The sequence below is a fragment of the Eubalaena glacialis genome, chromosome 16 (assembly GCF_028564815.1).
Source record: "Eubalaena glacialis isolate mEubGla1 chromosome 16, mEubGla1.1.hap2.+ XY, whole genome shotgun sequence".
Classification (NCBI taxonomy): Eukaryota; Metazoa; Chordata; class Mammalia; order Artiodactyla; family Balaenidae; genus Eubalaena; species Eubalaena glacialis.
In genome coordinates, this window is record NC_083731.1 from 82,657,748 (window position 1) to 82,729,836 (window position 72,089).

The window sequence follows — 72,089 nt, forward strand, 5'->3', positions numbered from 1 at the left end:
TTTCTTAAATCCAAGCTCTAACTGCTTTGGGAAGAAGCCCACATTGGCTGAAATCATTTCTTGTTTCGTTCTTTTCTTGCCCCTGTGGGGCAAAGCTTAATCTCAGTCAGACTTTTTGATTAACCGGGGAAGAAGGATTTGCCAAGAAAAGAAAATAGCAGCCTGATTTCTTCAAACAAGGAGCTGGTGAGGAACTCAACAAGGAAACTGCTGTGTGATCCGTATTCCTTTCACGCAGCTTCACGTTCTTCTTTTTCTTGTGTAAGAAAATCTAAATGAAACCAACCTGCGCCGAGGATGGACAAATGCGGCTTCTCACTGAGAGCTGGCACGCGGGCAACCTTGTGGCACCAGAGGATCTGGTGATGCTGGGCACCCCCAGCGCAGGTGCCCCCCGGGCAGGCTTGCTCTGCTCCAAGGGCGGCCTGGAAGAAAAGAACCAGGTGAGTGTGGATTCCTCGGGCACCTGGAGGCTCACTGCTACCTCCTGTTTACATGTAAGCCCCGGATGGAGCCCTGTCATCATAGCACGTGGTCCACTAGCAGAGACATGTATACGCTCATCCTTTCTACTTGACCCTCTATCACCACCTCTGTCTTCCTGTTCATTTCTGAGCACCCTGGAAAGCCAGCTACTTCCATCCCTCAAACGCCTTCCTTTCATGGCCGAGTCGTTGCCACTGTCACCTCCCCCCAGCTCTGTGCTAACCAAACTCAGCAGTTCCCAGAGCCTCCCTTTTCTGCCTTGCCTGGGGCCTTGCCTCATGCCCCTCCTTTATCTCCTTCTTTCTGTCTCTCTTTATTATTATTATTTTTTTTGCTGCGCTGTGCAGCTTGCGGGATCTTAGTTCCCCGACCAGGGATTGAACCCGTGCCCTTGGCAGTGAAAGCACGGAGTCCCAACCACCGGACCGCCGGGGAATTCCCTCTCTTGCTCTCTTTAATTTTTAATTGTGGTAAAACACACATAACATAAAATTTACCATCTTAGCCACTTTAAGTGTACAGCTCTGTGGCATCAAGTCCATTCGCATCATCGTGCAACCATCACCACTGTCCATCCCTGGAAGTCCTGTCATCTTGCAGAACTGAAACTCTGTACCCCATAAAAAAAGAACTCCTCCTTCCCCTCTCCCCCAGCCTCTGGCAACCACCGTTCTACTTTCTATGAATTTGACGACTCTAGGAACCTCATGTAAGTGGAATCACAGCATTTGTCCTTTTACAATTAGCTTATTTCACTGAGCATAACGTCCTCATGGCTCATCTATGCTGTAGCAGCTGTTCCTCCTCTTAACGTTCCCTTTGAAATGGCTGTGTCCTATCCGTCTTCCAGGTCTGAGTACGAATTCCTGTCCTCCAGGAAGCCCCGCGTCAACCCCCGCTGCTGGTGCTTCCACAGTGCTTGGCGCCCTTTCAGGGGAGTGCCAGGCAGAGAAGGGACGGAGGCCAGAGACCCCTCTGCCCCCACCGAGCATAGCTCCTTGGGGTACAGACCCCTCCTCATTCCCAGCTGTACCCCAGTGTTGCATCACAGCCCCATGCCCAGCAGAGAGGACTCAACAAATAGTGCAGCGTAAATGTTGAACAAACTTTTGCTGACAATTTCCAGCACAAACCTTGAGCCCAAATCTGCACGTACTTGATCTGTCAGGGGTATGAGGAATCTTAACCTTTGCTGGAGCATGGGGTTTGTCTCTAAGGCGTGGCTCTCCATCCGATTGCTGACCCTCTGGCCTCTCCTGCAACTCCACGTCGTCAGGTCAGCACCCGCTGTCTCTTGGGGAGCCCAGCGGTGTCTCCAGCCACTGTGCTCCATGCACAGACCCCGTCATCCTCTGGCCTCCTGGCGCCATGTCTCTGGAGGTGGTTTCCCAGTCTGCCTGTCCCGGCCTCACTTCACCCTGCACAGCCTGAGAAGTGCCTACTCCTGGCCACCTCTCCACGCCTTTCCACTTAAGGAACCTCAACCATTGTGTGTCTCAGCAAGTAACACTGGCGCCATCACTCAGGCCTGCATTCTGGGGAGGATTCCTGATTCCACAATAATCTGCCCATTGCCAATAGCTTCTACTTCTTTCCTTCCGATGCTCAAACAAAAGCCCTTCTCCAAGGCCCGGTCCTTTCACTGTTGGGGAATGGACAGAGGGTGGGACCATGTTTCTGCCTTACCACTGACCAGTGGCTTGACTTTGGGCAAATCACAAATCCCCCTAAGCCTCATTTTCCCCATCTGTATGTGGAGATAACAAGGAGTGCGTCCCCAGGAGGCTGTGAGAATGAACAAAGTAACGTAGCAATTCCCTACTTCAATGTCAGCAGTGGCCCTCAGTGGAAGACCCTCGACAGTGGTTGACATTGAATGAGGCCTGTGCTATTGCAGGAGGATGGGCCCCACTGAGGTGATGCAGGTGAGGTAACACTAACCTGGGTAGACTAATGCCAAGAGCATCACCTTTCCCCTTTGCACTTTCTCCCTCCCCGTCCTCGGTGCTACAGCCAAGCTGCCAGGGAAAGCACCGATCTGATTTCCAGGGAATCCGTGTTGCTCAAAGAATCACATGCGGTAGACACTCTCTTAACTGAACTGATGGATTGACTGACTGTCTGTAAACACCCTACCAAATGCCCACAGAATGTTCTAGACGTTCATGTCTGGTAGATGGCACTTCTGCTCCCAGTGGCTGAGGGGTTGAGTCGTATACTTAACAAGAATCAGCTGTATTTGTTCCCAAACTTGTGTGTGCCAGTTGTACATTTTATTGTGATTATAAATGTATTTAAACAAAGTGAAAATTGATAAAATTAGTGTGAAAGAACTTTGTGAAAACTAAGATGAGTACTTGGAAAAGACCAAATTAAGGGTCATGTTGAATTGAGGATACATGAGACAACAGTTAAAGCTTGGGGGAAATTATAAAAAAACTAAAAGTATAGTACTCTCTCATTGCTTTGCAAATATCTTTAAGTTCTTGCTCTACTTTAAAAAAGCAGAAACTGAATATGATGAATAATGCATTTATGGCAGACTGTGCTGAACTTGCTTCTGACTTGAAGAAAAAGCCTTGGCCCGACATCAAAAGATTGGGTATGAATTCTACTCTTGAGAATTGAACTAAAATGTTTATAGGGTGTACATACAATTTTTTAATGGTTCCTTGCCTTCAAATGTACATTTTTAAATTAACCCAACGATCACTGGTATTGATCCAGCTGGATGAGAGGGCTTCTGCTGTTCAACCTCCTGTTTGGGACCCTCTAAGCAGCCCCATTCTGGTCTCGTTCACTGCTCACATCTTCTACTTTCCGTTCCACTCATTTAGCCACTCACCAAAAAGTGAATAAGAATCAGAACCATCTCTGAGTTCAGAGATGACTTCCTGTGCTGCCTCTACTTGGAGCGGATGAAAGCAAGAGAGTACCAGCATCTGCTGTGGCTGCCTCCTGCTGTGTGGGAGCTGTGTGTTTATATTGTTGGGAAGCCTTTTCCCACCTTACATCCCATAGCAGTTTCAGTGCTTTGGATCAAATTGTGTCCCCTGCACCCCGACCCCCCCGCCAAATTCATATGTTGAAGCCCTACCCCTCGGTGTGATGGTCTTTAGAGATGGGGCCTTTGGAAGGTAATTAGGGTTGGTGAGGTCATGAGGGTGGGGCCCTTCGGATAGGATTAGTGGCTTTATAGGAAGAGGAGGGGATAGAGTTTGCTCTCTCTCTACCCTATGAGGACACAGAGAGAAAGTGCCGGCCTGCAAGCCAGGATGAAGGCCCACCTGTGCTTGGAACTGAATTGGTGGAGACCTTGATCTCGGACTTCCAGCCTCCAGGACTGTGAGAAATAAATGTCTGTTGCTTGAGCCATCTAGTCTACGGTATTCTGTCACAGCAGCCTGGGCAGACTCACACTCTGAGGCAACTAAAGAGAGGCAACTAAGACCACAGCAGGTCCTGGGAAGGTACATAGAGGATGGCGGTCATTCTGCTGCCGCCAACCAGGAAGATGCCGATGATGTCAAACCCTCAAACCCCAGACCCCGACACCAGCCAGGGTGGACAGAGGAGCCCCCTCCATTCCCAGTCTCAGACTCTAACACACTGACACATTCACCATCTCATGAGATTGCAGACCCACCTGGGAGATCTCCAGGTGTACAGACAAGGAGTTTACATAGCTCGCCTGAGGTCACACTGCTTTCTTTTTATTTTGGCCGCACCACGCGGCATGCAGAATCTTAGTTCCCCGACCAGGGATCGAACCCGCGCCCCCTGCAGTGGAAGCGCAGGGTCTTAACCTCTGGACCGCCAGGGAAGTCCCCCACACTGTTTTCAGAGACAGACCTCTGACCGTAACCAAAGCCCACGACACGTTCTAATAAGCCTAGTGCTCTCCCAAACCAAGCTTTGTGGCTCTCTGCCTCTTTCTTGCATGAAATGCATGATGCATGCTGTTGCTACGTGTGATACCCTCTGACTTTGATGGCCTCTGAAGCATTTCACTATCCGACCTCCCAGAACAGAGATTGCTAGTTGTCTACCCCCAATCCATTCCTACCTTCCTCCTTAGTTACAGAACTCCCAGCCTATCTTGCAGGGAGGTGTGGCCGTGTGACTAAGTTCTGGCCACCAAGATGTGAGCAGAAGTGTGCAGGACCTCCTGGAAAAGTCCGTAAAGGGAGATGATCTGGCTGGAAGGTGCACCCCCTTTGTCCTGGACCCCTGTTCTGCACGCCCCTGTTTATCTGCACTGCCTGGAGTGTGGGTGGAAGCAGGAGGCCCCAGCAGCTGTCTGTACCTCCAGGCACCGTGAAGACAGAAGCCAGAGCTGAGATGGGGCAGAAGTGTGCACAAGCGGCCTGGGCTCATGGCCATGGAGCTGCTGCACCGAGAAACCGGGGAAGTTGGGGTGGGGGGAACATCATTGCTCATGCAGCCCCACAACCTAGATCTAAGTCCCGTGATGAGAGGAGGGGCAGGGGACACTGAAGGGGCCGTGTCTATAGTTGTCTTGGTGACTGGGACTCAGGAAGGCTGGTGTTGGGGTCTGGGGGACAAAACTCCTCACAGAACTGGAGCGAGAGGCAGTATTCACTCGCCCTACTTCTCTGTAGAACCCAAGCCCCAGTGCAGGGAGACGGCGGTACCCTGGACGCTCCCAGCTTTGCGAGCCCTAGGCCCTGGCCCCCAGCCCAGCCCCTCAGGAGGTCACAGGGGCTGCACTGGACTCCTGTGGGAGGAACGGCGAGGTGGTCCTGCCTCAAACAGCTTGGTGGGCAGTAATGACAGCCACGGAGCTCAAGGGAAAGGACCTGAGAGGTAGCCCTTGACCACATGGGATGGCCAGACAAAACGGGGGCTCCTTAGAGTATCCCGAGCCAAGCAGGCAGGACATTAAACGGGTGAGATCTGAGCTGTGACCTCGCCATACTCACAGGCTGTGGGGCTTAGGGACAAGGGACTCATGCTGATGACAGGGTGGCCTGGGATACCTCAGCCAGGAAAGTCTGCCTTTTATTTCAGGAGGGCCCTCGCTTCAACCTGGGCGTTTCTTTTAGGCTTACCTGTCACTGCAAAATGCGTCCCATCCATGTGTGTCTTCCTTCACTTCAAGGACGGCGTCTTCTGGAGAGAGGGTTAGAGATCTCTTCAGGCTGGAAGGAGAAGGAACAGGTATGGGAAGAGGAACCCAGGATCACACTGGTGACAGGGAGCAAGGATAACTTGTCAGTTACATGGATTTTCTGTGTTAGAACAAGACCCAGGCTGGCTGAATCCGTTAGATAACAGGAACATTTCCCCCTGAGCTTTCACTCAACTCTCAAACTACCAACTCATCTGTGATGTTTTCCAGGTGAATGGCTTTCTGCATTCAGTCAGCTTATGTTAGTTGTGGTTGTGTTTGATAGGCTGGCATCCTGGAAGAATCACTCCTGACATCCAGAATCCAATCAACATGTTCAGTTGTGCAAAACTGATGTGCAGAGGAAGATAACATTTTTAGGGCTGAAATGAAACTGAAAGATCAGCCAGCCCCACCCCTCATTTTATAAATCGGTGGAAGCCATTGCTGGAGGTCACACAGCTAATGAAGGCGAACTTCAGAGTAGACCTCAGTTAACCCTAACTCGTAAACAGTGCTGCAAACACATTGTTTCGTAGGTTTTGTTTGTCTGTTTGTTTTGTTTGTTTTGTTCGGCTGCGCCTCGTGGCATGTGGGATTTTAGTGCCCTGACCAGGGATCAAACCCATGCTTCCTGCAGTGGAAGCGCAGAGTCCTAACCACTGGACCGCCAGGGAAGTCCTGTCCAGATACACTACATAAGGTCTCCTCAGTTTCTTTGCGTGTGTGTGTATTTTTCTTGGAAAGAATTTACAGACTGCTTCCTGGGGTATTTGGAGTCAAGTTGGACAGAATTACAAACATGGAAGCACCTAATGGTTTCCCTACACAAGATCAAGGTCACTCATGAAGTCTGTTGCATCACCCTCTTTTACCTGTGGAGAGCGAACATCACATGAGTTAGGTGTTTGGATTGTGTTGGAGTAGCCTTCCTCCCCTCCCCCTCCCCTCCCCCTCCCCCCTCCCTCCATCCCGCCCTCCCTCTGGTCCCTCTTTCCTGCATCTGAATCGCAGTCTGATTTTTCTCCAGGTCTGGTGTGGAGCCTAGCATTGGATCTGGGCTTTTGGGCAGATCAGCACATTTTCCCCATTTGCTCCTTCCTTCCTCTCTTCCCACCTTTCCCTGTGCTTTTGTTTTCCAAATTGCAGGCCTATCAAAATTAATGAACTCATTTATTTTCTCTCTATTGAATGCACACCAAAAACGATTATATTTCTAAATAGGCCGATGGCGCCAAGTGGCTGCATCTGAGCCTCCTGGGAGCTACCAAAGCACCGTGTTACAACCTTGGGAACCCTTGTGAGAACAAGATGGGGAAATGTGAGTGACCCCTGACAAGACAGAAGGTTGTCTTGCCCGATGCTTGCTTGGTCCCTTTATTCCCCATTCTGAGCATGTCTGGGGCTCCACGAGGATGTCAGTGATGAGGATACACTGTGTGGTCAGTATTCCAAGGGGCTGCCAAGGCAAAATCTAAGACACATGATTTTGCTGGCAAAGCAGGTGTCCTGCTTTGAGTTGTAACATAACCAGTGAGCAATAGCTCATGAAATGACCTTCTTTTCAATTTATTAAAGGGCAAGCCTTTCTTGGAAATCCATCTACTTCACTGAGCTCTAAATCAAGACTGCCTCTACCAGGGCCCTTTCAACATCTCTTGTCCCGACATTGACTTTCACAGACTCAGGCATTAAACCGACCATTCCTTCCTTTCACTCGCCAGGAAGCCCAGCGTTAAAATGTATTTCCTAACGGTGAGCGTGTGCCGTGGGCTGGATTTTCATGTCTGTCTCTCTGATGTGACAGTGGGTCGAGCATGATGCCAAGTCTCTCTGTGTTCCAAGGCCACAGACAACAGCCTTTTTGCTGGTGAAAAGGAGGACAAAGTCAAGTGATGCTGGGAGATCAGCTCCCACTCCCCTCCCCACCCCCGAGGGACCAGGAAACCCCCTGACCCTGGTCAGTAGCACGATCTTGGGACATATTTTTATTCCTGTGTTGACTTGGTTCTCTGGGTCATGCCTTGATCCTTTCAGGGTGCACTTTATAACCCGTGCTGATCTGCCTGGAAGCTACAAAGTAAGCCCGGGGGAACTGGATGTGCCAGGACCGGCCTTAGCACTGGCCTTGCCCTCCACCACTTTGCCTTGCTCCCCTTCTCCTGTGTGCGTGACAGGAGCATCTCCTTCCAGCGCTGGGTGAGCAGGCATGCTCTGGGGATCTGTCAGAACTTCCCAGGGCACTCCAGGGTATCTCCAGGAGACAGGGGTGAAAACATCCCAGGGGCTACCCTGCCCAAAGGTCCCTGGAAGAACAGAGATAAATTAATAGATAGTAAGCATAGGATGGGAGGTTACCTGTCTTCTCATCAGAGTGAAGCTTGGCTAGGTCTCCTTAACCCTTGCTAGGTCCACGTAATCAAATTCAGTTCTGCTCCTGTAGTTTCATAAGAAACGATTCCACGGCCATTGGCCCTGGAGACTCAAGCCAGAACGCCTCCTACAAAATGTATCACATCGGGGCACAAGCAACTCAGCATGTACTAAGAACCTGCAGGATAAATCCAAAATCATTCTGGCACCTTCTTCAAGAAATATCAGCTAGGGAGACGAGAACCTGCTGAAACAGGTACAGAGTCTCTCTGAGCAGTAAATCGGGTTCATTTCATCACCCCAGCTCACTCAGGCCAGAACTTTCCCATTACACAGCTCCCCCAGTCCTGAATCTTTCCTAGCAAAACGTGATCACATGCTTCCGTACCAAATTCACAGCCTCCAGCCTCGCCGAGTTCTCTAAATTTAAATGTCTCTGATTTTGATAGTTTCTGTGAAAGTAAACTGACTTTAAGGTATACACTGGATTTTGTCCCCCTCCCCCAAATTCTTATGTGGAAACCCTAAACCCTAGTGTGACTGTATTTGGAGATCAGGCTTTTATGGAAGTAATTAAAGTTAAATGAGGTCATAAGAGAAGGACCTTGATCCAATAAGATCAGTGTTCTTAAAAGGAGGGACACCAGAGTATTTGCATGTCCTCTCTCTCTCTCTCTCTCTCTCTCTCTCTCTCTCTCTTTTTCTCCACCCCTCCCCCTACTCCCTGGGCCATATAAGGACTCAACAATTGGTGTCCATAAAAGGAGTCCCTCTGCAAGAACACATGAGAAACACACACACGTGAGAACACACGTGAGAAATACAGTTCTGTGGCTTAAGCTGCCCAGTCTATGGTAGGTATTTTATTATGTCAGCCTGAGGTGACTAATACACTTGACCTCAGAGAATCCATGACCCGATGGAGGCTCCACCTGAGGCCCTGAACTGGGACTGAGCAGCTGGCCAGGTAGGACGGTCCTTACCGAAGTACTCCCCGTCTGTGCTCCACAGGTGCATGGTACGGTCCAGGGAGGATGACAGCAGAACCTTTTCTTCTTCTATCAGCTCCAAACTAATGAGATAAAAGAGAGGAGAGATGCCCCAGGGCTGATCCAGCATGAAAGGGACATCGGCTCAATATGTCAATACTCCATTAATTAAAGTGGGAATATAGAAGGAAGCCAGGTTAATCTCCTGAATTATCCTTGGCAGCATCTTCTCCCTGTCTCCTACCATGCCACTCCCCCTCCACATTCCCCAACTCCAGACCCAAGACATCAGACAAGATATACTGGAAACATCTTATGGATGATGCGGGGAAGATCAAGAGGTTGGAAAGAAACTTCCTGCCAGGGTTCAGGTCCCACTCCAGCACTGACTCCTTTTAACTCCAGTGAAAAAAATCTAAAACTTACTAAGCTTCAAAACTTACCCTAAAATACCAGATCAATTCAAGGAAAACAATCATCCATTTACAAGAAAAATGAAGACTTCAGTCTCTTCCTTTACTCTGTGTCGGTAGCGTACACATCCTGTTCTCATCAAGAGCAGAATTATAGCACTGCTCTGCTCCTTTGGCTAATTCGGAGGGCTTCTGAGAGAATCCATTTGATCCAAGCTGTGAGAAGTATTTGAACTCTTCTACACATTCTTGAGCTCTAAAACGGATGGTACTCACAATGTCACCATGCTGATATAGACCCGCCAGAACATCACATCTAAATCAGAGGAAAGAGCACACCTGAGTATGGTGGGAGAGGTACCACCCTCATGCTAGATGCCGTATAACAGTCCCTACAGGATGGGGTCGGATCTGGATGAGCGTCCAGCAGGGAGAGAGGTACTGGTGTAGCAAGTCATTGGTCTTGCTACATTAATTTGATACATGTTTGTCAAGCACCTACTATGTGCAAGACCCCATGCCAGCTCCAAAGACATATGAAATGGGGCCTGTGCAAGGGCCTTACCCTATGGTTTCCTTTAGCACTTAGGGGTTGGTAAGCATGCAGGAGTACGTAAGTAATCAAATATGATTTTTAAAATAGCTTGGTGAAAGCTACGTTCCCAGTACTTGGAGTAAAGACCAACGTAAGGCTGATCACTCTTACTTCTAAATTCCCATTTCTCATACTTCAGCATTTAAACTTCTCCTGTGGTGGAACAGGAAAAAGTGAATAAAGGGAGGTATGTGAGGGAATTCCCTGGTGGCCCAGTGGTTAGGACTCCGTGCTTTCACTGTCGAGGGCCCAGGTTCCATCCCTGGTTTGGGGAACTAAGACCCCACAAGCTGTGCTGTGTGGCCAAAAAAGAAAAACAGAAAAAAAACGGCAGGGGGATGTATGTGAATATTTACTTCTAAATTGGCTTCACAGAAATGTAATGAAATATTACATAGCCATTTAAATATGTTAAATGTTAAATATGCTAAATAGACCTAAATATGCTTATATGGAAAGCTGGCCAAGAGATACAAAGAAAACAACAAGTCCTGAAAATGATGTATTGTAGGTGTGTGTGTATGTGTTCCTGTATATGCATATATACATTTATAGAAGCTTTCTGGAAGGAAGTTGAAATTCATTAACAGTGTTGCTAGGATGCAGAAAAGGCAGGTTAGGGTGGTAGAGGAGGTCAGAGAAACAACTACTGCTTTTCATTTTACATTCTTTCACGCTGTTAGATTTTTTCTAAACATGAACACTTCTATAATTGTATGAAAGAGTTTTAACATTTTAAACATATTTTTGTTATTACCAAATCACTATATATCCAGAAAAATTAGAAAAGACAGATTTCTAAAAAGAAGAAAATAAAACATATCTATAACCTCATGTATAAAGAGATAACATTTGTTAAATCCTTGATGTATATCTTTCCAGACTTTCCATCTTCCATATACTACTTCATTTTAACAAGGGTAGAATCGTATTGCAATATTGTTTTGTGATCTGATTTTTTTTCATTTAACAATTTTATCATGCATATTTTCCCTGTGAATACATTTTCATATACACCTTCCATATTTAATGACTAAATGATATTCCAGTGTATTATACCATCATATATTTAATCAATTCCCCTTATGTGGGACATCTAGGTTTCTCTATTATTTTCCTCTCTCTCATAAACAATATGTTGATTCACAACCTTATAACTAAATCTTTGTGCACGTTTCCTATTCTTTCTTTAGGCCAAATCCTTAGAAGTAGAATTGCTGGTTCAAAGCTTTAATGCACATGGGCAACTTGCCCTTCAGATAGTATACACCAATTTACCTTCCATCCAAGAGTGTATGAGTGCCATTTTCCTGTTGCCTTGCCAACACTGAATACTTTCATGAAAATATTCTTCTCTGATCTGTTCTTAAACGGTTTTATAAAGAGACCCCTTCCTCACTGGTACAATTTAATTTTATCAATCAGAATATTTAACTAAAACTGAAGCTGTGCTCATCATAGTATCTCACGTGGAGAGCTCATTACCTACTCTTGGGAGGCTGCGGCTCTGGTCCCTGCAGACCATACTCCTCGATGTCGTAGACGTGTACAAAGCCGTCCTGGTCAGCCATGTAGGCACAGGCATCCCCTGTTTTCACCGCCATGCTGCTGACCCAGGCTTTGTCTCTAGACTGAAAGACACATGCACAGGGATCATTACACACACACAGAGGGCCCGTTACATACACACACACAGGGTCCATCACACACATACACACACACACACACACACACACACGGTCCATCACAGGTAAAGCTTATGTGTCAGACAATGGCAAGTGAAATGTTGTCTTCCGTTTATAGTTCTATTTATAGTAGAACTATAAATGGGAGACAGAACTAGTCACTGTGCCTGTATTAAACTTCCAGCAAGGTAGAAATACAGACAATAAAGCTAAGGGCTTAGAGCCCAGCGCAGCTGTTGTGTCACATAGGCTAGTGTCAAAAAACAAAACAAAACAAAACCCCAAACCTGAAGCATGGAACTTATTTCCAATCCACAGCCCAGCTTCCAGGAGTGAAGTTTGCAAAGGGACAGGCCCCGCCGAATAGCCTCCAGAAGGTGACAGAACCTGGAAGGAGGGAAGCAGGAGGAAGGGTCCCTGGGCGTTTCCGTTTTGTGGTTCCTGAGCTCCCTGGGGCTGAGTCTGGGAGCCTCTGCTCAGAGGCCCTGCAACCTCAGAACTCCAGGGCTGCTGCTGTGTCCCTTGGCTTAATCTGACCAGTTAGAACCATCAATTGGTGTATATTGGGGAAGGGGGTCCTCTTGGTGGGTTTTGGATTAAATGGCTCAATAGCTTCTCCCTTCTCCACTATTCTGGGCAGCCTTCCTGACAGAGGAGGCTTCCTTGGGCTGTGGAGGGAAGGTATGGAAGTTTGTGCTATGGTGATACTTAATGTGTGTGTGTGTGTATGTGTGTGTGTGAGTGTGTGTGTGTGTGTGTGTATGTGTGTAAGCACTTCCTTTAAACCCACAGTGGAATTTGCCTAGTCAAAGGAATTCTCTGGGACTTCCTTTTGGCCTGTCAGTCGCAATTCTTGACTGGTTGGCATGTGGGTGTTCACAGCAAGCCTGTGAAGTAGGGGCCCCATGCATACCTCTTCCTCTTGGGAGCTCCCTAAATCTCCAGACTGTGGGATCCTCCTCTTCTCCCAGGGGGGGCGGCCCTGTGCTCCCACCAGGGAAAGCAGAAGCGAGGAACGCCCAGGGTGGAGGGTGGACAGAGGCATCCGAGGGCACCCGGTGCCGACAGGCCTGAAGCTTCAGGGCTGGGCCGGGTCGGGCTGCGGGAGGAGGCGGGCCCCCTTGGGCGTGCGAGCAGACAGAGGAGGGGGTCCCCCTCTCTAGCGAGGAGAATACAGACAACCGAATGCCCTGGGCTCCGTGCTCACGGCCCCAGCCTGCTCTTGCAACCAGAACTACACAGGTGTCTGCTTTTACAGTGCGATTTAAAACAAAACCCTAGCGCTTTGCAGCAGGACGCTGGCCCACCCGTTACATTTCACCGAAGCCGGGAGGTCCTGTCATCTGTGTGACGTCAGCGAGCTAGTTAGTGGCGGAGGTGGGCTCAGAAGCCGTCTTCTAGCTCTCAGCGGCCTGGCTTCCACGGCTGACCCCCATTACATAATTCTCGGCTCTTCTGTCAGCCGCCTGTAGGGGCTGGGACGGTCTGTCCCTCACAGGCTATGCTTGATATGTATCTAACCCCACTAATGACATCCTGTGAGCCCCATGCCCTTCCAGGAACCATCAGGGGCCTCTGGGGAGGCGGCAGGGCAGGGATACTTGACTGGGAGGGAGTCCTCCCCCAGCTGGCAGGCGAGTAGGCGGGGCTAGTCAGCCGGGGAGCTCCACGGGGGTCCTGCATGCCTGGGGACCCTGCCTCCTGGGACCCGGGCCTGCAGTGGCCGCGTCTTAGAGAAATGCTGCACGGCCCCTGTGGGCTCCGTTCTCACCTCGGGGTCCGTTGACCATTAGGGGAGTGGCGGCTGATTCCAAGTTGGCTGCCGGAGTCTTCAGGAAGGTGAGGCAGGAAACGCTTCTGTCTGGGCCTGGAGACGAGGAGAGAGTTTCGGGTGCCCTCCCCATGCAGCTCCCGGCTCTCCTCTCATCCTCTCCTGTGGCCGCCCCTGGGCCCGGAGTCGCACAGCTGCCCCTGGACCTGGGCTGGAGCAGGCGAGGGGCACACAGGAGCGCAGGCGGCCTTCCTGGTTCAGAGCCAGCCCAGCCTGGATGCGGGGTAAGGTCTGATGTGAAGGCTAACGGCCCCTGTGGCCCAGGGCACCCCGGGGCTGCCCCAGGACCCCAAGACTTTTGCAGAGAGACAGGGATTGGGAACTTGGTTTGGGCTGGAGGGAGGGGCTGAGAGAGCTGGTAGGGCGGTCAGGGGCTTTGCCTGGAACTCGATGGGCACTTCCCAAGAGGTCCCCACTCCCTGGAATTCCTGGATTGGAATAATACTAATTAACCTTTATGTCACTTTTTACATTTACCAAGATGTAAAACCATGTGAGATCACATGGTACTGGATTATTTGTCCCAGGGTCAGATGAGGCAATGGAGACTTAGTACCGTTAAAAACTTTGCTCAAAACCATGAAGAATTCCTTCCTTCCTCCCCGCCCCACCCTTTTTTTTTTCCCCAAGTCTGTTACCTCCCTAGTAGGGACTAGGCATCATGCTGAGTGCTGTGGAAATCTGGGGGAGCAGAGAGCTGAACCAAACCAAAAAGAACTACCCCGAGAAATGAGCAAGATCGTATTGGCGCATGGAAGAGGGTGGGGTTATTGTGTGTGGAGAAGGGAGGGGTCAGAGTAGGCTTCTCAGGGGAAGCGGCTTTGGATCTGGGATCTCGAGAGATGAATTGGGCCCTGGGCAGCGCAGGGCCAGGGGAGGTCCAGGGAGAGGAAGACGTCAAGCTCTGATCTTCACAACACATTGAAGTGTTGGAATAACTTCTAAACCCATCTCCCTACTTCCCCACATTCCACTCCTCCTGCTGAACTTGAAGCATCATCAACACAGGGGCCACCTCTGTCTTTTTTTTTTTTTTTTGTGGTTGAGTGGCCGATGCAGAGAACATGGGTTGGAGCCCTGGTCCGGGAAGATCCCACATGCTGCAGAGCAGCTAAGCCCGTGCGCCACAACTACTGAGCCTGCGCTCTAGAGCCCGCGAGCCACAACTACTGAAGCCCGTGCGCCTAGAGCCTGTGCTCCGCAACAAGAGAAGCCGCCACAATGAGAAGCCCGCACACCGCAACGAAGACCCAACACAGCCAAAAAAAGTTAAAAATAAAAATAAATAAATAAATAAATAATTTTTTATGAAAAGAAGAAGAAGAAAAGAAAAAGCCTCCCAGTGAGCTGACTAATTTCCTGGATTTTAGCCTGGTTGAAATCTCTTGGTCTCTCTCTTTCACTCTCAAATTCTTTCTTTTGGATATAGGGTAAGACATAATAATTCTCAATATGTATAAGGAAGAATGAAGCTAAAGTGTTGAAAAGCTGGCAGAAGGAATATGTTTTCAGCTCATTCAGCTTTGCTCACACAATTGCCTTTCTCTCTTAGCTCCTCTCTACTGAGAATGACTTGAGAAGAACTGTCCACATGGTTTTCCAAATAAGATGGCAGCCTCCTAGCCAAATCCCTCGTGAAAAAGACCACCGTGTTTTGTTTTGACCTTCAAGCTGAGCCAGTACTGCTCTTCCCGGAAGGCTAGGGGAACTTACACATCTCTCCGCCTAATCTGTGCAACTTTTGCAATGTTGAAATGTGCATAATTGGGAACTAGGGCCCCATTTTTCGAGTAAAGAGGAGTTTTTCAAAACCCAACGGTCACATAACTTTAAGCAATAAATGCTGCGGCAAACAGGGTTTTAAATTAGAACTGCTGGCTGAAAGGTCAACATTGCATTCTTGGCCAGTGACTTAATTTTCACTTTAATGCAATGAAAATAAACCTTTAGAAGGAAATGCCACCACTTTTTCCCCAAAGATTTTTAAAGCTCTTAGTCACATTCAGAAAGAGCTTCACAGAAGAGTCTTTTTTATATGCAGTAAAGGGGATAGGAATAGACTGGGTAATAAATCTACAGGTAAGAATTTCTTTTTAATCTCGTGGTGTCCAGAGGTTTCAGCTTCTAACCACTGCCCTCCAGAGCGTCTTTTAAGCACAGCCAGGCTGACTGCGCTGCTTTATCCTTATTTTACCTGTTGGGCAGGAACATCTTGTCTCTGGATTTAGACCCTGAGCCCCTTGGGGGCAGCACCAGGCCTCACGTCTCTCTCTAGCCTTCTCTATGCATCTCCCATGGGGTTATGCCCTTGGGAGCGGCTCAAAGATATTTTCTGATCCAATGAGTCATGGGAGCTTTTTCTTGGCTACTAAGTCATCAAATGCCTAAAGCAGGGATTGTCGTCTGGGGCTCATGGCTCTCTAAGGGCTGGCTGTTGGGCTTCAGGAGAGGCAGGAACTCCCCGGTTTTATGCAAAAATGCCCAGCGCTCTGTGTCTCCCCTGTTGGGGCCCCATGGATATGAGGAGTGGGTCCTCTGGCTGTCGGCAGATGAGTGTCTGCTGATAGCCGCTTGGGAAGGATGAGGCTTGACTGCACATGGGGAGAGCAGCCGTAGGAAGCCCATTTGGCTGTGGGTCCCCGCCGGTTTTCCAATCCAGCACCACCAGCAATGAAACTGACAGATAAGTGGACCCTCTCCTGTGTATTTTCCACATGGCTCAGGACTTGCAGGGAGAGGGATGTGATTACCAGCCCCAAGACCTAGCACTGGGCCTGGCACACAGCAGGAGCTCGTTAATATTCTTTGAATGAATAAGGGGATGAATGGACCCATGGTCACACCAGCAGAGAGAGAGGGCCATGAAGAACTGGAACCAGGGCAGAAGAATTGGGAAGAGTGCAGTGGGACGGTGGGGTAAAGTTTTGCAATACAGCGTACAAGTTAATAAGGACAGGCCTCAGTGGAGGCGAGGCGGCCATGGGCAATATGAGGACCTGGGAGCCTGAGGCCACCAGAGGGGGCTGATGGTGAGGGTGGCATAAAGCCTGAGACCACACAGATGAGTGACCATCAGGAGATGATGTCTGAGCCAGGTGGGGGAGCCAGCTAGCTAGCTGGGTGAAAGAAGCACGGGGAGGATGGTCTTGAAGGTAGAGGAGTAAAATCAGTGCTGGAAGAGCTGTACCAACAAAGCCCAAGGGGCTCAGCAGGGGAGAGAGTCTTCTAGGGGGGCAGTGGGTGAGAAAAGTGGTCCTGGAGGTGGTGGGCTGGCCTGTGAGATGGGCTTTTTTTTTTTTTGCCCAGCATTTTATTTCTTTATTTTTATTTTTAAAATTTTTATTAGAGTATGGGTTTTTTAAATATCTTTATTGGAGTATAATTGCTTTGCAATGTTGTGTTAGTTTCTGCTGTACAACAGAGTGAATCAGCTATATGTATACATATATCCCCATGTCCCCTCCCTCTGGAGCCTCCCTCCCACCCTCCCTATCCCACCCCTCTAGGTGGTCACAAAGCACTGAGCTGATCTCCCTGTGCTATGCGGCTGCTTCCCACTAGCTATCTATTTTACATTTGGTAGTGTATATATGTCCATGCCACTCTCTCACTTCGTCCCAGCTTACCCTTTCCCCTCCCCGTATCCTGAAGTCCATTCTCTACATCTGTGTCTTTATTCCTGTCCTGTCCCTAGGTTCTTCAGAACATTTTTTTTTTTTTTTTTTTAGATTCCATATATATGTGTTAACATACGGTATTTGTTTTTCTCTTTCTGACTTACCTCACTCTGTATGACAGACTCTAGGTCCATCCACCTCACTACAAATAACTCAATTTTGTTTCTTTTTATGGCTGAGTAATATTCCATTGTATATATGTGCCACATCTTCTTTATCCATTCATCTGTCGATGGACACTTAGGTTGCTTCCACGTTCTGGCTATCGTAAATAGTGTTGCAATGAACATTGCTGTACATACTCTTTTTGAATTATGGTTTTCTCAGGGTATATGCCCAGTAGTGGGATTGCTGGGTCATATGGTGGTTCTATTTTTAGTTTTTTAAGGAACCTCCATACTGTTCTCCATAGTGTATTGGAGTATAGTTGATTTACAATGTTGTGTTAGTTTCAGGTGAATGTGAGATGGGCTTTGATGGACGGGTGCCCGGAGATGTGGACTGAGCTAGTTGAACTCTCAAGCTCCCCCCCAGCTCTGGGAATCTCCATCTGACAAGTTAAGCCTGAAACTAGGCCAATCCCTTATAACCGGGAAGCAGTGCAGAGCTGAGGTTCCTTTAGACAACATGCCAGGAGTCGGAGCCTGCGGGCCTGGGCAGAGTGGCTGTGGAGGCCGCCCTGCCCCTACGTTCTCTATCTTCTGCGCCATCAGAGGGGCTGGGGGTATTTAGCTTGCAGTGCATGTGCCCTGAGATGACATTCCAAATGATAATCTCCCCGTCGTAGCTGGAGGTGGCAAGGAGAATAGGCGGGCATTGAGCCACACAGAGGATGTCCTCCTTTTGCCCGTGGTTCTGGGAAAGAGAGAGAGAGAAACAGAGAGGGACAGAGTAAGAAATCCAGTCCCCAGTCACCCGCAGCTCACTTCCCTTCATTGGATGCCTAAGACAGAGGAGACAGAGGGGCCCCTCCTGTGGCTGCCCTCATTAAGGACTCTTGCAGAACCTGGTGGCCTGGCCCGGCCCATCCCAGGGGGGCAGGGGCATCCCTCCAGGTAGGAGTCTGCTTGCAGGTCAGCCAGAGAGGTGCTGCATCTCCTTGGGCCAGTTTTATCACCTTCCCCAGGGAGGTGTTACTCCTAGCAGCTTCCTTACCTCCCCATAATGCTGGCAAGGAGGTTATTCACAAGGAGCCCTCTTTGGGGCTGAAATCTTGATGGGAATGTGACAATGGAACCCAAGCACTGGCCAAGGGGGTCTGGCTTCCCAAGAGCCCCAGGTCTAAATTCCGGGGTGTGGAGTCCCTCAACTCAATTCCTCCAGGGCTCCCATCTGCCCCGCACTGTGGCTTACAAGTGCTGTTAGGAATTGGAATTGCCTATTCTCCTTGAAAGGAGGATTTAGGTATATGGATCCTTAAGAAAGATACGAAACGAAATGAAAATGTTTTTGGTTTTGAGACCAGTGCTGCAGAGTTCAAAGAGTCCCTGGCCATTATCCTTTCAACTTTCTCACTGGGGTACAGTTTCCTTGTGAAAAGAATTGGCTTCTCCCAGGGTTGTAAAGATCTTCTTTCTCCCTTGCCCTCAGGGACTTCCCACAGAGAGGCCCTTGTGGACCTATCCGTGATCACCTAAGAAGCCCCTTCTGCTTGAAAGCAGCTGGGAAGACGGTGGGTAGGACAGTTGGAAAAGAGCAAGTCAGTGGCCTCTCCTCCCCACAATCTTCTGTCTCCAAATCTTGCCTCCTTCTGAAATTGGTGAGCGCTTGTGTCTGGGCTTCTCCTTCGCTGGTCCCACTGCCTGCGGAATGAAGTTTACATGCCTTGGCACGGCTTTCAGGCTCTGATTTAGCTTTCCAACCTCATTTCCCTCCTGTACCTGGTGCTCCAGCCCCTCAAAATATTCATAGTCTTTCCAAACAACATGCTTCTCAGGCTTCCAGACTTGGCTCACGCTCTCCTCCTTTCCCCTCATCTAGACGGCCTTTCCCTACCTTGGCCTCCCAGAAAAATCCTAGTAATCTTTTAATATCCTGTACGATGTTAGAGCAAAAGTTAGTAGTTCCCACCTCTGGGTTTCTCCAGCATTTTATATTATTATTAAAACATTATTACATTAATTAATACATTATTATATCATCTGTCACATCGTATGATGATTACTTCCTTAGTTTATCTCCTTGCCAGTCTGTGAGATTCTGGGCCGGGAATCACATTTTATTCATGTTTGTATTTTCTGTGCCTACCCACTAAGGATGGCACTATGTCAGTGCTTGATAAATAGGGGGTTGAAAGAATTGATAAGTGAATGAAAAAACATTTGAATGAACTAACACTTCACTGGCTCTTGCATGACATAGGCCTTGCAATGGCCATGGCTTTCCTGGGGACATTTTCTGCAAACTCTGTTCTTTCACTCAACAATCACTCATCTGCAAACTCCATGAAGGCAGGGATCATGTGATGCCCACTTGGCTCGTCACTGCATGTTCAGTGAACAGCACAGGCTGGGCCCACATTTGACACATGCTGGTTGAATGGAAGCATATTAGTTGGGCAGCTACTATAAACCAGGCCCTGAGCTACATCCTGGGAATACAATGGAGAAAACAGTCAAGGTCTGTCTTCATTGAGTTTGTATTCTAGTGACGTGTGGCTTTTGGAATATTTACAGAGGCATAAGGTACGGTTGGGTGGTGGGAAATGGTTGTGCACAGTGACCTTCCTTTCTTACTGCTTGTCTTAATGGCTTGACATCCAGACAGTTTTGAGGGAGATCATTCAACCCTGGGAAGCTGTAGAAAGTTGGGGGCTAATAAGAATCCTAAGAAGTCCCCTGGTTATGGGCCCCTAAGAAGCCACAGGGCAGCAGGAATGTCATCTCCTAGGTTCCCTGGCCACCCAAGGACGGCAGAGTGAATGCATACGGGTTTGCATGCCAAGCAGAAGCAGGAAGTGGACGCTTCTTTGAAGAAAGTCACACGCATCACATCCTGGGCTGCCATTCCTGCACTCCAGGGCTCCAGGCTGAACTCAAGGAGAGCTGTGTGGATTTGCTCCTGGGCCTCCCGCCCCAACCTGAACAGAGGCCATCACTCTTCCTGGAGCAGGAGCAGCTGCCTGGAGCTCAGCGCTCCTGGCTCCACCTGGACCCCAATCATGAATCCCACCACAGCAGAGGCTCTTGAGATGCTGTGACCACCCTAGGCAGGCCTGGAAGACCAGGGGTGAGCCCCAGGAGTGAAGGACATCCCCACCAAGTGTCACTGTTTGGGTGGAGAGTCAGACAGTGGACCAGGGCTCACCAAGTCATCCTGCCAATGTGGCTATGGCTTCCGGAAGTGACGAAAGTCACATGGTGTGTCCTGTATCCAAAGCCAAACAGGAGATGTTGTACAAGCAGTAAAATGAGCTGCCAACACACTCACAATTTCAGAGAGAGACGTTGGCACATTTTACAACCCTACCCTTCACCCCATCAGTGATGTAGATTTTTGAAATGTCAAAGCAAATTCCCCTAGTGCCAGTGGGAATAAAAAGCAATCCACTCCTGACGTTTGGGTGATTGCATTTCAGCAAATCATATGCCAACTGACAAGCTCTTCTCGGATGGTCTGCATAGTTTCACCTCTGTAATAAGACCCATAGCTGATGCATGAGCTAAAACAAAAGCCATCAGCCCAGGAACCTGTAATACCAAAGGACAAATTCAACGCCAAGACCTCTCAGGCAGTCATGTCTCAAATCATCTGAGGATGTTAGGCTTAGGCTCTGACATACAGCATACTTTCAAATGAATAAAGAACTTACACTGTTTAAAGACTTTGGAAATCCAGGACCATCCAGCAGAGCCAGCAGGGGACATGAAATGCCACAGGTGGATTTAAAACGTAGTTTTAGTCAGCATTTTCATCTCCCCCTGTCTCTTAATCCCTTTTCCCATCTCTAAGCCATAAAAAAAGATTTTTTTTTTTTCCACAGAGATGCTTATGGATGGCATTTCACCTCCTCATCCCATTTAGAGAGGGACTACGGCATAAAGAGAAGGTGGGAGGAAGAAGGAAAAAAAATTAAAGGGCTGGACAGTTGACAATCTGGTTAATCTTCAATTAGGGGTGAGAATATTCGAGACCCAGCTGGAAGCCCCTGCATGCTGGGGAGGAGGGAACATGGCCAGCCTGCAGATCCCCAAAGAGGCCCTCTCTGCCCCTGATAGCTTTCATACCCTGTACTTTGTGAGATTGTGATTTATAAGAAATATCTATTTGGTCTTTGTCCACATTCTGGCTCAGAGTACCTAAAACCTTGCAATTTCCTGAGTGATGAGACCATGGAAGCTCTTCGCTCTTTTCCCATACCTTGCCCTCTGCATCTCTTCCATCTGGCTATCCCTGAGTTATATCCTTTTATAATAAACTGATAATCCAGTAAGTGAAATATTTCTCTAAGTTCTGTGAGATGCTCTAGAAAATTAATATAACCCAAGGAGCGCGTTGTTGGAACCTCTGATCTACAGCCAGTTGGACAGGACTTGCAAATGGTGTGGCAGGAGTCTTGTGTCTTGTAGGACTGAACCCTGACCCTGTGGAATCTGATGCTCTCTCCAGGTAGATAGAGTCAGAATTGAGTGGGATTGTAGGGTACCAGCTGGTGTCGGAGAATTGCTTGTTGGTGTGGGAAAAACCTCCACATGTCGGAATTGGGTACAGTATTCCTGTTTCAAAGTCCCATACTTTCACCACCTGTATCAGGAAGTTGGAAAAAGCAGCCTGGAGACACTGGCTATCAAATTAAAGAGAATTTGCATTTAGAGGTCTAGTGTCATAGATATGAAAGATGAAAGTTTACCCCAAAAGTTTCTGTACTTTCAATACAAGTTGGTTACCTGAGTGTATTCATTAGCTAGGGCTGCCATCAGAAAATACCATAGACTGGGGAGCTCAAACAACAGACATTTATTTTCTCACAGTTCTGGAGGCTGGAAGTCCACGATCAAGAGATCAAGGGTTTGGTCTCTTCTGAGGCATCTCTCCTTGGCTTGTGGATGGCCGCCTTCTCACCGTGTCCTCACAAGCTCTTTCCTCTGTGCCTGTGCAACCCAGCATCTCTTTATGTGTCTACATTTCCTCTGGTTATAAGAACACCAGTCAGACTGGATTAGGGTCCACCCTAACAGCTTCATTTCAAGTTGATGACCTCTTTAAAGGCTCCATCTCCAAATACAGACACATTCTGAGGTACTGGGCGTTAGGACTTCAACACATGAATTTGGGGGGAACACCATTCAGTCTACAGCACTCTCTGAGAAGATTAGAAAATTTAGAAATATTGGATGAAAATCTCCTGGCCACCTAGACTCAGAGAAGATAGGTGGGGATTGAATTCTGAGCAGCAAAATTTATTGACCACCAAAGCAAAGCTGAATGGATAGATGACCCATTTTCTGGGGAGGATATTTAAACCCTCAGCTTTAAGACATCACTCAGTCCAACTCGTTCCAGTCTTGTAGTTACTTTCTTTTAGCTCCAACCTTTGAGCAGCTTTTGAATGAGAATCATCTTTAAAGGGAGGTGAGTAGCATCTGTCATGACTGGTTGGGGTAAGTGCCCCCCACCCCCCCAGGAAGGACCTCCTCTGGGGCAGGCTTTCTGGATCCTGCACCCAGAGGCAGTGACAGTGTCAGAGGAGAAACACTTGAGGACAGCACTCTTTCTCAGGACTATTGAATGGTCCTTCTAGCCTGCCACCTTGTAAAAAAGGCTGCCCCATTGACATTAGAGAAACTTCTGGGTCTCCAAGCCAAAAACCTGACAGCACTGTTGTTGATTGCAAGTTGCTGAGATCAGTAGGGTATACTCTGCTTCCTTTCCTCTGTCCTTCTATAAGGCCAGGGTTCCCAGGGGTGTGTACAGCTCAGGGGCATTCATCTGTTCTTCTGAATATTTCAATAAACCCTTAGTGTTACTTTAGTGGTTTTAATCTTGACTTTACTTTACTTTAGTGGTTTCAATCTTTGCAAATATCCCGAAGTTCCACAACATGCAGTGATTTGTGATATGGTTGAGATCCCGAATTGATTTAAGTACCTGATGGCGTGGACGAATGAGCAGACAGCATGAGCTGGGCAGGATCAACACCCAAGGGAGGACCTGCCTTGCTGCTATGTGATTAAACACAGCTTTTTTTTTTTTGATTTCCCCAAGAAAGCCACCTGCTACTGCTGGTAACGGAAGTGAAAAGATTGAAGACTGAAGTGAGCAAGGGAAACCTCTCTGAAAATGACTTTAGGGTTCTATTTACAGAATCAAGAAAAGTCTAAAGGTGCTATGTATACTTTTCAGGTATACCTACCTCACTTGCATTTTGTGGAGGGAATTTCATGCCATAGCAGGGCTCCTTTAAGAATTTCACTGTCCCGGGGACTTCCCTGGTGGTCCAGTGGTTAAGACTCCGCGCTCCCAAAGCAGGGGGCCTGGGTTCTATCCCTGGTCAGGAAACTAGATCCCGCATGCCGCAACTAAGACACGGCGCGGCCAAATAAATAAATAAATATTAAAAAAAAAAAAAGAATTTCACTGCCCCATGTTGTTCTTCCTTTTGGAGATTCCCATCCATTTAAATATATTAAAATGCAACCATGTCCCCAATTAAATATAATAGAATTTTGCTAGTAAATTTTAAAACAATTTAAAGAATATAGTTTTAAGCTCAGTTGATAAAAAATTGTTATTCTTATAAACTTTGGTATTACATATAACTATGTGTGTGTTAAGTTGCAGCTCATAAGTAATGTGCTGTAAACATTTAATTGAGCATTTATTAATTTTCATTGTACAGTTTACAAGGATTTTCAGAGGCAAAGTTGGTGGTCCCTAGCACTCTGCTTATACAACTGAATGAACACAGTGTGGTATAGTGGTATTCATAAATTCAGGCTTCATCAAGATCTTGGGCTATATTCTCTCCTCCACAAATATCAAGTGTAATGTGGTTTAGATGTCATGAATTGTGACGGGGGGCATGATGATGATCCAAAGATTTCACACAGCAACAGATTTGCAAGGTGAGCGAACACTCAAATCAATAATTTAATTCAGTAAGTATTGGAGAGTTTATTACCAGCATGTGCCTAATACAGTAATAGCTGTGAGGGTGTTTATATCTCAATTCAACACCTGCCTACCACCCACCACTGGGGGAGACGTGCATATCAAAATAATGCTATTGAGGGAGACAGACTGTGTTACCATGGAATTAGGAGCCAAGATGCTAACGGAGCCATTCATTCTGCCTGGGTGTGGGAGGGGATCTAGGATGGTTTCTTAGAGGAGCTGGTATCTGAGTTGTGCCTTAAAGAATAAGAACGGTTTTGAGAGATCAAGAAGGAAAGAAGAGGGAAACATAGATGCTCTGATCCCTGCTCTCAAGTGCCTGCAGAAATTGTTTAGAGGCGAGGCTCACACAGGTGAAACAGAGCAGGGCAGGTGAGAACACACCCCAGCAGCCATGGGAGGCACTAACTGTGGGTGATCAGGAAGAGGGAGGTGCCTGCATGAGTCAGGGCAGTGAAGGCAAGCGTTTCCTGGCAGAGATAGGACTTGAGTTGGACCTTGAAGGATTGCTCAGGTGTGTGTAGGAAAAGAGGAGGAAGCAGGAAATTCTGGGGTGGAGATGAGAAAAGGTTGCACAGAGCCAGGGGCAGGAATGTGCAGGATGCTGAGAAGGTGAAGAGGTTGGCTTCCTTGGACTCAGAGGTGACTCTGATAAATTTGGAGAATAAATGCTTCTTTACAAGTTTGAACCCAAACTATGCAGGAACCCACCTTCTTTGAGATGAATTGAGACTGAGTCATCACAAAAAATTTTTGATCTACTTCTTTTGGTATTTAACCACTAATCTCTGGAGCAGAAGCTAGACAAGAACAGATGCAAAGACAGTCGAGTGTCACTGGGAGTGCAGCTCAAGTGAGTGTGCACATGAAGAGGACGTATCTGGGCTGTGATGTCCCCGATCATCCCCACTGAAGGTGGGGTTGTACTGGCAGCACACCACGGGCTCTTTGTGGGAAACCACTGGGTGAGGCTCGAGGGGAGATCTTGCTCGTGAAAAACAGAGAGGGGGGCGGGGGGAGAGAGAGAATGAAAACCCGAACTTAGTATGTGACACGCATACCCAGGATGAGGCATCGATTGCTTTATTAAAGAATAGTTAAGAGGGTAGTCTTGAGTTCAAATGATGGGTCTGTGACCTTGGGCAAGTCACTTAGCTGCTCAAAACTGTAATTTTCTTATCTGTTAAATGGGGATAATGGTATCTACTTTAAAGCATTGTTTTGAGGATTAGATGAGAAAACATATATACAGCGGTACCTCCATATCTATGGGGGATTGGTTTGAGGACCCCCTAGAATACCAAAATCCACGGATGCTCAAGTCCCTTATATAAAATGGCATAGTATTTGCATATAACCTATGCACATCCTTTCATATACATCTCCAGATTACTTATAATATCCAATACAATTTAAATGCTACGTATATAGTTGCCGGTATGTGGCAAATTCAACTTCAGCTTTTTGGAAACTTCTGGAATTAAAAAAAAATTTTTTTCCATCCATGGTTGGTTGAATGTGCTGATGCAGAACCCATGGATAGGGAGGGCTGATGTAATGTCCTGAGCACAGAACCTCACATAACATAATGGGCGTGCAATGAAGAGTAGCCACTAACCGTGAAAACTGATACCACGTCCCCTTGTCGGGGTAGGAGGAGTGTGATTTCGTGAGATTGCCGAGTGGACCTTCTTCCCTATTAATGTCCATCTTCCCCCATACCGACACAAACCATATCATCCCATTCTGAATGAATGGCAGTGCTTCTCCCTCACAGCAGGGACAAGGCCAGGCCAGGTCCCGGGGGGCCCTGCAGCATGCCTCCTATGGGTACCCAGGTGCAAAGGACCCACCTGTGCCCTTGGACTTTGCCTCCTGAGCCACGTCTGGGAGGTCAGCACACAGAATGGACAGCCCTTGGACTGAAGCCACCCAAACCCTTCGAACTCATTTCCTCATCTGTAAAATGGAATCCTTTATAGAAATTTTGTGAGGAGGAAGTGTGAGAAAGGATGTAAAATGTCCGGAGGAGGCTGGCATGCAGTAGACACTGACTAACCGAATGTTGGTGGCCAGCCTTCGCTCTCTGTAGTGCCCTGCGACGGTCAGCCATAAGCCCGGGCCACTAATAGACATCTGGGGGCTCTGAAACCTTAGCCTTAGTGCCAGAAGATTCTTGGTGTGGGCGAATCCTCTTCAAGGAAGAACGGGACTTGGCGTGAGGACGATTAGAACTTTTGGGACCACAGTCTGCCCACTTCACAGATGAGGAAACAGCAGGAGGCTGAGAAGGGTCAGCTCACTTGGTCAAGACCACAAGCTCCCGAGTGACAGAGCGGGGACCGGCAGACAGTATCTGGCACCTAAGCGCTGGCGCTAGGAATGAGGCTGCTTTTGCCATGAGGTGGAATTTCAGACACTTGGGTCCAAAAAAAAAAAAAGAAAGAAAGAAAGAAAGAAAATCAATCCAACAGGCTGTTTGTTCTACACAGTGATATCATGTAGAACAGAGAGCAGTTTGATTGACTGATGTTCCCGTCTTTCAGCTGGCTGCTTTGGCATCTTGAGTGAAGAGCCTGCCTCCGGGCCTGGCTGTAGTGATGGCCTGGCAGCGCCCCTGTGTGTCCCTGGGCGGCTGCCCTGCTTGGGGGATGGGGTCTTGGATGCGAGCACCCCTGCAGCCGTGGGACTGCAAGTAGGCTGACGCCTTCGGACTGAATAAGCAGACCCCGGGGCTTCTAGGACAGTTTCCTACCGGGGGAGGGCTGGCGGGTGGAAGAGGGCTCAAGGGGTAGACTCCAGACTTTTGGATAATATAGGGAGGTGGTGGCAGAGCAATTAGTGGGAATGCTAAAGAGAGCTCGCCAGATAGACACTGTGAGACAGGATGTGGGGCGTACAGCCCAGGGCTCACACAGAGACCTTAGCTGTGGATCATCAAGTAGAAGGTCGACTACAGCTGCCCTGGGCTCTGCAGGACCTTCTGGAGAGCTGAGCGCTCAGGGCCTACCTCAGCCTCAGGTGCACGAGGGCGACGGTGTCAGTGGCCACACACAGGGCTCTGGGGCGGGGGAGATAGAGGCAGGCCCCGGGCTGGCCCCGAGCACCGCTGGCTTTGGAGCAGGCAGTAAACAAGCAGCTCTTGGTCTCCAGATCCCAGATCTGAGGAGGAAGAGAGGAGAAGAGATGGGAGCTCTTGAACAGCCTGCTTTGCTGGGTTTCCAAAGCCGTCACCTGTTGGGGGGGTCTGGTTGGGCTTGAGGGAGGTTTAAACACTGCCCCGCTCCCGCCTCAACCAAATGAAAAGTCGTAAAAGGGGTTTCTTCTCCTCTGTTGTTTGTAAAGGAAGCACGAAGTGGGCACCAAGTTCCTGAACCCCGCTGCCAGGCCAAAGCTGCCCGAGCGCCAGGGACTCTGCGGCCAAGACACCCCAGAACTGTGCTTTACTCCCCCAGGAGGAGATGGCTTCTCTTCCCATGGACCCAGCTTCCACAGCGGGGGCTCACAGCATGGGTCTGACCTGGGGCTCGGAGCTACTGCTGTCCCCCAGCTATGCTCCCATTTCTTACTACAGGTCCTCAAAGCCCGCCACTGGAGGACACGGGCTACAAACCTCAGGGCGGCTATTGGTTGAGAGCATAAGCCCCCTGCCTGGGTTGGAATCCCAGCTCTACTGCCTAATGGCTTGTGTGGCCTTGGGCAAATTACTACACTCGCTTTCCCTCAGTTTCTTCGTCCGTAAAATGGGAAGAAGAATCATAGTACTTACCTTATAGAATTGTTTTAAGGAATCTGAAAATTTAATAAAAGATAGAGTGCTAGAAAATGGTATAAATATGGTTAGAATAATAATATTATTGTTAATCATTTATTTTAATTGGCACACAAGCCATGCCATGGTTCTTGTGGGATCTTAAGATACTGTGATCTGATGAGAGCTGCAAGGGATGGCTGCATCCCTGGGGAAAAGGGGATGGGTCAAGTGTAAAAATGGGAAGATCATGATCATCACAAAGGCAGCCTCGGTTAGTGAGTGAACATGTGCCCGGCGTTGTGTTAAAGGCTGTATATTTTACTCTTTGTTATGGGTTGAATTTTGTCCTCCCAAAATGTGTATGTTGAATAACCCCCAGTACTTTAGAATGTGGCCTTATTTGGAAATAAGGTTATTGCAAATGTAATTAGTTAAGGTGACTCATATAGGTGGCCCCTAATCTAGTATAACCGGTTTCCTTATAAGAAAGGGAAATTTGGAGACAGACACATACACAGGGAGAACAGCATGTGAAGATGAAGGCAGAGATTAGGGTGATGCTTCTACAAGCCAAGGAAGGCCAAAGGTTGTAGCAAATCACCAGACGTTAGGTGAGAGGCATGGAACAGATTCTCCCTCACAGCACTCAGAAAGAACCAACCCTGCTGATACCTTGATTTCAGACTTCCAGCCTCCAGAACTGGGAGACGACACATTTCTGTTTTTTAAGCCACACATTCTGTGATACTTTGTTACAGCAGCCCTAGCAAACTGATGGGCTCTTAAATCAACTTTGGGAGGGAGGCATTATTCACCGAATTACAGTGCGGTTAAGTGACTCAGCCAAGTTTACAGAGCTAGTAAATAACTAACCTAGGAGTCAACCTCTGGCCCATCTGCCTCCAGAGCACACAGGAAAATTTAAAGATTGAACTGGGTGGGGTGTGCTTGGGTGGGGCTTCTTCCTTCTTCCTTTGAGACTCTAGGAAGCAAATCAGCTATTGTGAGATTTGAAGACTTTACCCCTTAAGTCAGACTCTTAATTCTTGTATTTATACTGTTGATTTTCCTCTAGTTCTCCCCAGGAGTTAACACAGTCATTTTGAGTGTTCCAGCCTACCTTTTAATCTGTGATTTTAGATCATGGCATAGAAGAGGGAGCAATATATCCTAGGAAGTCAGCATGGGGGTGACAGTAGTGATCAAAGTAAAATAATCCCATGGAAAGAGTGACCCTGAAGGCTGCTTGTTCAAGGGGCATCCCCACCCCCTGGCCCCAATCTGGAGAATTGATTTGTTTGAAGATTCTCTTCTTTCTGGGTAGAAAGGTAACACACATCCTTCTTATCAGTCACTTGAACCACAATGGGAATCCACTTACATGTTAATTTCTTCTCAGTTCATGAGCTAACATTACTGAGAGAAAGAGGGTTTTGATGAGGGGAGGACAGAGGGAATTCTGGAGCCTGGGAAGAGTGATCTCAGTTGGGATGCTATAGAGGGACCCTGACAAGGTCAGTGAAAGGAAAAGGTAGGGAGAAGCTCTTCATAGTGATGTCCCCTAAATAAAAACAGCTACAATAAATTAAGCACCCCGGATGTAGCTAGTGTCTCTCCAGCACCCTCCTGTCTTCTGTTAAGAGAACGGCTTCTCTGGCTGTAAGCACTGGACAAAGGATCTGAGCCTGGTCAGTCTGTGTCCTTCCTTTAGGTTTTTCTGGCTGGAGCTGCTAGTAAGAGCAGAGTTGGGATGTGAGTTCAGGCTGTGGGCTTGGATGGGTCCTGGCCATTTGGAAGGAGAAAGCCATTCAGCAGTAGGTGTTGATGAGACCAATGTGAACCAAGGAGCAGAAATGCAAAGTGCAGGCATACAGCATGGGAACCACAGTGCCATCTGTCAGCTCAGCTGCCCATGAGTCCATCTGTCCTAGGATCTGGTTTCAATAACCAATAATTTCTCCCCCCTTTTCGTTATATAAGTTTCAGGTATATAGTATTACAATTTGACATCTGTGTACACTACAGAGTGATCACCAGCCCAAGCCTAATTGCCATCCATCACCATACAGTTGACCCTTCGTGCATTTCACCCACCTCCCAACCTCCTTCCCCTCTGGTAACCACTAATCTGTTCTCTGTGTCTATGAGTTTGCTTTTGTTTTATTTTGTTTGTTTTGTTTCATTTTTTTTAGATTCCACATATGAGTGAAATCATATGGTATTCGTCTTTCTCCACCTGACTTATTTCACTTAGCATAACACCCTCTGCATCCATCCATGTTATCAAAAATGGCAGGATTTTGTTATTTTTTATGGCAGAGTAGTAGTCCATTTTGTGTGTGAGTGTGTGTGTGTGTGTGTGTGTGTGTGTCACATCTTCTTTATCCATTCATCAGTGGACACTTATGTTGTTTCCATGTCTTGGCTATTGTAAATAATGCTGCAATGAACAAAGGGGTGCATATATCTCTTTGAATTAGTTTTTTCATGATTTTTGGATAAATACCCAGAAGTGGAATAGCTGTGTCATATGGTAGTTCTATTCTTAGTTTTTGTGAGGGGTCTCTATACCATTCTCCACAGTGGCTGCACCAATTTACAGTCCCACCAACGGTGTGCAAGGGTTCCCTTTTCTCCACATCCTCTCCAGCATGTGTTATTTCTTGTCCTTTTGATAATAGTCATTTCAACAGGTGTGAAGTGATATCTCATTGTGGTTTTGATTTGCCTTTCTCTAATAATTAGTGATGCTGAACATCTTTTCTGAGGTTTTGTCTCATTCTTTCAATTGGAACATATTTCTTTGTCTCCTCATTTTGCCTAATTCTCTGTGTTTGTTACTACGTATTAAGTATATATATATATATATATATATATATATATATATATATATATATATGTACTAAGAATTAGCTATCTCTCCCAGTCTTGAAGGCATGGTCTTATTTAGGAGCTGTCCTGTGGGGCTCAGAAGTGCAATCCTGCCTGGCCACTAGAGCCAGGTGCTTAAGGGGTGTCCCCTACGTGGGCTATGTGTGCCCTCCTGTTGTCATGGGGCTGTGGCTGCCTTGGAGTGCTGGTGGGCTGGTATCATTCAGCTGGCTGTGAGAGGCTGCCAGGATGCAGGGTGGGTGGGGCTGTCAGTGGGACGTACCCATTGGCGCTACTGGGTCACATGGAGAATTCCAAAATGGTGCCCACCAGCACTGGCATTAGCAAGGAAGCCTGAGGTCACGTAAATGTCTCCTGCCAGTGACTCTATCCCCAGGAAGCATCCCAAATGACTCCTGCTTCTTCAGCAGACACTTGAAGAGTAGTAAATGGGTGCCCTTCACCTATGAAACATACACTTTTCAACCTGGTGTTTTTGTGCTGGTTTTCAGGTTGGGTGAGTCCGTGCATGAGCCTTTTAAGAGCGGGGTTTTTGTTGCCTGCAGTTCTATAGTTTCCCTGGGTTTATTCTCCATTGGTTTTCAAAGCCGGGTGATTTGGGGGCTTATCTCTCCTATGCAGGATCTGGGGGCTGGGGTGCCTGATGTGGAGCTCGAATCCCTCACTCCTCAGGGGAAAGCTCCACCTCTTTGGGGTCCCTCCCAATGGTGCAGCTGGGGTGTGGTTTTCCCTGGTGAGCCCGTATCTCTGTCTCTCCCACGCGTCCAATGCTGTCCTTTTACCTTTTCTCGCGAGGCTCTGTTCATCCGGTTTTCAGATCTCTTTCTGAAGGAATTATTCCATTTGCAGTTGTAGGTTTGTGCCTGTGGGAGGACATGAGTTCAGGATATTCCTGTGCTGCCGTCTTGAACCCTCTTGCTTGTGTTTGGAGGGATGGGTTCCTGTCTGTTTGCTGGTTGTTGGCCTCTCTCTCTCAGCTTCTTACACACCTACATCCCTCATCCTGTTGCCTCCTCTGTCTTTAAACCAGCAATAGTGCACTGAATCCTTCAAATTCTCCCTTTTCAGCTTAAACTGTTTGAGTTAGATTTTTGTCCCTTTGACTCAAAAGAATCTTACCAGGTAAGGGACTTCCTTGGTGGTGCAGTGGTTAAGAATCCGCCTGCCAAGGCAGGGGACACGGGTTGGATCCCTGGTCTGGGAAGATCGCATATGCCGAGGAGCAGCTAAGCCCGTGCGCCACAACTACTGAGCCCACGTGCCACAACTGCTGAAGCCCGTGCACCTAGAGCCCGTGCTCCACAACAAGAGAAGCCACCACAATGAGAAACCTGTGCACCACAACGAAGAGTAGCCCCAGCTCGCCGTAACTAGAGAAAGCCCGTGCGCAGCAACGAAGACACAACACAGCCAAAAATAAATTAAAAAAAAAAAAAAAAAAGAATCTTACCAGGTAAAACTACTCTGCGGTGAGCACAGTTCATAAATTATCTTTTATGAACACGACTAATCTACAAGACAACCCTTTCTCCCATATTGCAGAAGAGTAAACCAATGTCTCAAAGAATTAAGTAACTTAGTTCAGAAGGACTGAGTACTTCACCCGAGGTCGTCCAGTTTGTGGTAGTTTCAGAATCTAAACTCAAATCTGTCTGTCTCCAAGGCATTCTGCCCCACCTCCTCCAAATCTGTGCTTCTCTGTCCACAGTGTAAAGTTACTGGGAAGCGGCTACTGGACTAAGGCATTTCCCAGCTTCCTTTTCACCCAGAGTCATGAACTCGGCAATAGAATGTGAGAGAAAGTGATGTATCATTTATGGCTGGGATTTTTTAAGAGGCAGATATGCCTTCTCTATTCTCATACCCATTGCACCTGGATTAAGAGGAATCTGAGAACCTAAGTAAGGTGGGACCCCCATATGGAGACAGCCCTGTTCTTGAAGGGAGAAAAAGTGCCCCTCACCAGGAACACTGGCACAGGATCGTTACAGTAGACAGAAAGAAACTTCTGTTGTTTCAACCTATGGAAAATATGCAGTTTATTTGTTACAGTGGCAAGCCTTACCTTAACTAATACACCATGCTATCTTCCTTCCAAGAAATAACTTTCTTTCCATCCTAATTCCTGTTGACACAAAACAGCTCTCTTTGTGGTGTGCAATATTAAATTCACAGAAAATAACAAGTGAAAATGGAAATCTCAATCTGTCACTTTACTCTTCTTTAGAGAATGCCAGAAACCAGCAGACTCCTGAAATGTTTCGTGTGTCCCCATGATTTAGAGACATGAAATATTTGGGCTGAAAAAATCAATCAAAGAACGAAGACTATTTGATCAGGCATGCTGGAAATTTAGCTGTTTGGTTCCTAGTTGATTAGTTTTTATTTGATAGAAATAATATATTCTGAAATAAATTACACACCCTATTTCCAAGATAGCATTTCAATATATTTTAAACACACTTTGGGAAGTGATTCAATATGCCTGAATCATCACAGGCAAGATGCTAATCTTGTAATCATGAGTTTAGATTGGGAGAAAATGGAGAGGCACTAGGAAAAGAAAATAGGATAGAAAACATGCCCTCACATACAGAATTATGATTATCTGATGGTGGCAAATTTCAAAAAAAAAGTGAAATCTCCAACTTTGTGGCCTTGGCGGATGTCTTTGTATAAATTTGATTTTCAAAATAAATCAGAAACTAAAGTCCATAAATCTTACCATTTTAATCAAATGTTCTTGGAGAACTGAATTGAGTTTGGGTCCTGTTGTATCCCTGACTGTGATCTCAGCACCTAGTTTTGTATAAAATATCCTCTTCATTGCCATGAGATACACAGAAGCCATGTTGGACCCTACAGACAGTAAAATCCCAGAGCATCACAGGGTACCTGTGCTCTGTCTTGGGGGCTTTTCTCTCCTTTGCCCACTTTTGCTCCCTTTATGATCTCATCCACTTCATGGTTTAAAATTCCATCTAAATGCTGATTATTCCCACATTTATATCTCCAGCCCTGACATCTCCCCTCAACTCAGGATGACTCTCTCCAGCACATCCACAACTGGGCCTCTGACCTTATGCTCCTCTCACCCACCATCTTCCTCACTGCGGTGTTTGGCTCAGGCCTAAACTCTTGGTGCCATCCTTGACTCCCCTCTCCCTCTCTCTCCCCTCTCTCCTTTAAAAAAAAATAACAGCTTTATTGCTATTTAACCCACATACTACAAAATTTGTATTTTTAAGCGTACAATTCAGTGGCTTTTAGCATATTCACAGAGTTGTGCGACCTTTACCACTATCTAATTTCAAAAAGTTTTCATTCCTCCAAAAAGAAACCCCATGCCCATTAGCAGCCACTCCCTATTCCCACCTCACCCCATCCCCTGGCAAGTACTAAACTCATTTCTGTCTCTGTGGATTTGCCTATTCTGGACACTTTATATAAATGGAATCATACAATACATGGCCTTTTGTGACTGGCTTTCACTTAACACTTGAAGTTTCTCAAGCTTTTCCGTGTTGTAGCATGTGATGGTGCTTCATTTTTTTTCTTGCTGAATAATATTTCACTGTATGGATGTACCCGATTTCATTCATCCATTCCTCAGTTCATGGACTTTTGGTTTATTTCTACTTTTTGGCTATCATGAATAATGCTCCTATGAATATTCATATGCAAGTGTTTGTGTGAACAGACGTTTTCAATTCTCTTGGGTGTAAACCTAGGAGTGGAATTGCTAGGTCGTATGTTAACTCTGGTTAACATTTGAGGAACTGCCAGATATTTTCCAAAGTGGCTGCATCATTTTAAATTCCCACCAGCGACGCATGAGGGCTCCAATTTCTCTACATCCTTGCCAACACTTGCTATTTAGCCACTCTGATGGGTGTGAAGTGGTATCTCACTGTGGTTTTAGTTTGCATTTTCATAGGGACTAATGATGCTGAGCATCTTGGCGTGTGTTTATTGGCCATTTGAATATTTTCTTTGAAGAAACTTCTGTCCAAGTCCTTTGCCCATTTTAAAATTAAGCTATTTGTGCTTTTATTGCTGAGTTTTGTATGCTAAATGCAAGTCCCTCATCAGAAATATGATTTGAAAATATTTTATCCCATTCTGTAAGTTGTCTAATCACTTTCTTAATAGTGTCCTTTGAAGCACAAGTTTTTATTTTTGAGAAAGTCCAACTCGTTTTTTTTCCCCCTTTAGTCTCCTGTGCTTTTGATATCATATCTAAGAAATCATTGCCTAGTTCAAGGTCATGAAGATTTACTCCTATGTTTTCTTCTAAGAGTTTTATAGATGTAGCTCTTTTTACATTTAGGTCTATGATCCATTTTGAGTTAACCTTTTTATATAGTGTGAAGCAAGATATTCAAGTCCAAAATCAAGGTGTGGATAAGTCTGGTTCCTTCGGAGGCCTCTCTCCTTGGCTTGCAGATAACCACCTTCTTGCTGTGTCCTTGCATGGTTGCCTCTCAGTCTAAGTGTCCTGACTTCCTCTTCTTATAAGGACACCAGTCATATTGGATTAGGGCCCACCAGTATGACCTCATTTAACCTTCAGTACTTCTTTATAGGCGCTATCTCTAAATACAGTCACATTCTAAGGTACTGGGGGTTAAGACCTCAACATAGGAATTTTGAGGGGACACGATCCAGCCCTTAACATCTATCAATCCTTTATTATGTGAGGGGTCAGTGAGCTGGTTTATGCATCTGTACAAAGCAGTGAATCTGATCTCCTTCCCAAGGTTCCAGCATTCCTCTGACTCATGCTGCTCTAAATCCCCACCCTCTGGCCCTGTGACAGTCCAGAAAAGAAGGTGGATGAGTCATGAAAACGTGTCATATTCATTGGAAAAGCATATGAGATGATGGATGAAATAAATCTGTGAGGTTTTTTGTTTTTTTGTGTAAAAAATAGTGTATTCCAAAGATAACAGAGTGATTGAGTTTTAGAGGTAGACAGGACCCTCGCTAGAAAAAGAGGTGTGAAGGCAAACAAAATAAGGTGGTAATGTCGCTACCTCTGCCAGGGTCAGAAAGGTTTAAATTCTAAGCTTTATAGACAACGTTTCAGAAAGGGCCCACTCGCCCTAGTGTGTTACAAGAGAGGGTGATAACCTCTAGTGGCAAGGGACTGTGCCTCCCTATGTCCCCATTCTGTCCCCAGATCCCCTTCTCCATCCCCCAGCCTGCATTCTCCTAAGACAAAGGGAGCATTTGGACAGAACGCAAGCGGAGGCCCCAATGCAATAATGTTAACTCCTCCCAACGAAACACCAGGTATAGAAAGTTCTCTAAGAGGCTGCCCTTCCACTGCCTACATATTCTCCTTTTCCAAAGCAAATCCCCAAAAGTAAATAACACTTGAGTATCTGCTAATCCAGAGGCCCCAGAGGCTACAGAGAGGGGAATGAAAACATGAAGGCAACACCTTCTCTGTCTGAAACCGCATTGGATAATGCATCAAAACATAGAGGGCAAAGACCTTAATCGTGTTGTCAGTGGGCGTGGAAAATATTTTGTTATCCTCAGCAGACACATGGATGCAGATCACTGGAGCCGTGTGGCTTTCCAGCATACCTGTTGGTTTTCTAGAATGGAAAAAGAACAGATGAACACCAAGCAGTTCTATCTGCGATTTCTAAATAAAAATGCAAGACTAAACTTGTCCCGGATTTGGCAGCTCTATTCAGCCTGAGGAGGGTTATGTCTCCCTCTGAAACGACACTAGTACATATCTTGTGTGATAAAAGGTCTGAAGCAGACAGTACCCAGTTATAGCAGCACAACTCCAGGTGAGATGAAGCCCTGAGCTTGGTTTCTCCCATGGCTGACAATATCACTATAAAAGGAATAAACACGGAAGAGCGCAGCGTGGGGTGGACGGATTCCACGCAGGTTGTTGCTTTGTGCAGTATTCAGATCCGGCGTGAATGTCTTTTTAATAAGAGTTTATTTTAAGGAGCTCTGAGGGATCACAGTGCCCCGAGGGGCTCAGGCTGGGTGTGTAGTGGGCGGGTGAGGAGGTGGGGAGAAGGGAAGCAGGGCTGAGGTCGAGGGGGAGAGAACAATGTCTTTTTATAACCAAGTCCCTGGAAACTAAGCAAATTGTTCTCAGTCTCCAGACACATGGGAGTCTAAGGTAATAGAAGTGAGTAGAAAAATCATGTTTCTTTCTTTCTTATTAGGCATCCGACATTGTGCTGAGTGCTCTACATAGAAGATCTCATTTGCTATCTTTACTATTACTCCAGGAGTGGGTATTCTTGTTATCGCCTTTATAGAGGAGGGCATGGAAGCTGCAGCCCTTGCTCAGGATCACTCAGCTAGAAAGGGACAGACGCGGGACCAGATCCCACGTGCTCACTGCCACGCAGAACTGCCCCAAGGCTGAGAGGGACAAGGGTCACCTTGCAGTTCCTAAGTGATGCCTGTGCAGAGGCTCAGCAAGGAAACTTGGCTTTCCCTAGATGACTGGTTCTTATCCCAAATCCCACTATCAACTCTCCATTTCCCCCTCTCCTTCCTTCTCCAACACTTATCAACAGAAATGACACAGGCTTTTAGAAGCCAGGTTGCGTTTGAAACCTGTCTGCCACTACTTCCGAAAAGTTACTTAACTCCTCTGAGCTTCAGGTTCTTCCTTGGTAAATGGAGTTGATGTGAGGATTAGAGAGAATGGATATGGCGCATAATGCCCGGTACAAAGTAGGTGCTCAATAAAATGACAGTTACTGTTATTTCCAAGAAAGCGTTACTGAGACTTGCTCTGGAGGGGCACACGTGAGAGGTAGGGGCCCAATTCTAAGGAGGATGATGATTACACATCGAGGGGGTGATGGCAACAGTTTGCTACCCTGCTACCTCAATTCCAGGCTTTCCAGAACAATCCCTGTTTTCTTAGGTCAGTTCTGCTACACCTCAGGGGTGGTAGAGTCCTTGATTCAGATGGGGTTAAACAACTCCAGTGGAGAAGTGAGTGTAAGCTTAGGGCCACCTGAGTGAGGTGCACAGAAAGGACATTGATTATACATAACAATCCCTAATCGCTCTCTACAACTGATCATCGTTCATTGTAGGGAAGATAGCAGTCTGATCAAAGAAAATCTGTCTGATCATGAGTGAATGATGGCTCCACACAATCTCTTTGTCCTTGCAAAGTATTTGCGTTTTAATTGAGTTCCTTATTAACCCCAAAGAATGACTCTTTAACAGCCACAAGCAGAAGTTTTCCAGGCTCTGTGTGTCTGGGAGATCAATTTTGGACAGGGGTTCTTAAGTTTTTCTAAAGGGGAATTAGTGATCCCCAGTCCTGCCCTCCTGTACTTACTAGGTCAAGGGCACCGTTGGTTGGAGAAAGACTTACCCAGGCAGATAAGGATCCTAGACTCTAATTATTCGATCCATTCCACCTGTCAGCAGCAAGTTCTTTCCTTTACAGATGAAAATGCCTTGACTCCTTTATAGATGCGAAAAACTGTTTGATCACATTCTGCTCGCCTTTGGGGCAAACCGAGGAATGCTTGGCCTTTTCTTGCTTTGACATCTTTTCTAACATCCTTTATCTCTTTCATCTTTTGCTTGGCAGTTTGTTGTTCCCATAGTGCGCCCTAAAAATATTCACAGAAAAACAAAACACAGTTTCTTAACATGATCAGTCAATTTCCTGACAAGTTACTAATTTTTAAAGGTCTCGGGCTCACTTTCAGTGATGACTAGTGTTTTCTTCCTTTTCAACCCCAGGTGTTAAACTATAGATAGTCTGAAGAATGAAAATGATGTTGTAGGAAAAGCAAGGTTTTCCCAGATCTATATTGCGTGCCAGGCGCTGGGCCAGAGCCTCTCCACACACAATCTTGTTTGAACCTCACAGAAACCCAGTGGGGCAAGCACCTTTACCGCTACCTTATAGGTAAGAAAACTTACACCTGGAGAGGTTAGAAACTTGATGTAAAGAAAACAGTAGGGCCAAGGAGCACCGTCTGACCCCTAAATCAGGGCCTACGATTTTCATCAGCCAACCAGCCAATTTCATCCTACAATTATTTTGACAGATATTTTTAGTCCAATGACTTTTGGGCTTATGAATCTACTGAACAGTAGAGTCAAAATAGTAGCATCATACAGAAGCATCACACAGAAACGCTCGAGGGCCTTCCTGTAGGTTTTAGACGTTGGTCTTGAGACAGGCTGGGACCTGGGACCCTTTACTGGAGTGCTTGCACTTAGATAAAAGTCTCCTCCAGAAAAAAAATACAAAGTAACTATAAGGGACTAAAAATAACTACATGGGTGCCCAGCTGGGGCAATTGTGAACAGTAAGATACAAAAAGGCCATCAGCTGCCATTTCTGAGGTGGGGAGAGCAAAGCAGGGTACCGTGCATGCTCCCTGCACACAGCACCACCAAGGGGGTGGGCAGACCACCTAAGCCACCCCTGTGGGCCTGACCCACTGATCTCTGCCCCTACCCAACCCCTATTTAAGGAACCATCTCCCCCGCTTCGGGAAGCGAGCAAGGACACCTGTTACTTGTTCTTGCTCCCTTCCTGCAGTCCCAATAAAGCCTTGCCTGAATTCCTCATTGGGCCTCTTATAAATATCTATTGGTTAAAGAGTCCAAGGACCCGAGCTGGTAACGGTCTCACCCGAAGATGATCACACCCTTACCAGCGCATCTCCCGTCCACCCGTCTGGCTTTCCCCTCCGACCGCAGCCTTGAAGGTGCCTAAAGGACCTTGGAGGAAGAAGGTGAAGAACATTTGTCTTCACCCCCTCTCCGTCCCTCTACCCCCAAATAAGAATCCTCTTCCGTCGTTTGTGACTTCAGCAATGGGCCGAAGGATAATTGGTTTGGTCTGTGTCTTGTGCCTGTTATCACAAATTACAAGCTCAGCTCTTTTCCGGGACTCAGGGAGAAGAATGTCGTACTCAGAAAAGTTCAGTCAAGGCGGGTGGAGGCTTCACCTCCCGAGGGTGGAGCTACTGCCACCCAGCGGGCCCACGTGAGGTAGGACAGAGGTAGGCCTGCCGATTTCCCCGGAGAAGTGGGAAATCTCTAGCTTGCACTGGAAACCGCCAGAACTGTACATGTTGGTACCCAGCTTCAGAACATGCTTTACACCTGTCTGTGGCTGCTGGGCCCGTGCCTGCCTCTCAGGGCCTCTGGTTTAGGGCGTGTTGGAAGGATTGGGCAGGTGTCTGGGGTGGGGGAACGAGCCCTCATCTTTCCCCTTGTGAGCTTTTCTGCAGAGTCATGTGGCTGTTCTCCCTTCCATGAATTCTGACAGGGAAGCAGAGTCATTTCCGAACGACTGGGGTCTGTGGCTTCCACGTTATTTGGGGCTGTAGCCTGAGTCCGGAGCCACCCCTGGCCGGCTTACGGACAGTGGGTTGAGGGTAGGACCCTGCTCTCCGTGGCTCCTCCCCACAGGGGCCAAGGGCTGGGTCGGGTAGTGGCTCGGGCCCTGTCCTTCCTTCCCCCTTTAGCGTGCAGCGGGAAGGTAAACAGCCTTGAACTTGCAGCTCTTTCATCTGCCAGGCAGAGGGGAGAGGAGGGCAAGTGCTGAGTGTAGATAATTACTTCAGATGGCAACATGAGCCTGTGTATCTGGGTGGGCACTTGAAATGTCAAAGCAATGCAGCAAACCCTTCACAAACACCAGTTTGACACTTTCACCCCTCTTGTTATGAGCAGAGACCTGAAACGTCTAAGCAGGTGTGTCACTTTATTTTTATTTTTTTAAGCGAAGGGAGAGCAGCCAGTTCATTTGCATGATCTCTGGCAGTTCTTTACCAATGGAGCCAGACAGAGATACATGTTTAAGTGGTTGTCATGGAAACCAGAGCACATTGCTCTCCCCCAAGGTCTGAAAGACTGGATGATGAAAAGTTTAAGCAATCACCATGGAAACCTAGAGCAGATTCAAGGCGGGTTCAGATCCCAGAACACTAACTAGCAGCTAAGTCTTCAGGTTCTGGGGTCCTGGTGGAGGGTGAATTCTGACAAGCCACTGCAGCTTCAGGGCTGAGCCAGAGGCCACGTCCACAGTCACGGGCTCAGAGCATCCCAGGGGGTCAGCACTGAGGTGAGGGTGTTCCCCCAAAGCTCAGACCTTTACTCTTCCTGTTCTGAGATGACCTTGGGGCCTCTCCTGCTTACCTCTCCCTATATTTCATTCCCTCCACTCCATCCATTTCCTCAGTGTGGCAGGAGCCCACAGATCTGCTGTCACAAAATGAGACCCTGCTCAGGTTTGCAGGAGAGAGGACATTCGAGGCCCAGCCTGGTCTATGACCTTGACCAAGACATGTCCCCTTTCATGTTCATGAATAACCAAAATAAGCAAGAAAGTCCTGCCTTCCATCATTGCAAGTAAACAAATGCACTTGAAAGCACTTCCTATGCCACAGAGCCTCTGTGCCATTCTTGGTCTCTTCTGTTATGGTTTTTCCCTCTTGCTGGAGATGATCCCTTTTGGGAATAGCTGGCTGATCTGAAGCTGAGTTTTGAAGTCCGGGAGTATGTAAAGGGGGGTCCCTAAGGGGCTGTGGAAGGGGACCGACCAGAAGTGGAGACTGGAACTAATTTACAGGGGGTTGTGTGATGGGGTGAGCCATCTACCTTTTCTCCTGACAGGGTTATGGTCTCCAGTGACCACTCAGGGCTTGGGGTGCTGGGGCTGTAGCATATGGTGGAGTGATGAGTGTGTGGGGCGGCATGTGAGGGAACACATACATACCCGACTGAGCATGACACAGGTGTAGGACGCTGTGGGGATGTGTCGGGGGGGCGGACGGGGAGACGGGAGGAGAAGGGCACAGGAGGAAACGCTTGGAGAGCTTGTCATTACAGAATCTCAGCTCTCCTGGTGTGAAATGCTTCAGAGCACTGCTTTGGGAGAGACATGGATTTGTTATGAATTCTGACTTCATAAAGGAACCCATTCAATAAATGTTTATCGAGCACCTATTTACGTGCCATGTGCTACTCTAAGCGTGTGGGACAAAACAGTGAACAAAACAGACAAAACCCCTGCTTTCGAGGGGCTTGCCTTCCGATGAGGGAAGACAGATCACAAACAACAAACAGAATAGATGAATTAGATATTATATTAGAAGGTGATTAGATGCATAGATTTAAACAAGGGCAGAACAAGGTAAGAAAAATAGGGATTGCCAAGGGCAGGGGCTGGGCTGTTCCAATATATAGTAAAGTGGACAAGGAAGCCTCACTGAGAAATGACATTTGAACAAAGACTTCAAGGGGCTGAGGGAGTGAGCGATGCAGACATTTGCAGGGAGAACCTTCCAGGAACAGGGAGGAAGCAGTGAAAAAATCCTAAATATATTCAAGGAAATTGTGTGACTGGCACAGAGAGAAGGAAGGAAGGAAGTAGGGGCAAGTCAGAGACATAAGGGTCGGGCTGACACAAAGGGCCCTGGAGGATTTGGACAGATCTGACTTTTCGTTTTACAGCATATCTCTGGTTGATGCGTGGAGAATAGACTATAGGGGCAGGATGGAAGCAGGGAGAGCAACGAGGCTCTTGCAGTGATCCAGGGAAGGGAAGATAGTGGTTCTCACTCGATGGTAGCAGTGGGGCTGGGGAGAAGAGGCCAGATTCCAGGTGTATTACGAAGACAGGGCCAACAGGTCAGAATAGGTTGCGAGAAAGAGGAGTCTAGGGCGACTGCTAGATTCTGGGCAGAGCAGCTGGAAGGATGGACTTAGAGCCAACTGAGACGGGCAAGACGGTGTGAGGGAGAAGATCTGGATTCAGGTTTGGGTTTCATTTTAATGTCTGTGAGATACCCAAGTTGGAGAAGTCCTTTAGAGATAGATCCAAGGCAGCTGGAAATACCAGACTGAAGTTCAGGGAGGGGACCAGACTGGAGATGTGCATTTGGGAATTGACGACATCATCAAGCGAGTGATGCAGATGTGGAAGAGAAGAGGACCAAGGGCTGAGCTCTGGGGGCTCCAACATTACGTCATGGATATTACGTCACGCAGAGGAGCAAGTGCGGGACTCAGAGAAGGGGCAACAAGCAGGATGAAAGGGAAACCAAGAGTGGCTGGAGTCCTCAAGTTGAGTGAAAGAAGTTCAGGAAGGAAGCCAAGTGACCTGCGGCTTCAAGTGTTAGGAGAGCAAGTGGGATGAGGCTCGGTCACTGATTCAGCCACACGAGGGGCACTGGTGGCCCTTACAAGAGGGATGTTGGTGACATGGCAGGGACAAAACCGGGTTCGAGTGTGTTTTAGACAGGCTGGGAGGGCAGGCATAGGAAAGGGCAAGTAGAGGCAACTCTCCCAGGAGTTTTGCTCCAAAGGCTCCCCCATATTCTCATCTTGGTACGATGCCGGGCACATCATAAGCACCCAACACAGAGAAACTATCAATACAGTGATGATGACTGGGGGTTGGGGTGGAGTGATTCTTTCTACAGTAGCATTATCTAGGTCTCTAGAGAAACTTCACAGTGGCTCAGAGCTGTCAGCAACTGTAGTGGCCCGTGCTTTCCGTGATGTGAGAAGGAGGAGGGGTGGACAGGGGCCTTACAGCAGAATGACGATCTGTGAATCTGAGCTGGACAGACCCTTGTGTCCAACTTCCATGTTGAACTGGAGAGGAAACTGAGGCCTGAGGGCACTGCTCTGAGAGTGGCAGAGCCAGGGCTAGAACCCAGAGACCCTCCTTCCGGATTCATTGATTTTTGTTCTGTCACAACGAACACTGAATTCTGAGCGTCTTCAGTCTCTGAATGCTGACTTTCAGTTTCTTAGGATTCCTATCCATTACCGTTCTAGAAAACCACAATTCCCTAGTTCCGGGAAAGTCTACTGAAAATTCCCAAGAAACTTCATACTCACAGCACATCTCTTTCTAACATTTTGGTGATTTAAATGTCAGTGAATCAGAAATTGATAAAGGAAGCTTTCCTTGAAAGATAAATGTGAGTTCCAAAGCTGTGAATCAGAGGTGGACGGGCCTCTGTCAGATTCCTGTCAAGAAAGAAGCAAGGTGGTGTTTCATAGGTGGCTGAGGCCTTGGACACGACTCATTACTGATTTTCCATGATGTTCAGTGGCCACTGGAGCAAGATTCTAAAGGAAAGGAGGAAAAAACCCCGAAGATTTCAGCTTTCCCAAAGCTCAGAAATGCTCGGGCGCAGCTCAGCTGAAAGGCTTCATAAAAGAAATGGCTGTCACGACGTGGGTGGCTGACGTCTGAGTTGCTGAAGATGGTGTTAAATATCTTATTCATTACAAATGCGTTGTTTGGTGAAATCAGGCCCTTAAAATCCAAGCGTGGGGCTGGGGATGGAGCCGGGAGGAAGAGTGAGAAAAGGTGAGGGCAGTTAGGAGGGCCAAGAGAAAAAGGTAAAGATCATCCCAGCAAATGAAATACCTGGAGAAGATCTCGTGTAGGAAGAGACCCAAGTCATAACTCCCCTCTGGGTGATGAACACACAAGCCCTGTCTTCCCAGCCTTCCACACCCTGTCTGCTGGGCCGGGCTGGGTAGTGGGCATGCGTGTCTGTGTCTGGCCTCCTCACGTGTTCTTTTCTCAGGCCGCTGCTGCCACTGCCACCCAGATGTGCAGGGACCCCACCCAGAGATCACAAAGAAGATCAAGGCAGACTCTACCGGCTACAACGTTCTCGCCACCCTAGGGTGAATGATGATGGTTTAGAGATGTATTCTGCTCAAGGGTCAGAATCTCCTTTCAACACGAGGCTGGCCCCAAACAAGCCCCAGGGCCCGTGGGATAGGGCTTTACCCACCCAAGTCTAGGGGATGGCAGGTAGAATACAGGCGTTGGGTCAGAAAAACTGGAGTCCAGTCCCAATTCCACTTCTTCCAGCTAAGTGACCTGATGGGCAAACTTCTCTAGACTTAACACGTCCTCACCTGTAAAATGGGAGTGCACACATGCGTACCTCACCTGCTACCATGAAGATTGAATAATAAATATATGTGAGTGGTTCTCGACCGTGGCTGCAAATTAAAGTCACTGGGAAATGTCTAAAAAATACAAATACCTGGGCGACACCCCTTGAACAGTACTTTTAATCTTGGCCACATAACTACAATCCCTGGGAGAGCTTTTAAAAGCCCTAATGCCCAGGCTTTATCCCAGACCAGTTAAGTCAGAATCTCTGAGGGCAAGACCCAGGTAGTGATCAGATTTTATAAAGTCCCCCAGAAGATCCCTAAGGGCAGCCATGGCTCAGAACCACTGATAAATGTGAAAATGCTTTATAAATTAGTACGTGCCAAACACATGTAAGGAATCGTCACCAGTATCAACTTGAAAATTAAATATGATAGTGGTGATGTTGAATTACTGGATGGGGCTTTTCAACATGCTCTCAAGAGCTTCACAAAATAAGGATGAAGTTTAATAAAGTAAGTGTGAAGAATTAAGAAGAAGATCTTCAAGTGGCAAGTTATTACAAAACAATGATAAAAATAGACTATTAAAAAGTCTATAACAAATGCTGGAGAGGGTGTGGAGAAGAGGGAACCCTCCTACAATGTTGGTGGGAATGTAAGTTGGTGCAGCCACTATGGAAAACAGTATGGAGCTTCCTCAGAAAACTAAAAATAGAGCTACCATATGATCCAGCAGTCCCACTCCTGGGCACATATTCTGGACAAAACTATAATTTGAAAAGATACAGGCACCCCTATGTTCATAACAGCACTATTAAAATAGCCAAGACATGGAAACAACCTAAATGTCCACTGACGAATGATTGGATAAAGAAGGTCTAGTATATATATATATATATATATATATATATATATATATATATATATACACACACACACACACACACAATGGAATACTACTCAGCTGTATAAAAGAATGAAATAATGCCATTTGCAGCAACATGGATGCAACTAGAGATTATCATACTAAGTGAAGTAAGTCAGAAAGAGAAAGACAAATACCATATGATATCACTCATGTGTGAAATCTAAAATATGACACAAATGAACCTATCTACAAAACAGAAACGGACTCAGGCAGAGAGACCAGACTTGTGGTTACCAAGATGGAGGGGGTTGGGGGAGGGTTGGAGTGGGAGATGGGGTTTAGCAGATGTAAGCTATTATATATAGAATGGATAAACAACAAGGTCCTAAACCATAATAGAAAAGAATATAAAAAAGAATGTATATGTATGTACAACTGAATCACTTTGCTGTACAGCAGAAATTAACACAACTTTGTAAATCAACTATACTTCGATTAAAAACAATTTTTTAATTAAAATAATAGACTAATATAGAAAAGATAGGGAAAAAATTAGCAAAAAAATAGTATTATCGTGATTAAAGAATGCCCCTTGGACTTGACATGGACACAAGTCACCCTCAGCTCTTTTCAAAGGCAGACAGATTCAGTAGTTCCAGAGGTGGCTGAGACTCTGCATTTCTGACACACTCCCAAGTGATGCCCTCGTTGTGGGTCTAGGGATTACAAGCACAGGCTTTGGAGGCAGACCTGGGTTCAAGCTCTTGGCTTTCCATTTCCAAGTTGCGTGGCTCAGGGCAGTAGCCATTCTTCACTTTTTGTAATCAGTAATCCCCCTCTTCCTCTGCCCACTTCTGGAAAGCACCCCTTCCCGTACACTAATCATGTGGTTTGAATGGGCACTGCCAGATTTTTTTTGCCCCTGCCCTTCCTCGGTCAGGTGGGTCATGATGGTCCCAAAGATGGGCCAAACTGGCCAGTGAGAACCTTCCCAGGGGTGGTTGGACGGGGGCCCCGGAGTATCAGCCAGACTCTGTTGGTGGCGAGGCCGTGCGAGGCTGGGTTCGTTGCCATCTTGGGGGACACCAAGCTCCTTTCCTGTCCTTCTCGTGTTATATAAGACATCCAAAAAAATTGTCCTTTTTGCTTATGTCAATTTGAGTTTGGGTTTCTTTCAATACAGGAAAAAATAAAAAGCCCTGAACAATACCTGAGGACAAGTTACTTACTCTGTGCTTTAGTTTACTCACCTGTGAGATGGGGCTAGTAGTGGGATCTAATCATAAGGCAATTATGGAGATTAAATAAAAGAATACATGGAAGGAGCTTAGTACGGTGCCTGGCACTAGGTGTTCTAGTTAGAATGCCCCAGCGTCAGTCAGAGGTTGCATCTACTTCAGACCATGAGCTGGTATCCAGGGAATGATCCAGTGTAAAGAGATTGGTTCCCGGTTCTAATCTGAATCACCGACCTCTTGGAGTTCATCCAGTTCCAGGACGTACAGCTTCTGTCTGGTCCAGACAAAATGACTCGCGTGTGAAGAGCACAGACTTGTCACATGCCCTGCTTCAAAGACCCAAGACCTGCTTGGTCAAGTCCGCGCCCAGACTGCTGTGCATTTGGGGCTGTAAAAGGGCGGGCTGAACTGGGACCTGGGTTCTCTTTTCTCTGAATTCACTTGATCCAAGTCCAGCTTCCAGAAAATCCAAACGTCTTCAGTTTCTGGGTCTTCCTGCTGCCATCGCTGACAGTTGTTACATCCAGCATGCCTTTTGAAGTCTTAAAAATTCCCAAATCCCACTTTATACAAAGGCCCCAAGACCACAGTTTTATGTTGATATCGCTGTATATTTAATATCACGTGGCACATTAGGGCCGCTCAGATGGTACTGCCTGAGCTCGCTTGAAGTGGACTTTGCTCTTATTTCAACTCAACAAATATTGATCGAGCTCTCGGCCTGTGCGGAGCCTGTGATAGGCCTGCCCTCCCTCCCTCCGCCTCCCCCTCAGCCTAAAGTGAAGCTTATAGAGCTCAGCAGTGGGAAGATGTCCCATTTTGAGCTGCGCTGGGAATTATTACCGAAGTGTGGGATGCCTGTTGCGATGCAGAAATTCTAAAGGTGGGAGACAGCCAAGGACCTGACACACAAAGAGAGAACATGGCAAACTTAAGAGAAGCGTAAGCAGCACCTATGACTAGAGCAGGGGGCTTACGCTTGGCGCTTGCAATGACGGCTTTGATAGAATCGTAGTAGTTCAGCTAGAAATGAAGAAAAAAAAAAGCTAATTCATGTGAAGATCACACAGCAGGTCAAGTAAGAGTTTGTAACAATATCCAAGGCGTTCTCTCGACACACATTTCAAGAGGGAGAAAGGAGCCCCTGTTCACAGGACAGGTGCGTCTTTACAAAACCACACCTGTGTGGGGCGGCGTGGTGGGTACGGAGCGCGGGGGCTCGCTTCCCTTTACACCAACTCCAGGCTGATACCAGAACAAGCAACCCCTGGGCGTCCTGTCTGATAGACCGTGCGGAAGTTTCTACTACCTCGTTTGGATATTTCTGAGAAAATCAGAATGCTGCCTGCAGAGCCACAGGGGTTTCACAGAGAAAACAGCATATACTTCCCTGTCAATCAGATTTCAGTTGGCAGCTATGCTGAGTGTGGTACTGGGAAGGGTAATGGCCTCTTTTCCCCTGGCTTTGGAAATGGTGCGCTGGGCTCTGAAGCAGATGTGCTGGGATTGGGGAAGCAGAGCTTTTGTCAGGACCCTGTGTGGGGTTCAGGGCCGGTCTTGGGGGCAAGGAACGAGACTGGGTGGAATTTGAGGAGTTCTCCTCTCAGGCCTCCTTCTCCCCCTGCAGAAGCCCTTAGTAAGAATATGAGGACGGAGGACTTCCCTGGCGGTCCAGTGGTTAAGACTCCGGTGTTTCCACTGCAGGGAGCGCGGGTTCGATCCCTGGTCGGGGAATTAAGATCCCCTAAGATCCCACATGCCCCGTGGCGAGGCCAAAAAAGAGGATGTAAAGATGGGATACAGCCACAGCAGTGTTGAAAGAGCACCATGTTAGTTACAAAGGGCGATCCCTGCTCATTTAGACCTTCCAGGCATTATGCTTAGTTTCGAGGCAGAGACGAAGATAACCCTACCCCGCATGGAGTGCAGAAACCACAGACCAGAGGCTCCGGAGGAGGGAGGGTGGGTGTCTGGAACTGGGTGTGGCACAGGGACCGAGAGTCAGTGGCCAGAGCAACCCACTGAGCCCAGAACTGTCCTCTGCCTTTTCTCCATGGGCACAGGCTCCCCAGAGGCAGCTCACAAGGCTGACCTCTTGGGAAGGCCCTGAACATACCCTCTGAGGTGCAGGGTGAGAAAGAAGGACAGGAGCCCCTGGGGAATTCTACCCAACAGACGGCTCTTCTCTGCTGGGTGCCGTTTCTGTACGGCCCGCGACGGCTTCGTTTTCTCCTCCCTCCACCCCTCCGTGTGTGGTCACCCCTTGGTCAGCACTGGCTCTGGATCTCAGCATTGTTCCTTCCACTTTCCAAGGCACAGAGGACTGAAAAAAGCAAGAGAAGATGGGCTGGCCGAGAAAGCAGGGTCTGGGGACCGGCAATTCAGTGGGATATAAGGTCCACACTCTACAAAAGCATAGCTCCACTTTGCTAAGTGGAAGAAGCCAGGCACAAAGGGTCATATATCGTATGATTTTATTTACAGAAAATGGCCAAAAAAGGCACATCTATAGATACAGAAAGTGGATTAGTGGTTTCCTGGGGCTGGAAGTAGGAACTGGAAATAACTGTATATGGTTAAGAGGGATTTTATTGGGGTGATGGAAATGTTCTTAAACTAGATTATGGTGATAATTGCACAACTCAGTAAACTTATCAAAACTCATTAATTGTACACTTAAAATGGGTGAATTTTATGATAGGTAAATTGTACCTCAAACAAATTGAAGGAAAGAATCTGGTTCCAACCACCTTCGAGAAACACATGGTATTACATGGCAATTTTACGTGTGCTTATTCAGTCAGATTACTGTTTTCTTTTTGTATCTAGCTTTCTTAATTCACATTTCCTTTCTACTGTGGGAGTGGTATTTTTAAAAAATTTTTAAATTAATTAATTAATTAATTTTGCCGCGTTGGGTCTTTGTTGCTGCGCGTGGGCTTTCTCTAGTTGCGGCGAGCCGGGGCTACTCTTCATTGCAGTGCGCGGGCTTCTCACTGTGGTGGCTTTTCTTGTTGCAGAGCACAGGCTCTAGGCACGCGGGCTTCAGTAGCCGTGGCTCACGGGCTTAGTTGCTCCACGGCATGTGGGATCTTCCTGGACCAGGGATCGAATCCGTGTTTCCTGCATTGGCAGGTGGATTCTTAACCACTGCACCACCAGGGAAGTCCTGGGACTGGTATTCTATTTTCTTCTCTTTGTGTTTGAGAATTTGTTGGTCTTCATCTTTTAGACAAATGCCATTTTCCTAGTCCAATTTTTCTTCCCCTTTAATTTTCCTTTTCACTTAGCAAATAAGTTTGATTCTTTTCCATTCACCCAATAATATTTCCTACCTTTCCTTTCTTGCATAAGTCTTGCATAAGTCTTCTTTATTAAAAATCTTCTCTACCTAGTTTAAACCTGATGCGTTTAAAAAGAGACAAGAGAGGTTTATCCTCCCCCAGTGGAGGATTCTCATCAATCTTGGAAGTCCCCGGCTCTCCCTCCTGCATGTTCATTCTTCATTTGGTTTCTGGTCTGTCTTTTTTTTTTCTTTCAATTTAAAGTGTACAGTTTAATGGTTTTTAGTAAACTCACAGTTGTGCACCATCACCATTATCAATTTTAAAACATTTTCATCACTTCGAAAAGAAACCCCATACCCACTGACAGCCGCTCCCCATTCTCGCACGATTTCCTCATCCTTAGGCAACCACTAATCTGTTTTTTGTCCCTATGGACTTGTGTATTCTGGACATTTCATGTAAATGGAATCATATAATTTGGAGTCTTTTGCGACGGGCTTTTTTCACTTAGCATAATGCTTTTGAGTGTCATTCATGTTATAGCTTGTATCGCTACTTCATTCCTTTTATTGTCAAATAATATTTCATTGTATGGATATATCACATTTTGTTTATCTATTTACCAGTTGATGGATATGTGGATTGTTTCTACTTTTGACTATTATGAATAATGCTTGCTATGAACATTCATGAACTAGTTTTTGTGTGGACATATGTCTTCATTTTTCTTGGTTATACTGGGCTGTCTTAACATAAAGGACAATGTCTTGCTTTTTTATGCACTTGGAAAGCACTAATTTCGCTTCTCAGGGCCCGTAGAAATCTCAGGGAAACAACTCTCATGTCTACAGTCACATTATGGGTCCTAAGACACTTGGGTCATTTGAGTTGGCTCTCACTCCTACCAGAGGAAGGAGAACAATCTACTATCTTCAGACCCAAAGGATACCTGGGATGGAAACTCCCCAAACAAACATGCCAGGAAGTTCAAATTGATTATTTTCACTCACTTTTAGAAACCAGATATTTAGCATTCTTTGTGCCATTCTGGGTATCTCATGTGACATTTATATTTCTTTGTTTTCAGCTAGGTTAATAAAGTTGTCTCAGGACCAGTGAGGACTCATTAAATAATATATATACTGTTATTTATTTGACTGCTTGTGTGATACCCCTGGGGAAAGAGGTTGGTTGGCACATTACAATTTACATTTACTTAAACTTTTTTTTTTTTTTAACCTGAGTAACTCAGTCTCCGTGCACTTTCCAGTGGATATACTTTACATTTGGAAAGTTGACAGCATTATTAATGTTAATGCTTGGCATGTTCTCAACTTTGGGCAGCTTCTTCCAAGTTCTAAGGAGAAAAACATAAAAATCTCGAAAGGATAAGAATGAATGTCCCTCCCACATCCTGCTTACCCCAATCAGCAGCCTTTTTGTAGGCTAGCCTTCTGGTCAGGAATTGCCCCTCCTCTCCTTGGCTCATATAAATTCTTCCCATTCACTGTGACCTCAGTAAATCCTCCATGGGAACCTCACTATGTGCCAGACCATTTGACCGCTCCCCTTTCTGGACTCCAGGAGAGTTGAGCATGGAATTGATGCTTGATCCATGCTGTTCTTATTTTCTCATCCAGATGTGTACAACCCGAAGGCCAGGGTGCTTCCTTTGGAGCCACACGAGGCCCGGTAGAGAGCAGGGCTCAACCAAAGCTGACCAGCTGAGGACTCCAACTGGTACCCTTGTGTGTTCCAGTCGGGGTTTGAACAGCCTTTAGAAGAAGATACTGGGCTTTCAAGGTCTGTCTCATAAAGAAGTGGACCTTGCTCATAGGCATCAGGCATGAAGACAGATGGGAAGGACTTACAGGTGACATCAGTGATCTCCATGTTATAAAAGCTCTGTAATTATCGATTAATTCACACAAAAGCTCTGGGGGACAGACTGTCCTTCCCACAGCCAAGCAGGAACAAAACAGCTGGTATAACAGAGGAATGATTAACTGTGGAGGTCCTGTGGTTGTCTACAGGCACTCTCTCTCTTCTTTCCTGCCAACAAAACCAAGGCAGAGAGCCCTTGATTTCAGGGGTGTCATGTTACTCAGTTCTGGCCAGTGAGATCAGGTGAAATCAGCAGAGCAGCTCTGGGAAAATATTTTGCTCCTTCATAAAATGTGAAAATAGTGTGAGATAGTCTCTTTTTCTCTATCTCTCTCATTTTTCTTTCTCACTTTTCCCTCTCCTCTGGATGGCATTGTTCTTTCTGATTTTAAACACAGTTGAGATGTGAGATATTTGGAGCTACAGCAGCCATTATGAGACCATGAGGCCATGGGCTGAAAGACAAAAAGCCAGCCTGCTAAGGACGGTGAAGTGACATGATGGAGATTGAAGGCTCTTGATGACACCATTGATAAGCTAAACCCATGCAGCAATCACCTATATCTTGACATTTTTGTTAATGAAAGAAAGATAAACTCCTTATCCTGTTAGTCATTTTTTATGTTACTGTAATAGCAAACATTTATCAACTTCTTATGTGTCAAGCACCGTCCAAGCACTTTATACATATTAACTCATTTACTCCTTAACATAACCTTATGAGATAGGCATATTAGTATTCTCTCTTTTTTTTATTTTTTAATTTATTTATTTTTGGCTGCATTGGGTTTTCGTTGCTGCGCACGGGCTTTCTTTAGTTGCGGCAAGCGGGGGCTACTCTTCATTGTGGTGGGCGAACTTCTCATTGCAGTGGCTTCTCTTGCTGCAGAGCACGGGCTCTAGGCATGCGGGCTTCAGTAGTTGTGGCACGTGGGCTCAGTAGTTGTGGCTCATGGGCTCTAGAGTGCAGGCTCAGTAGTTGTGGTGCGCTGGCTTAGTTGCTCCACAGCCTGTGGGATCTTCCCGGACCAGGGCTCGAACCTGTGTCCCCTGCATTGGCAGGCAGATTCTTAACCACTGCACCACCAGGGAAGCCCAGTATTCTCTTTTTAAGGCACTATTATTATTCCTTCAGAGGGAGGAAACTGAGGCACGGAAAGATTAAACAACTTGCCAAAGTTAGCAAGTAGCAGCATCAGGATTCAAATCCAGGCAGCCTGGATTGCAGCTTGAAGCATTTTTTTTTTTTTTTTTTTTAAGCTGCATCGTATGGCTTGTGGGATCTTAGTTCCCTGACCAGGGATTGAACTTGGGCCCTTGGCAGTGAAAGCATGGAGTCCTGACCACTGGATCACCAGGGAATTCCCTTGAAGCATTCTTTTTCTTTTTTTAAAAAAATAAATTTATTTATTTTAGTTATTTATTTCTGTCTGCGTTGGGTCTTTGTTGCTGCGCGCGGGCTTCCTCTCATTGTGGCGAGCAGGGGCTACTCTTCGTCGCGGTGCGCGTGTTTCTCATTGCAGTGGCTTCTCTTGTTGCGGAGCACGGGCTCTGGAGCGCAGGCTCAGTAGTTGTGGCGCATAGGCTTAGTTGCTCCGTGGCATGTGGGATCTTCCTGGACCAGGGCTCAAACCCGTGTCCCCTGCATTGACAGACGGATTCTTAACCACTGCGCCACCAGGGAAGTCCCCTTTGAAGCATTCTTAATGGATAACTGTACACAATAGTCAACAATTGATATTCTCACAGTTTAACAAATCACAGAATTATGGAACTATTTAAAGCTGGGAGGCATTCATTGAGATGACTTTGAAAATATTAGAGTAGATGAACCTGGAATGGTGATCTATGTATCACTGAAGCCTGTAGGCAAGATGTTTCTGTACATACTGCCAGCAATTATAGAAGTGCATTGGCTTTCCCAAAGCAGTCCCAATACTGTTTGTTTTTCCCCTGGTAATGTTTTTAAATTATTAGTTATGTCATAATAAAATTTTCTCTGCACTTTTTAATTGCTAGCATGGCAGTATATTTTTTCATTACTTCTGACTACTTTTCAAGTATTAAGTTTGTAAATTTCAAAACACTCAAAAGTTATTTCTTGAGAATCTTTTGCAAAGAGTGACCCTATCAGAATAAGAGACCCTCTAAATTGGCAATCACCGAGCATTCCTCTCGGTTTGGTTATAACACTTACTGGACTGTCACGCATTGTAGAGGGGTGAGGGAGAGTCTATGTGAGGACTCACTTTCTCTCCAAATGAACTTCTGTCGGGGTACCCCATGTCTTGGACACACCTTTTCATCCATCTTTGCCTGAAGAAGCTCTTTACTACTGAGTTTTCTCGAACTTTCCATCCAAGCCTCCTTATCCTCTACCCACCTAAGACAAAGAGTCAGACAGTTATAGACTGAGTAGATTTCAATCCCCAAACTTCAGAACTCCCAAGACCTGTTACTCATTTTGTGTCTGTTTTCAGATTACAGGCACTTCAGAAACCAATCCTGACTACCAGACCATCTCCATTTTGCCTGCGGTATTGTCTTTTTAAGATTTATGTTATGGTTTAGATTCACTTGGCTTCCATAACAAAACCCCAATGAATCTGATCTCACTGGTTATTGGAACTTCTCTCTTTCAAAAGCAGTTTTCAAGAAGCAGCTTAAAAAGTCTGCTATTGTTACTTTATGAAATGTCTGTTCTCCAACAACAAAGCAAATAACAAGCACTTCTCCTCAGCCTGCATATTTCTTTATGGTACTTGGAGAATCCTTCAACTCGCCTTTTCTGTCAATTAATCTTCTCTTGTTTAAACTTCCCTCAAAGAAAAACTTTTCTGACCCACTCCCATTAACCTTTCCATAATACCATACATCATCTATGTTACCTTTCTCGGGATACATTTAATCTCTGGGAAGGAATTTTCATGACAGAAAATGGGGCAGAAGAGAAAAACTGGCCAGGTTTACAGACTTAGATTAAGGAGATGGTGATGGTAATCAGTAATCAAAGTAACTGACTTGAAACATGCATTCATACCTCAAGAGATAAAACTTTAGGAAAAAACCTTTAAACTCCTTGGAATTACTGCTTGGAAACATGGATTCAGTCTCTTGTGCATGAATTAATTGATGGAGACAAAGTCTTTAAAATAAGGACTTGATTGTAATTTATAGTCCATTCTGATAATAGTTTCTGTATTATCCACCAATATTTTCTTAATTCAGACAAGAATCATATTATCTCCGTTTTTTTAATCTCCGCCAAGCATAAAACAGAGAGATTTCCTGGGATACTTGTGACAAAAGCTGTTCTTTTTTGAAGGCGTCTACAGGGGAGATGTAAATAGTCTTTCCTCTCTCAGTTTTTCATCTACTCTGAAATTGGTTTGATTAGATCCAGGTAACAGTTCTGCGTAGTGCTGGCTTGTTGAATTTGAGTACATTTGGGTCATCAGCCAATTGTTCACCTTGAACTTCATCTTTCAGCTCGTCAAAAAGTAATCTAACACTTATCCAAGCACCAGCATGAATCACCAAAGAAGCAGAGACTGGAGGGGGCTGTCATTGCAACTTGAACCTCAAATCTGCTGCCCCCATCCAGGATCCCCTGAGAGGTGGTGAAGTGTGGTACCTTTCCATACCTCACAAGGGCACGGCCTCCTGGCTCCATGGCTGTGGAAGGCTTATGCTACATGGGACTCTAGCTTCTAGCAAATGCACAGAGAAATTGTTTCACTCAATTTTGTGTGTGTATGTGTGTGTGTGGCTGTCCATTATAGGGCAAAACTCTGACAAATTCATTCTCTTTCACCCAGATGCAACTGAAGGATACTGTGAATTGTCTTGCTGTGACTCTTTAGAAGGAATAATTCCTAGAATTATTACCAGTACCTTTTCTTTTCCATTCCTCTCCCAAAAGTGTCCTTGTATTACATCTTCGAGCAAATGAATGAATACCTCTACTCAAAGTGAAGTGCGTGATGCCAGGTGAATCCCACCCAGGGGAAAGTTTAGTGACTCAGGACTCTGTTCTCACTGTGACTGGTTCAATGATCTCCTCTAAGACTTGGATAAATACACAGAAATACTGTTAAATTTATTGACGACCCAAAGCTGAGAGAGAGACAGAGCTAATCTACTGGATGGTATTATCAGTATTTAAAATTATTTTAACCAAATACGATAAGGATGCAAAAAAATCAATGAAATGAAGTTTACTAAGAATGAAAGCCCTGGATTTAGGTTCAGAACATCAATTTATAAGGAAAGGATGAGGAATACATAGCTTTAAAGTGGGAGGTATTGTAATATGCCAGTGGGTCAAGCATTGGTGGGCTGTGTGATACCTTGTGGTACTCAGTTCTGAGCACTTGGGACATTGTCCAGAAAAGATGCCAGGATGACAAGATATCTTGAAATGAGGTCGGATGAAGGACAGCTAAGAAAACTAGAACAGTTTACCTGGGAGAAGGGAAAACTTAATAGTCATCTTCAAAAGGTTGAAAATCTGGAATTTTTTTTTGGAAGTTTTGCTTGTTTTTCTTTTCCTTTTTTTTTAAAATTTATTTTTATTTTTATCTAAGTTATATGCAGTTGCTTGAAGAGTCAAACAGTTCTGCAAGAAGCTTGACCCCTTTCTTCATGTCTATCCCCGAAGGCCTCCACGTTTCCTTCTTTTAGATGATTATTTGGTATCTATTCCATGTCTCTAAATAGCATGTTTGCACTGCTTCTTCTTGGTTTTTCAGTTGGGGGTATGATCTTTTGACTCTGGACTTTCATTTGCTTAGACTTCTGAATACTTAGCATTCGTATTTACCAACCATGTCAATCTCCTCTCGAGATATTCGGCTCCACCAGATATTCACTGCAATGGTTTTGCCTTCTGAAGGGCCCTGGCCGCCCTATGCCTGGTACACAGTTGCCATCTTGGGTCTGTGGGGGAGGAAAAATAATTTTTCCTAGATCCATCTAGGTTCTTAGCTGAGACCCCACCCTCCTTACCACCATAAAAGGCAGATTAACAGAAGAAAACCAAACAAATTTAATAACATGTATACCTCCCGTATACATGGGAGATACACAGAAAAACTGAGTAAATCCCCCAAATGGCCCAAGTCATCACCTTAAATACCGTCTTCAGCTAAAGACAAAAGAAGATGTGGGTGGAGGAGTCAGTTATGGGAGATTATCAGGCAAAGAACAGTAAACAAGGGTAAGGTCATTACGCAGGTTTAAGTCATTGCTTTCCCCTGATGAGTATTTCTAGGGTTTTAGAATCATCCTCCCCTTCCCAGTACAGAGAAGGAGATACCCCTACAAATGAAGATTTCCCTTATACATGGAAAATGCTCTTACAAAAGGGTAACTTCTACTTGGCTTTCAGAGCTTCTCCTGTGTCTGCTGTTTCTTAAAAATAATCAGCCTGATACAATCCTTACGGCAAAAAGGCACATTTTGGAGTGATATATTCTGCTGCCCTTCAGGTCCTTCCTTCACCATCATCCTGAGGGTACCATTTGCTCCTCTGCTTCTCCTTCTGCCATTTGCATCTCCTGTTTTCTTGTATCCTGGTTCTTCTTTTTTTCAGTTTCCCCCCTCATTTTATAGAGAAAATCCTTCAGTGGTTTCCTGAGAAGGATACATATATGGGAAGTACATTTTTGAAACTTTGCATCTTTGAGACTTTATTCTACCCCCAAATTTCAATAATAGTTTACCTGGGTATAGAATTCAACACTGGAGACAATTTTCCTTTACATTTTTGAAGGGATTGCTCCACTGCTTTCTAGCTCCCAGCGCTGCCGTGGCGGAGTCCAAATCCATTACTGAGTCCTGATCCTATGCATGGTGAACTGATTTTTTCCTCCTCTGGACATTTCTAGAATCTTCTCTTTGCTCTCAATGTTTTGGAAACTATTCTCAAACTGTTGATTGGATTATTTTCTTCCCTCTCTTTTCTCTTTTTGTATGTTTAGTATTTGGATATTGTACTTCCCAGATTGGTCCTATGGTTTTCTTATCTTTTCTCTTTTATTTCACATTTTTTGGTCTTTTTATTCTACTTTCTGGGAGAATATTATCTTCCAACCATTCTATTAAGTTAAATTTTTTAAATCACAATTTTAATATCCAAGAATTCTTTTTTTCTCTGGATTTTCCTCTGTAGTGGCATCTTTGTATTTAATGGATTTCATCTCTTCTCTCCGAAGAGAATAAAGGCATTGTGTCGTTGTTTCCTGCCTAGAAGGGGAAAGTACGGCTGTCAGCAATCTAGGAGGCAGTGCTGTCAGTTCTTGGGCCTGGGGGGGTGAGGATGTGGGTTCTGCTTTATGAAATATGTTGACTCAGCTTTTCCCACAGCTGATCCAAGGATTTAGTTTTTTTGGGTTTCCTAAGTCCCTAAGTCACTTACCATTTGTTTATCTGCTTTCCAACTTCCAAATTTTATTGCTGCCGTTTCCTCTCATTCACCCCATCCTTGTGGGGCTGTGCTTTCAAGGGAAAAAAAATCCCTTTCCTGTTGTTTAGATGAGTGTTATTTAGGAGGGAATAAAAGTAGATGCAGGAATTCAGCCTGCTCTGTTTCCTGGAAGTGTGGAACGCCTCTTTGGAATCACCTAAGGGACTGCGTTCTAATATTTGGAAATAATCCACATCTTTAAGGGCTGCCTTGTGAGGTAGGGGCTCCCTTTTCCTGGAAGGGTTGAGCCAGTTTGGAATGTCTGCTTCTCAGGTATGTGGCAGAGAGCCTTCTGCTTCTACTGGGGTGGTCACAAGTTAGATAAGATGCCTACCTGGGACTTTCCCACTCATTTAAAACTCTGATTACATTATGCTTATTCCAGGCTTGGAGTAATGTTCATATCCAGATATCTCTGAGAAAATGTGCTTTTGTTTTTGTTTCATTTTCCATACAGCTTACTCTGTGCTTTGTGGAGGAATGGCCTTGGTGAAGAAGGGACACCTGGGGGAAAGTTTGCATCTTCTGGTTCTGTCATCAAAAGGTTACAGGTGATAAGAAGTCACTCTTTAGTCATTGTCAGGGAACTGCCTCCTAGGCCTCCCTAAAACAGCAGGAGGTGGGGACGAAATCCACTTCTGGTCAAACACATATGGTCTGCATGTTCCAGCGTTTCTCAAGATAAAAAAAGGAGACCCTAAAGCTAACCCAAACTGGACAGTGACAACACCAGAAAACAAGAGGCACTGAGAGATGCTTATGTATTGTGGAAAGACTCTCATGTTCTGAAAGGGTTCTCCTCAGTATTCTGCCAAACAGAAATCAATCATTTGCAGCCAAATGACATATCTGACAATGGCTGGCAGGGAAAGATGAGTATTAAGGAACTTAAAGTTACAGCGTGAGCTACTGCTAATCGAACAGCATGGCAAGAAAATAAAGCATGTATGAAATTATATTTGGTCAATGGGCAAATTAGGTGCCATTTATACAAATTTTTCTTATATTCAACTTTCCAGCCACACAGCCATCACGTGCGGTTGATATGTACACGTGCTCACGAGTAGTTACCCGAGAGCACTCCTTCAGCCATCTCCTCCATGATGGAGAAGTTAATGTCTCATTGACAGTTTTTAAGCATTTCTAATGCTTAACTAATTTTAAACTAAAAACGAAATCCCTAGAATTCAAGATCTGATGAAAGAGCCAGCATCCATCCATCCATCCATCCATCCCTCATCCATGTCTACTAGGGATTCAGAAATAAGAGCTCTATTTCAGTCCTCTAGGATTTCCCAGTCTGGTGACAGAGACAGATTGGGGACAGGACATGCTGACTCAGGGCTATAACCCCAATCATTGAACTACGCACGGACTGCTTTGGGGATGCGTGGCTCCAAGAAGAGAGAAAGGCTTCCCTGAGGAGAAATGCTTAGTGAAGGCCCAGAAGGGCACTGTGTTCAGGCAGGGAAAACCACCTACACAAATGCATGGCGCCATGAGAGATGAGGATGCCTGTTAGAAGCCCATCTGCTTCAGAACATGGCAGGGCTTGGGGGTGTGAAAGCACCAGGAAGAGATAAATCTGGAAGAAGAAGCAGGGTCCTTATCCTGAAGTGTTTTGTGGGTCACACAGAAGAGTTTAGATTTTATCTGAAAGCAAAGGGGAGTCACTGCAGGATTCTGAGCAGGACAGACACAGCACGGTCTCTCACAATCTCTTCTGCTACCCCTGGTCACCATCATCACCAGAGTGACTGTTCAGTATGGAAGTCAGAGCAGGTCACCCACTGCTTAAAACCCTGCAGTAGGTCCACCTGCTACAAGGCCCATGTGACCAACCTCCCTTAGCTCTCTGCACCCCTTCCATTCTCACCCTGTATCTATTCTGCTCCAGCCACATGGCCCTTGCTCTTGGTACAAGGGCCCTCCAGGTACATTCCACCTTAGGGCATGTCTCTGGCTATTGTGTCTACAGGGAATGTGCTTCCCCCAGATATTCATGGAGTTCACTCCCTCCCCTGCTCTGAGCAGATGCCAGCCTCTCACTGTGGCCTATCCTGGCCACACTACTTAAAGACACACACACACACACTCGGCACTCTTGATACTCTCTAGCCTGTTTGTTTTTTTCCTCTTTTCCACAGCATTTACCACCTTCCAAGATATCATGCAAAACACTATGTTTATTGTCTCTCTCCTCCCATTAAACTCTAACTCTGTACGGGCAGATATCTTTGCTTTGTTCACCAATGTATCCCAGCACCTAGAACAAATACTGAATGAAGAGAAATTAGCTCTGCTTTTTTTTTTTTTTTTTTTACAAAACCACCCTATGAAAATGTGGAGGTCGCTGTGCAGGGATTCGATATTAGGGCCGTGGAGGCCGGTTAGGAGTTTGCTGTGATGATGATGACAGGTTGAATGGGGCAGTGACCATGGGGAGAGAAAGGAGGGTCCAGGTTAGAGTTATTAAAGGGACAGAGTTGTCAGGACATGGTGACCAATTATTTGGATGTGGGAGCTAAGTGGTGCCATCACCAGGTCTGGAGGAAGAGAGAAGACATGCTAATTTTTGGTGGATGGCAAAGACACAAAGAGCTTAGTTTCAGACACGCTGTCCTTCAGTTCTCTGTGGGGCGGGTCCTTCTATATTGCACAGTACATATTGATTTTATAATTTATGTATTTCCCATCTATAGACAGCCCCTATGCAAACACATTCAATTTACCTCAAATTTTTACCAAAATCAGAACAGTTGGTTACAATAATTTACTGCTTATCTTATAGTCATTGACCTTCTTTATGGTCTTACTTGAGGTTTAAAAAACATCTGTATGAGGTATATCCAGATATCTTTCCCTTTTCTCCACTGTCCATTTTTACATTGACATCCAGAGATGAAGTCTCTATATCACTATACCTCGGATGCCTCCTAACCTCCTAACTTTCCCCCAAATGATAATGTCCTTAACTAGTTGACTTCAGACCGAAGCAAACTCACTGCAATCCAATCCTTAGGGAAGCCACTCGATTTTTTTTTTTTTTTAACGGCCCTGGCTTCTTTCCACTTCCTCAAAGCAGTAATCTCCTCTCATGATAAACTGTGCCCACTTGCTAGAAACCCAGCAACTTTGTTCTTCCTTTTCTCTGCAGCTCCCAGATGGCCACCAGCTGGTCTGGGCTATTTCTTGCATTCTAGCCCCTTTATCCATCCTCTTGGTTTTCTTTTTGATCTCCTTGTCTCTGCCCTCCTCCTTCTAACAGGCACAATTTACCCCTCTTTGGAAGCACCTATTTTCTAAGAGAATTTGAGGATTTTTTTAGAGCATCACCTCTTTTTTCTTCTGCTTTTGTATTGTGTGGAGACCAGCTGCAGGGCTGTATGGGAGGAAAAGCTGTCTCTGAGAGCAGGATGAAGCCTCCCGCGAGAAAGGGGTCAGAACAGACTGTTTCCTGACAAGGCCACTGGGGGACAAAGGGGCCAGCGTGTCCCAGAAGCCACCCCTGGGTCTGCGGGCTCTGCTGGCCACTCTTGGAGGGCGTGGTGGGAGGTGTCCCCTCGCTGACTTTCTCATGGGCACCATTTGATCTCATTTCAGCGGATTTCTGTCCCCTTCCCCAGGACCAGAGAGGGTTGCACCATATTCTCAGTTGTCTTTAAACAGCTTTTAAAGGACTGTTAGTGATTTTCAAGATGACAGCCGGAAGAGCGCTTGAAATGACAAATGGCAGAAGTGAAGCTGAGGCGCCTGTGTCTCGTCTGCGTTTGTTGGGCCTGTGAGCTTCCACGTCCACGTGTCTGACAGGGTGTCTCTGCGAGGTCTGCGAGGTCTGGCTGAGAGCCTGTCTGTGGGGATGGCGCCGCAGCGCAGGGAGGGGGCGGACACGCTTGGGCGTCCGGGCTGTGTCCGGGTGTGGACACGGCTCTGTGCGTGCGTGTGCACGGGGCCTGGGTGTGAGGCTGCCCACGTGCGTGGGGTCGGGGGGCACCGTGTGCGCCCCTGGCCTGTGAGCGGTGCTGGAGGTGACAGAGCTGGGCCTGCGCGGGGCACAGAGCGGCGGGGAAGGCTGTCTAGGGCGTCTGTGCGTGTCTGCGCTGGGAGACGGTGGGATGAAATTGGGAGACCGGTGTGGGAATCTGGGGGAGACTCGTGGGGCGCTGTCGCAGGGGGCTTGGGGTATACTTGGAGGTGCCTGCGGAGGATGTGTGGGTGCCTGCAAAGCGCCTGTGTGGCGACAGTGGGGAAGGCGTGGCGCGTGTGAGTGACTGACAGTACCTGTCGGGCGGCTACGGGGTGAACGTGAAGACGCCTCCGCAGGTGTGGAGGACCGTGGCGCATTCACGAGCGTCTGCACATTTACCCGTGGGAATCTTGGGGGTGTCTCTAGGGCGTCTGTGCCGAGTGTCCGTGGAGGGCTTGCCGGGTCTGGGAGCCTCCGCGGATCTCTGTGTGCCTGCGCTGCAGCTCGTGTGTCAGGATTCACCACACCTGAAAGTGAGACGGCCTCTGAATGCTCCACCAGGACGGCCCTCACCTCCATGCTTCCGTGTCCCCAGTGTCGCTGTGACAGGCCGAAGACAGCCATCTACTGAGGGCCCACAGTCACAAAGAGTGACAGCGCAGTGACCCGGAGTGGCGTCTTCCCTGAGTGATTGAGGGTGGGGTGTGTCACCTTCCCCTGAGAGGGACCTGGGCTGTGACATCATTCCTGAGAGGGACCTGGGGTGGGACCTTCCCCTGAGATGAACCCGGGATATGCCCTCCCCCAGCGGAACCCGGGGTGTGACCTCCCCTGAGAGGGACGTGGGGTGTGACCTCCCCCTGAGAGGGACGTGGGGTGTGACCTCCCCCTGAGAGGGACCTGGGCTGTGACATCATTCCTGAGAGGGACCTGGGGTGGGACCTTCCCCTGAGATGAACCCGGGATATGCCCTCCCCCAGCGGAACCCGGGGTGTGACCTCCCCTGAGAGGGACGTGGGGTGTGACCTCCCCCTGAGAGGGACGTGGGGTGTGACCCTCCCCCTGAGAAGGACCTCAGGTTTAGAGGAACCTGGTGTGTGACATCCCCCTGAGAGGGACCATGGGTATGACCTTCCCTCTGAGATGGACCTGGGGTGTCGCCTCCCTCCTGAGAGGGCACCTGCGTGTGAGCCCCTCCTCAGAGGGACCTGGGCTGTGACATGCTCCTGAGTGGGAGTGGGCTGTGTGACCTCCCTAGGAGGGAGCTGGCCAGGTCTTGCTGACTGCTGCCTCTGTGGACGTGGCCGTGAGGTCTCACCCCATCCAGGGGTCTCAGCCACACACCTGGGATTCTCCACTGATCACAGCGCACACTTGTCGTCTCTAGGACTAACTGGGGGAGAGTGAAGACGAGGCATGTCCGGCACCCCTCTTTCTGGCAGTTTCCAAAAATGAGGAAAAGAGCAAAGATGCTTGGATTTCAATCCACTTGGCTTCTGCTTAAGCAGAAATTAAATGTTCTGTAGAGATTGTGGTTTTCTCATTACCCCAGAAGTTTAAAATCAACCAGTGTTACATCCATTCAGAGGAATCCGTGTCTCCTCATCAAGAGGCCATTGGGGGCAGGGTGGGATTTACATTTAAGCTGTGGTGTTGGGCTCAGCATTAACTTTAAGCCTTTTCTGGAAGTCTGGGTTGCCGCTTGTATTTGCTCCCACATTTTCAAGCGGGGGAAGGCCTCTCTCCTCCGCAGCTCCCTCCACCCCACATCTCACAGATGCTGGGTCAGCATGGGACTCAGCAGGCCCTTCCGTGCCCGAGCCTGGAGCCGCCCTTTAGGTTGAGTGACATCCCAGAGGGGACCCAGAGGCTGGGACAAAGGCAAAACTGGCAGAGGGCAGTGACCGGGTTTACTTAAGTCCGGGTCCTGGGTGCACCCGTGCTCGTCTTTAGGGCATCCGGTGCGGGTTTAAGCCGAGTCTGAATGCGGCCACAGGGTGATTTTACCAACTCTTTCTTTTGTTTGCAAAACCTGTTCCTTTGCTAACTTCAGTGCCAGAAGTCAGGGGTGTTCCTTCCAGACTTACCCCTTCCCACTGAGTTCAGAGTACACCTCCTATTTCCAAGAAGCCCCACAGACGGCCACCCCTTCACCTCCTTGTCTCACTCACACATGGGGGTTTGTTGCTCCCTGGCAGGTGCTGGGACCCACCTGAGCCCCCCCTCCCCCCAGGACACTTCGTGTTTGCCTCTCGGTCAGATCACTTGGTGACTAACCTTCCTTGCCCTCTTTCTGGACACACCTGACTGACCTCATCTGAACCTCAAAGCCCCTCTGGGAGGAAAGGTGGTGCAGACATTACTGTCTTTGGGTTATGGATGAGGACACCGGGGCAGCCGTAGGATCTGGCTACAGCCAAGCCTCGGAGGACAGAGCTTGGACTGCTGTGTCCCATCACCTCACTTTCCTCTCTCGCAACCATGTCTTGAGCTCCTGCTGGGTGGCAGGTGCTATCCTCTCTAGTGGCGTTAAGTCTGTTGGAAAGACGAGGCGTATCTACAAAAGCTCCCAATGAGGAGGTGAAGAAGAAAGGCCCAGGTCAGGGACAGATGATGATGTTGCAGAGGGAGGGCTTTGTGCGGCAATCAGGGAGGCCTCGTGGAAGAGGCGGGGTTTGATCTGAGCGCTGAAGGTGGGAGAGGAATTTGAAAAGCTGGGATGGAGGGAAGGACACATTCCCAGTGTGACGTTTGTAGCCAGGCAAATATGGCCTCTCCCAGAGGCTGTGAGGAGATGGACTCAGCGGGCCCACCAGTGGCAAAGAGGGGCAGAAAGAGGGGCAAAGGGAGAGGTGATGGGAAGAGAGAAACCCCTGGTGACAGGGGATTCGGTGCCAGCAGCAGAAATGTCCCAGGAGACATACGGTGTGTTGTTTTCTTGGTACCTCCTTCTCAGGCTACTTGGCAATGACAGGCTGACGACTCACCAAACCCGTCTCCCTCTGTGCTTGTTCACCTTTCCTGACCTCCATGGCAATCGGGGTGGCATGTGCCTGATTTTGGGAATCTGGGCAGAAGCGATCCACAGCACTTCCGGGCATAGCCCAAACCATCCCCCACAGGACCCAATCTCTTCCTCAAATGCTGCCTGGATGCAGAGGATCCAAGGCCCAAGGGGAGCCTGGGTCCCTGCATCACCACATGGAAGCCACCCACCAAGTACAGGCAGTGAGCTGTTACATGAGCAGGAAATACATTTCTAATGTGAGAAGCCACTGAATGTAGGGGCTTGTTTGTTACAGCAGCGTGTCCACCCTGACTGACACAGGCGGATGATGTTTTATCTGATACTCTGAAGATTTTATGTTTAGTTGCAATGTCCATCCTGACTTTCTGTGACTAGTTTTGGTTTCACTGCTCTATCCTCTGAACACAGCAGAATGATCTGATCCATCCTCAGAAAACATTTCTTGAATGAATGAATAAATGTACCAACTTTGGAGGTCCGTAGTGGTATCCAGGAGAGGGGAACATCAGAGCAGAGCCGGCAAATGAGTACAGCAGGGGGTGGGAATGGGAAAATTAGAAAGAAGAAGAAAGAGCAAAGCCAACCCCTAAGCTATCGTAAGAGCATTTTCTGGGTTTATTCTTTTACCCCATGGCAACAGTTACATAAAGAGATTATGTCCTTGCTTTAAAAAAAAAGTGCTATTCCCCTTCATTTAGAAATTAGACTTAAACTTCAATATTTACCTTAATAGTTCACCAACAGAAGCCAAAAACAGAATGTCCACACATTCCTGCAACACAGTTTAAAAAAGAAAAGAAAAATAAATTCCCTTCAGAAGTAAAAGGCCAACACATTCCATTTATTTCCTGCACACTAAATGCTTGTGTTCCCTTGGCAGAAACAACAAGCAATCTTTTTCCATTTAAAAGGGAGTGGATAGTTTTCAGGTGTCTCTGTTTCTCGCCAAACAGCTGGGCTTTCATATCCAGCAAGTGGAGCTGCCATAACCTTGAGTGGAACATGAGCTTGGACAGGCTGCCCTGTCCAAATGCTCAGACCGGGGTCACAGGGAGCTCCTTACTGCATGTGACCATGCACTTGGAGGACCTTGATCACTCCGGGACATTTCTCCCAGTGGCCTGCACTTGGAACAGCATTTGACACAGAGAAAAACACTTGCATAACAGCAGGACGTGTAGAATAGCAGAGCTTGCTGTCTCTCATATGAAATCAACACTGCTAGTTTGTTGATGGTGTCCCATGATGAAATATCTCCTTGAATAAGTGCCAGGCACTGCTCTAATGAGCTGCTTTGCATGCCTTATCTCATTAAATCTTCACAATAATCCTCTGGGGTAGGCGATTTTATTATTTCCATTTTACAGATGAGAAGACTGAGGCAGAAAGAGCTTGAATGGCATGCCCAAGGTAACAGAAGTCTTAAGTGGCATAAGCTGTGGGCTTGCTACATTTCACGTGGTCTCTGAGCTCAGGTGGATTAGCGCTGGATCGAGCTATGGTCTTAGCTGAGTTCACAGTCTGTGGAGTTCGCAGTAGGTCATGTCATTTTCTTGCTCAGTCTGGATACAAAAGCCATCTCAGTGTGTTGTTTTTTTTGGTTTTTTTTAACCTTAGTATGACATACACCCAAAATTCTGCGTCATGTGTCTTTTGTAATACTTTTCCAGTGCATAGTCTATTAATGAGAATTACATTAGTGTCACTGGGTTCTGTCACTTTTTCCTGTGATTACAGTACCATTTAGAAACTCATTTTATTTCAAGAAATCACGGTATACTCTTGCCCTCTTTCCGCATCTCTCCTAGTCAATGTGTCATTTTCTTCCCCCACGTTCCCTCCTCAGAGCCCTGCAATCTGGCTTGTCTCCCTCTTCCTCCACTGACATTTTTCTCGCTACAGGCTCCATTTCTAATACATCAAATGCAATTGTCTCAGTCTTTCATCTTCCCCGAGTTCCCTGGATGTTCAGCTACTAATGAGCTCTTTCCTCCTGGAAACCCCTCCTCCCATGGCTTCTTCTGGTTCCTTGCCCCTCTCAGCTCCTTCCTCGTGCCTCTAAGGTTGGGGTCTTAACCCTCTGCTCTTTTCTTCCAAAACACACACTCTCTCTTTCTCTCATGCTCCTGTAGTATCATAGCTGAGCTGTCTTCCCTAAGCTAGTGGCGCCCATGTCTGCAGCTCTACCCTGAATCCCGAGCTGGGATTGCAGTTTCCCACACGACCCTGCATGTGTAGGACGTCACATTCTCCACATGTATAAGCCACACCGATTAGCCCATCGGGCTGGAACACAGCTCCCCTTCTGAGAGGCTCCGTAGCCCCTGGGGCCTGCTAGTCTCTTGGCGTCTTGAGGACCTACGGTTGGCTCTGGATAAAATGAGAAGGGCTGAGGAAGCCCGGCTCGGAAAGGGTGCTCCATAAAAACGGTTTTCTTGCACTTTCCTTCCCCCTCGCTCCCTCCCTCCCTCCCTTCCTCCCTCCCGGTGTTTACCTAGGCATTGGGCTGTCTTGTGGGGAAGCGAGCACCAGCCTTATTCCACCCCATCCACCCTGGGGCCACCTCCACTTAACCCCTCATCCATCGGGCCTGGAACAGTGCGGGGCCTGGACCCTGTCTCCCAGCCCTGGTTTCTCCAGTTAACGACCCTATTCCCTGGCACCACATAAGTCTTTCTAACCCACGGCTCTCCCTCTGCCACTTTCCTGCTAAAGAAATCACGATGGTTCCCTGTTACCAATTAGATTAGATAAAAAACCCCTAGCTTGATTTCAAGATTCTCCATCAGTGGGGCTCCTCATTCATTCAACATTTCCACCCCTACACCCCAAATTGGGAGCTCTTCCCTCCGGTCCGGTCCACCCAACTGCCCCGCCTCCTAATCTGCCCCCTGTCTCTATGTCTTGCTCATATCAGATCTCTTCCTCTACCCAGAGTTTATATTTCCTTCAGGATCTAGCCAATCCATTGATTGCCTTGTTTCTCCCAGTCCAAATTGTTCTTCATTCCCTCTGAATTCCTCTAGCATTTATAGTCAAGACTGTGCATCCTTTAACTACCATTAGTAGGGTTTGTTGAATTCCTACAATGTACAAAATTGATTCAATCTCTACTGACAATAACTCCAATAGATAAATAAATGTCCACCCAGTTTTGCAGATAGAAAACTGAGGTTCAGAAGGTGAATTTGCCCCAAACCGCATCTGGGATTTGAACCCAGGAAATCTGACTCCAAAGCCCACATACCTCCCAACTGCCCTGTGCTAAATACTCTGTATTTGTTTCTTTTTGTCTCCTAAAGGATTCAATGACAAAGATCATTTACTGTACTTTTTTTTTCTTCTTTTCCACTGGGCCTAGCTAAGGGTGGAGCACATGGTATTTATTTAATAAACACTCACTTTTTTGGCTTCTGACTTCTAGACTTAAAGATACTGTGACCCCAAATGAGTTAAGCAGTTGGTGAAACCAGTGGTCACAGCAGGATTATTTGCTTGATAAACAGCAGATGATAATCAAGACCAGGCCACGGTGACCAGTGACATCCTGACAATAAACTGCTTAGCCATGGTGGTTCCCCTTTTTCCTTTTCCTTTGCAAAAAAGAAAACCAACATAAAAGAAAACAAAACAAAACCTGAGCGCTCATTGCTAGTCTGAAATCATTTTGCTTCCAACTCTTATTCAAACCATCTCAGGGGCTTTGTTGACACTTTCTGCTAATGACTGTAATCCCTCTTTCCAAAAGGAGAGAGGTACCAAGCTCTCAAGCAACACCTTTCTGTCCACAGAGGTCTGAGGTCACCTCCCTACTTGCTGCCAGGCCAGCTGCCTGCGCCAGGCCTCTGGATGCATTTCTAAAGGGTAATATTTACAGTGTTGGATAGCTGGGCACGGGGGAGCTTAATGGGATTCTTAATAAAGGAGGCTTTCATTAAGACAGGGAGCACAGGCAAGGTGCCCTTGCTTTTGAGGAAAGGACGGCCCAGCACAAGACGAATGCTCCTTCCGGGCTTGAAATCATGCAGGTCAAGTGCCTTGTCATGCATTAACAGGCTTTTTAAGTTCCCAGGCAGATTGAGAGGAACGGCTTAGATAAATGAAGGCAGAGGAATCATGCGATCTGTCTTGGTAGCAGAAAACACTGAAACACAGCAGCTGCATTTAAACAGAGCAATTTGCTAAATGAGTGGTCGGCTACGTTCCAGATGGCCAACGTGACACGGGGCTTGGAGGAAGCCTTTATTCAACCCTGCATCTGTCTAGACTGAGACATGAAAGGCCAGGTTATAGTTGCTGCTGCAGCAGCAACAGCAGCAGCTTTGAAACTCTTACATAAAACCTGCTCAGTATCACCAATGAGGCAGCTTGGCCGGAGACCAGCTGGAGAGGATTCTGCAGCATGGCGCGCGTGCAGCCTCATGGAAAGCCAGCTTCTCTGCTGAATGACGGCCAGATCGGGACGGGGGCTCTCTCTGTGCACCTCCGCCTGCTGTACCACTTTGCCCACCTCCCACGTGCAGGGAGGCCGGTGATCTTAATAGGAGGAAGCACCAGGATAAGGTCAGAAAGCAGAAATACTGGTTGTGTTCTTTGTGCCTTCTTTATGTGTACTTTTAAATCATTTCCCATGTATTTTGCCTTGGTTCTTCTAGTTAGGTTGTCAAATTCCCAACGTGGCTGAAAGAATATTCTTAGCTTTGCCTACGACCCCAATTTGTTTTCCCTTCTCCTTGCCTCTAGCACCTAATTCAGTCCTACTCCAGCACCTCCTTAGAGATGATACCTCAAAGATATTGGCTGAGGAGGCCAGGGGTAGACCAGATGACCACTCAGTTCTGGGGCTTCTGGGTCCATGAGACATGTTGACTGACTGATTTAAACTAGGTCAGGCAAAGTGGAGCCATCTGATGGGCGTCTTGCCCAACTTTGAAAAATAGGCAGCCACAGAGCTTCATTGGGCTGGTATGAGGACCTACAGGAAGGCAGCTCTACTGACCTATTTCTCTCTGATAAGTTATACCCCACGCCTATTTAATTTTTATTATTGGATTGAACATTTCCATGGGTTGAGGTTTTCACTATGTTCTTCAGCAGCCATTCAAGTCTCACGGCTGGAATGTTCTGACCGGTCAGTAAACAAGCCTGCTTCCCGCTCCCCCTGCACCCCACCCCATCCCCAGGGCCCAGAACCCACTGGGCCTTCACACTGGACAGCAGCTTCATTTTTTTCTGACTAAGGAGGAAAAGTTTAACCTGCTGAATCACCAGCAGCACTTCCTGTGACATTCTGAGGGAAAACTACAGTTTGCTTAGGAAGAACTCCGAAGCACTTCACTTACTGCGGTTTCTGATCTACACAGACGTGGAAAAATTTGAGTTCTGCTCTATGCTGATACACCAAAGCTCTCTCACAAACACTTTTCTCTCTTAGAAGTTTCCTATCAGCAGGACTATGTCTACCCTATAGTCAGCCCGAAATAAGTGAATTAAATGAACAGGGCTGTCCTAGGGGAAATATAGCACTACCCCCATGCTAATCTCACCCAGATACCACTTCTTATGTAACCATCTCCGCCCAGTTTCCTCATCTGTACCACTAAGCACAGAAAATAATTCGAGGGACTTTTTCTTTTTTTCAGTTCTCCGAAGAATGGCACATAACTAGCATCATTCTAGATGCATAGGTGAAAAGCTAACCATACATACAAGGGATGCTCTGGACATGATTGGCCTAGACCTTATTAATTAAGGTCTTTGTGGCAAGAGTCCAGGGTATGGAAAGGGAGTTATTCTAGTATCTACAATATTCTAGTGGTAGATATGCCAAAAGATCAGAACAATGATGTCACTTAACTCTGAAATAGTTACAAATCTGTTCAGGTCCTTGCAATGTGCAAATAGCTTAGAAAGGGTATAAAAGTAGATTATTAACCTTCTTAAGAAACAGGTTTCTTCAGACTCATGGACATAGAGAACAGACATGTGGTTGCCAAGGGGTTTGAAGTGGGGGATGGAAAGGAGTGACTGGGAGTTTGGGATCAGCAGATGTAAACTATTATACGCAGGATGGATAAACAACAAGGTCCTACTGTAGAGCACAGGGAACTATATTCAATATCCTGTGATAAACCATCATGGAAAAGAATATAAAAAAAGAATGTCTATATGTGTATATAACTGAGTCACTTTGCTGTACAGCAGAGATTGGTACAACATTGTAAATCAACTATGCTTCAATTTTTAAAAATTAAAAAAAGAAACAGATTTCTTAGTATGCTGAATGCAACACTGATGAGTATTATCAAATGATCTTTAAGTGTGTAATCCTGGGCCGGATGCAATAAAGAAAGAAGCCCAAGGATAGTCACTCATCGAGACAGCCTTTTGTGGTACGACGATGATGAATCAAGTTTCCCTTGTCTTTGTCAGCAGGTCGCCAGTGTAGCTTCCCTTATGCTGAGCGTGTCCCCGATTCCAGGGATAGGTGCCCATCAA

At 46.7% G+C, this 72,089-nt stretch overlaps 1 protein-coding gene across 1 annotated transcript; it reads right to left on the bottom strand.

Moving 5' to 3' along the window:
* Window positions 1–6,441: 6,441 nt before the first annotated feature.
* LOC133076394 (uncharacterized) lies at window positions 6,442–52,139 on the bottom strand. The gene is given in 18 exon segments (XM_061170931.1): window positions 6,442–6,492; window positions 7,733–7,923; window positions 8,974–9,062; window positions 11,473–11,618; window positions 11,989–12,059; window positions 13,444–13,539; window positions 17,870–18,035; window positions 20,487–20,546; window positions 20,778–20,869; window positions 25,159–25,277; window positions 27,304–27,455; window positions 36,440–36,545; window positions 38,321–38,413; window positions 39,624–39,690; window positions 40,337–40,487; window positions 47,803–47,982; window positions 51,531–51,603; window positions 51,898–52,139. Coding segments are annotated over 18 exon segments (2,145 nt in total).
* Window positions 52,140–72,089: the final 19,950 nt, after the last annotated feature.